This window comes from Helianthus annuus, chromosome 7, assembly GCF_002127325.2.
Source record: "Helianthus annuus cultivar XRQ/B chromosome 7, HanXRQr2.0-SUNRISE, whole genome shotgun sequence".
NCBI classification, from domain to species: domain Eukaryota; kingdom Viridiplantae; phylum Streptophyta; class Magnoliopsida; order Asterales; family Asteraceae; genus Helianthus; species Helianthus annuus.
The window spans coordinates 125,166,903-125,238,991 of record NC_035439.2 but is presented as its reverse complement, the minus strand read 5'-3'; the positions used below and the strand labels follow the sequence as shown (position 1 = coordinate 125,238,991).

At 35.1% G+C, this 72,089-nt stretch overlaps 4 protein-coding genes and 1 non-coding gene across 5 annotated transcripts; 2 read left to right on the top strand and 3 right to left on the bottom strand.

Moving 5' to 3' along the window:
• Positions 1-7,889: 7,889 nt before the first annotated feature.
• Positions 7,890-8,516, bottom strand: LOC110866861. The gene has a single exon (XM_022116008.1). The coding sequence runs from the start codon at positions 8,514-8,516 to the stop codon at positions 7,890-7,892; it is 627 nt and encodes a 208-aa protein (XP_021971700.1).
• An 8,312-nt stretch (positions 8,517-16,828) lies between these two features.
• On the top strand, positions 16,829-20,018 carry LOC110868461 (calcium-dependent protein kinase 26). Its single transcript, XM_022117620.2, has 7 exons — positions 16,829-17,681; positions 17,764-17,907; positions 17,998-18,150; positions 18,744-18,859; positions 18,932-19,099; positions 19,600-19,824; positions 19,896-20,018. The coding sequence occupies exons 1-7, from the start codon at positions 16,829-16,831 to the stop codon at positions 20,016-20,018; spliced, it is 1,782 nt and encodes a 593-aa protein (XP_021973312.1).
• A 31,893-nt stretch (positions 20,019-51,911) lies between these two features.
• Positions 51,912-54,287, top strand: LOC110868459 (protein WVD2-like 4). The gene is made up of 7 exons (XM_022117619.2): positions 51,912-52,063; positions 52,486-52,949; positions 53,032-53,081; positions 53,182-53,266; positions 53,345-53,416; positions 53,518-53,625; positions 53,770-54,287. The coding sequence occupies exons 2-7, from the start codon at positions 52,488-52,490 to the stop codon at positions 54,082-54,084; spliced, it is 1,092 nt and encodes a 363-aa protein (XP_021973311.1). The 5' UTR covers positions 51,912-52,063; positions 52,486-52,487; the 3' UTR covers positions 54,085-54,287.
• Positions 54,288-54,363: 76 nt separating this feature from the next.
• LOC118480637 lies at positions 54,364-54,516 on the bottom strand. The gene has a single exon (XR_004863617.1). It is a non-coding gene; the product is annotated as a U4 spliceosomal RNA (small nuclear RNA).
• Positions 54,517-61,095: 6,579 nt separating this feature from the next.
• Positions 61,096-64,947, bottom strand: LOC110868458 (fasciclin-like arabinogalactan protein 15). The gene is made up of 3 exons (XM_022117618.2): positions 63,420-64,947; positions 61,530-61,625; positions 61,096-61,438 (listed from the first exon to the last, which is right to left on the bottom strand). Exons 1-2 carry the CDS (start codon positions 64,774-64,776, stop codon positions 61,561-61,563), a joined length of 1,422 nt encoding a protein of 473 aa, XP_021973310.1. The 5' UTR covers positions 64,777-64,947; the 3' UTR covers positions 61,096-61,438; positions 61,530-61,560.
• Between the last annotated feature and the right edge of the window lie 7,142 nt (positions 64,948-72,089).

Genomic DNA, 72,089 nt, shown 5'->3' with positions numbered 1-72,089 from the left:
TTGCAAGAAATTGCAAATCAATTGCCTGATGCTTTTACTGATATAAACAGAGTTACTAAATCTCCTATGCCAGCTGCTAATGCTTCAGCTCGAGTTGAGATCCCAAGTAAGGAAATAGATAATAAAATGACTCATGAATCTCAGAAACGTTTAAAACGTGGAAGGACAATCGGTTCGAAGGATAAAAATCCTCGAAAAATAAAAGCACTTGTAAAGGAATTTGACCATAAAGAGAATGATCCTGATAAAACAGTGAATACTGAAACCTCTCACGAGGAAGATGTTGATGATACTAACAAAGAGATATCAATCAACTATGGTCATACACATATCATATGGAACCGGTATGAAATGGAAAATATTGATGAGATATTTTCTTATTCTATAGCAGGTGACATCATGGGTGGAGATGATGATCCTGAACCAAAATCTGTCAATGACTGTCAAAATAGACATGACTGGGATAAATGGAAAGGCGCTATGTAAGCTTAATTAGATTCACTTAACAAAAGAAAGGTTTTTGGATCTAGTGTTATTACACCTAAGACTGTAAAGCCTGTAGGGTATAAATGGGTTTTTGTACGAAAACGAAATGAGAAAAATGAGGTTACAAGGTATAAAGCAAGACTTGTAGCTCAAGGTTTTCCACAAAGGCTAGAGATTGACTATGAAGAAACATACTCTCCCATTATAGATGCAATAAACTTTAGATACTTAATCAGCTTAGCAGTTTTTAAAAGGTTAAAAATGTGTCTTATAGATGTCGTTACAGCTTACTTGTATGGATTACCTGATAGTGACATCTATATGAAAATTCCTGAAGGATTTAAACTCCCTAAAGTGTCAAGTTCAAAACCAAAGAAATGAATTCAATCAAATTACAAAGATCTTTATATGGGTTGAAACAATCTGGAAGGATGTGGTACAATCGTTTGAATGAGTATTTGATAAGTAAAGGTTATACAAATAATCTTATCTATCCATGTGTCTTTATTAAGAAGACAGCGTCAGGATATATGATCATAGTTATATATGTTGATGATCTAAATATAATTGGGACGCAAAAAGAAATTCATGTGGCAATTATTTTTTTAAAGAAATAATTTGAAATGAAAGACCTCGGAAAAACCAAATATTGTCTTGGTTTACAGATTGAACATATGAGCAATGGAATACTTGTGCATCAAACAAGTTATGCTGAAAAGCTGTTGAAACGCTTCAATATGGACAAGGCAAATCCTTTGCGCACTCCAATGGTCATTAGATCACTTAATGTACAAAATGATCTATTTCGCCCTTGTGAGGACAACGAAGAAGTTCTTTGTCCAGAGGTACCATACCTCGGTGCAATTGGAGCACTTATGTATCTTACGAATTGTACGAGATCTGACATTTCTTTTGCAGTGAACTTGTTAGCAAGATTAGTTCAACTCCTACTAAAAGACACTGGAATGGGATTAAACATATTTTTCGATATCTTCGAGGTACTGTTGATTTAGGCTTGTTTTATCCTAACGATTCAAAAGAATGATTAGTTGGTTATGCAGATGCAAGTTATTTATTTGATTCTCATAAAGCAAAATCTCAAACTGGATATGTATCTATGAATGGAGGAACTGCGATTTCATGGCGTTCTCAGAAACAAACACTTGTCGCAACATCCTCAAATCATGCTTAAGTCACTGCACTACATGAAGCTTCAAGAGAATGTGTATGGCTAAGATCTATGTCACAACACATAGTGACTTCTTGTGGGCTAGAGAAAGATCGAAGTCCAACTCCTATCCACGAAGATAATGCCGCTTGTGTCTCTCAAATGAAAGAAGGGTATATCAAAAGTGACAGAACAAAACATATACCACCAATATTATTTACATATACTCGGGACCTTATTAAAGACAATGAGGTCGAGATGAGATATGTCCAATCCAACAACAATTCAGCCGATCTTTTCACAAAAGCATTACCTGCAGCAACTTTCAGGAAACACGTTCACGACATTGGCATGCGTCACGTATGGAGAATGTGATTCCTTACAAATTGCAACTTGAGGGGGAGCTATAGACTACACTCTTTTTCCCTTAGCTAAGGTTTTTTCCAACTAGGTTTTCTTTAGCAAGATTTTTAATGAGGCAATACTTGAAGACCCCGAAGTTTGCAAAGTGTCATCCAAGGGGGAGTGTTATGGATATTATATGTGATATATATTAGATCACATTTACCATGAAGATCAAGATTTACCTCTTGATCTACCAAGCAAGTGGATGAACCCTTTGTCAAACTTATAGACCATACTACTTGTCCATCAAATAGTTAAACTTGTCTACCAAATAGTTAATCCTTTTGTAGTATAAATACTAGCTCAAGGTAGAAAAGAAAATGCACCTCATGTATACACTTTCATAAGTTATACATTTCTCTACTTCTTACTCTTATAACATTTCTAAAGTTCTTAAAGTTTTAGCACTAATTTTGTATTAATTCTTTGTTATATTATAACAACTAGATCATTTTTACATGGATTTCCCCCAACTTGAGAATTCTATCAAGAATGAAATCAAGACATACCTTATGTTGTAGTGATCTTGTATGCTCTAGACCTTCAAACATGCAAACAAATCACCTTCTAATTCCCTCAATTTCTTAGATTTTTCAAGTTTTAGGGTTTGGAGGAGTTCCTCCTCTTTCTCTCTCAAAGTCACAAACACACACACACACATGTGTGTTTGTGTGTTTTATTTTATGGCCTATTTATATATTTAACTTTTGTTAGTAACCCATTTCAGTCCTTATACTTTGGTTTCTTATTTAAAAGACTCCATCTAACCCATTTTTTCTAATAAAACCATGGTTGTAAAACAAGGTTTCCAAGGCCGAGTACTCCCCGAGTAGTCGCTATAAGGTAGGCTGCCGAGGCGACTTTCTTCAACTCCGCCTAATTACTCGGAATCGATCGAATGCGGTCAACCTTGGCCAGAATCGGATCTAGTAGGTCAACTCGGACCGAGTTTGAAATAAAAAATAAAGCATATTATCTATGTGTATCATATTAAAGAATGAATATTATTTTCACGTATTTTGTTATGAATGTTAGTAAATTTATGTTATTTGACATATATTTAATTTTCGAAAACTAATTTCTTTATAATTTAACATGTCCGAGCACTCTCCGCCTAGTCCGAGTACTCTCAACTCCCCAATCGACCGACTAAGGAGCGCCTAACGACTTTTCCAACCATAAACACATCAATTTAACTAGGTTGGATTATCCTAGTTATCATGCTCATGATAATTTCCAAAATAGTAAATATTAACTATTTTTGTGTGTTACAACTCAATCTTAAAAAGGGAGAAACACATTTGCAACACACCTTAATATCGTTAGGTAACAAGCCCTTTAGTGGTCAACATCTATCTAAAATAGCAATATTAGCTTTTCAATTTGTATGTTTTAACACTCGGCTGGTAAATAATGAGTTTATCTTGTTGTTGTTGACGTCGTTATCTAAAATATGACTTCACTTTTATTAAACATGGAGTTGTGAGAACGACTTCAATAATGACAATTCTCAAACAATGGTATGTTGTACTGTCGACTCTTAAATTCATTAGTTGCTATCTTAGATAACATACAACTTATTTTCAAGCCCTACCAAAAACACAATAGTTTTAATAACCCAATTTAAAAGCAACATGCTTTTAAGTAATTGTCATAGAATGTAAAATTACGAACAATATATATATATATATATATATATATATATATATATATATATATAGGGGAAGGTTCAAATGAAAACCACTAGTTATTGTGAAAACTCGAAAACTAATTAAAAAAAGCCAAAAAAACATACAAAAATTTTTTTTTTTAATTTTTTTTTTTGCAATCAAAATTTTGCAGGTTTTTTAATATAAAAAAAAATTTTCAAAAAAAAAAAAAATTTTTTTTTGTGTAGTGCACATGTGTAATACTGCACATATGTATGTGTACTACACATGTGTATTATTACACATGTGCACTACACAAATTTTTTTTTTTTTTTTGAAAAAAAGTTTTTTTTATATATAAAAACTAGCGATTTTTATAAAAAAAATTGAAAAAAAAAAATTTTGTGTGTGTTTTTAGGCTTTTTTTAGTTAGTTTTCGAGTTTTCACAATAAAAGTGGTTTTCATTTGAACCATCCCCTATATATATATATATATATACACACACACACACACACACACAGGGGAGAGTTCATTGGGGAACACTAAAAAAATGGGAAACCGGGGAAAACTTTTAAAAATTCAACCTAACATGTTAAAAATCAATTTTTTTTTTTCAAAAAAAATTCGGCGTTTTTCCTTATAAATACATTAGAAACATCTTTGATAAAAAAATAAAAAACTAAAAAATATTAAAAATGTTTAAAAAGCAGTTTGGAAAAATATATCTTATAAAATTAACTTAACATGTTAAAAATCAATTTTTTAAATTTTTTTCAGCGCTTTTCCTTATAAAAATGGGTAGAAACTATTCCAATAAAAAATTATTTTTGCAAAAAAAAATTAAGCCTTTTTTAACTGTTTTTTTTTATATTTTTAGTTTTTGATTTTTTTATTAAAAATGCTTCTAAAAGTATATATCAAGAAAAGTGTCGAAAAAAATTTTAAAAAATTAATTTTTAACATGTTAAGTTAAATTGTTAAGAGTGTTCACGGTTCCCCACTTTTTTAATGTTTCTCAATAAACCTCACACTATATATATATTTCGTGTCGTAGAATCAATCTATTTCTCCCCTTAATATAAAGATATAAATATAATATGAATAATGTGACACCTTAGTTAACTTATTAGTGACGGATTCGGAAACACTTTATAGGGAGTTTATTTTGGTAGATTTTCAATAATTCTCACTAGTTTTTTATAAATCATACAAGGGTTTGACTACTTTTTTTTTTCCAAATCAAGAGGGTTCTTGGAAAACCTTCTAGATCCGCTCTTGACTTCCATAAAAAGAAAATAGGGTTTTTAATTTTAATTTTTTAAACCTTAAATTTTAACTGTTTTGAATCAAAACGATATAGTTTTGATGCGAAACCTCTTTATATGCACGAAATTGTTGATATCAGTCACTTTCCCAAATCTATATGATTTGACCATTCCATTATTTTGAATGATACTTAAATTTTAAATAATCGCTAAAATGAGAAAATTTGATTTCTTTAATTTCCTAAAAATGAATATCTGTTGATTTCAAGGGCAATATCTTGATATACGTAACGTCAGTATTTTTGTTTCTTTAATAATCGTCATTTTTAAGTATTATGCTTTTAGACCGAAGGGTATGGGCTCCATCCCTCCCGTTCCGGATCGTCCCACACTGCACCTCCCGCCCCGTCGTGTCGGTGGCGTCCTCTCCCAGACGCTGGGGACGAGCCAAAGTGGTGGGCCCCCTCTTCCTTGTTCTCTCTCTCTCCTTGCATGCTTTAATTTGATTGGCTACTTTAATTTTAGTGGGCCCCTCTTGGGTAGTCATGGCTTCCCCTCCACACCCTTGGGTAGTCCCCAATGCGATGGTCTTCCACCTTAGTTTAGTTGGCGCCTACGTGACGAATGATCCATTTGAGGGTTATCCTCACCATACCTCATAGTCTTAGATTCCTTTAATACACTTAATAAGCTTTTTAGCAGCTTACTCACTTTATATATTTAGCTTTATATATTCAGATCTACAGTGGTTTTACCGTTCAAAAAATACATTTAACAAGTTCTCCAATCTCAATTAGGGGCGTGAATTTCTGACACGACCTGAAAACCCGACACGAACCTAACACGAAATTCGCGGCTTTAGGTTTAGTCTAAACGGGTACGGGTCAGTTTCAGGTTGAACCCGCGAACCCGTTTAGGTTAACGGGTCGGGTTCGGGTCAACTTGGTCGGGTTGGCGGGTTGACCCGTTTAACACATTTATAATATATTATATTTTTTTACAATATATTTTATGTCATAAATTAAATGGGGTGTGTATTTTATGCAATGATTATAACTTAAAAAGAGAAATTAACATAGATTTTATAATTTAAATATGATATTATTATATACATTTGTGTTTTTTAAGTAAATTTTAATTTTAATATATTAATTTCAGAAAAAAAATAAAAAAAATTCGGGTTGAACGGGTCGTGTTCGGGTCAACCCACGAAACCTCGGGTCGTGTTCGGGTTCTTATGTATGATACGATTTTTGGGTTCGGGTCGGGTTCGGGTTTGTGTAAAATTTTCGGGTTCGGGTCGGGTTGAACCCGCCAACCCACGAACACGACCCGTTTAGCACCCCTATATGCTAAATATCCTAATACTAATTTAAAATGAAAAATCAAAACATTGATTCAAGTAATACTAATAAATATAAGATGGCCATTTTTTTTCCTAAAATGGTGTAGTTTGAAAAATTATTTACTTAAATGAGTATTTGAAAAATATTTACAAAATGAATTTTAACTTTTTTTCACTTCTAATCTTATGGGTAAAGTAATTTCTTTTCAAATACATGTTATTTAACATGAGTTAAATGAAAAAATTATAGTTCAATTAAAAAACAGGTTGTAAGTCTTTGAAAAAATTATTTAAATGTTATTTAAATTATTTATTAATATTAATATTTCCTTTAACTATAAATATAAGAACGTTGTCTCTATTCTTTCTCATATGTTTTTTAATCTTACATAACAATATTTTTCATAAATGTTCTCATTAGTCGTTTTAAAATGTCACACATATCATTCTATTTAGGGGTGTTAAACGGGTCAAGTTTTCAATGCGAAACAGACTCAACCAAATAAAATTTTGACATAAAACACATTTCAATAAGTCAAATAAAAAATGGTTTAAATGGGTCAATCTACAAACCAGCCGGGCTAACACGAAACTGAACAATTAGCTAAACAATTTTGTAAGTTCCCTGAAACTAACCTATTTATACTAAACCAAACTCGCAAATTTTGCGTTAGGTTTGTGTCTTTCAGTATATTCAAACCCTCATCTTTCATGTTTTAACTATTTCTTTATTTTTTAATACTTTACATAATAAAAAAATACATCTTAACTTAAAAAAATATAAATATGATATCGTTACTAAGAGAAGATGTTCTTAAGAATATTAAATAACCATTTGAAAATTATATTTTTTGATCATGCTATTTCATAAAATTGTCTACATATTCTAAATTGTTTAGAAACTTATTTTTTTAACTCTTCAGGAACATTGTTTTAAATATAAATTACTTTACTTAATAATATTAGGAGTAAGAAAAAGTAAATTTTTAAAAAGCAACCATTTTAATAAATACTTTTTAAAATACCCATTTAAGTAAATAATTTTTCTAACTACACTCTTTTGGGAAAAAAAAAACTCTATAAAATGTGTATATTTTTATGCCAAGCTTTGTTAAGATTGTATGTAAAGTAACAAACTCATACATATATACGAGAAATTGTACATATGTTTTGAAAGTAGTATCTTGTCAAATGGTTTGTGAAGTTCTCACATGAATGGTTTAATAATCGGTAAATATAATTGGTTAGGTTCCTTAGACTAGTGGGTATGAGGAGGCGGCCGCCACGTAGACGTCACATCACCATTCTATGGAGGATGTGCCTCCCCCATTTTTGAAGGGGGTGGAGGATGGGGCTATCCCACCTAGTTATTTTATAATTTTCTTATTTTTTTTAACTTATTAAAAACTTCATAAAAAAAAAAAAAAAATACAACATAAAACATCATAAATAAATTCATTTCATAACATAAAAAAATTACATTTTCTAAAAATAAAAATTACTAATCCTAAAAACGAAAAACATAAAAACGAAAAAAAAAAATTACGATACGATTAAAAAACTAAACAACCTACGACGTCAATTTTTTCTTCACCTCCTCTTTCATCCTCCGATAAACCTCGCGTTCATCCTCCGGAACCGAGTCGAGATCCAACCTTATAATCCTAAAATCCTCCGCACGAGCATAGTCGGCCGACACGGTTTTCTTGTGACTATATTTTTCGGCCGCGAAATCTTTGAACGAACGGAATTCATTGATCAACTCGTCCATTTTCGAAGACGCCTTCGAGCCGCCCCCTCCACTCGAGCCGACCCCTTTGCGCTTTCCGGCCGCCTCATTTTTTGCTTTGTCCCTTCCGGTGGGACGTTCGTTCTCGTGAACGGGCAACACATCCTCGTCATATATCGGGTCGTCGTTTATGTCGATTTGACAATGAGCGGTGGAGCCTCCCGCACTACAACTTCCGGACTCGGAAGTTTTAGTTCGTTTGGCGGTTGCGACCTCATTTGGGACCGACGCCCATTTTGGTTCTTTCTTTAAAATGTTCCATGCTCGGAGGTGCGGGAAAGGCGCCGGATTTTTTGAATCCCATTTAGCCATCGCAAGGTTAAGAATGTCTTCGTCGTTACTCCCACTAGGAGGATTGTTGTAAATTGCGTTATAATACCCGCAAAAATCATTCACGGTCTTGTTCATTTTCCGTCACTTGCCCGATACGGAATCGATATCACGTATCGGGCCTTGCCCCATAAGCTCGTTAAATCTATTCGTCGTCGCCTTCCAAAAACTAGAACCCGTTTGATTGTTCCCTAAAATTAAAAAAAAATGCAATAAGTAAAACTAAAAAATAAATCTTTTTAAATTTAAATTAAAAAAAGTTAAACTTTGGTTCATACCGACAATCGGGCAAGTTGAGGACTTAACATACGCAATTGCTAGCGCCTCCTCCTCTACTTTTGTCCACTATCTCGGCTTTGCTCTCGAACCGCTTTTTTTGCGGTGTCGGGTTCGGTTTCAACCGCCTTCCCCTTCCCCGTGTTTTTTTTGCGCTTGAGTTCTTTAGGTGGCGCTTCGGGGACGACTTCATCATCATCGTCAAGTTGAACCGGGGGTTGCGGTTGAGAAGTTGGCGGTTGCGATTGGAATTGATCAAGTTGAACCGAGTTGCGTTGCATGAATTGTTGGAGTGCTTTGTATTGTTGCATTTGTTGAACTTGGGACATTTGGGAGAAGGCGTTAGGTGATTGTTGGAAACCCGAAAACGTAAATTGTGGAGACACCCACGAAGGATTCATAGTCGGAGTGTAAGCGGGACTCGAAAAAAAGTTAGGTTGGTTTGGGTTGGGATTGTTCGGGTTGGGGTTGTTTGGGTTGAATGGATTCATGATTGTATAAAAAATGGGAGTGTTTTTTATAAAAATGGATGAGAATAGGAGAAGAATGGGAGAAATATTGAGGAAATGGTATAAAAAATGGATGAAAAGAGGGGTATATATTTAAAGTGAAAAAGTTTTTTTTTTATTTTTTTTATTAAATCTAGCCGTTGGTAACGGCTATTATTTTGAAAATGGGCCCGTCGAGACCGTCTGCTGGCAGCCGGAAAGGACGGGACGGAAACAGGGGGCGGTGTGGGGGACCGGCGCCGGGCCTCGCCGGGCCTAAGCCGGCCCCCATACCGCTTGGTCTTATTAGTTATTACTTATGTAACTCGATGATACCAATTAACAATGATCATCATAATCATCTAATTTTAGTCAAAGAAGAGGGTCGTACCAACACAAAAAAATGTTACGTATTTGAAGATTGTGTAATCTGATAATCGATTAGGCAGTTACAATTACGTAGTCCATCACTCAATTGTTATTATTGATAAATTCTTTAAAAACCTTGGTTTTTTTTTAATGAAAAATTTCTTTTTTAATCTCTGTCGTCTGTAAGACTTGAACCCAAAACATCTCTCTCTGCAAGGTATTTAAAGACTATATATACTAATGGATCACCACCCCATTCATTCATAACACTCTCAAGCAATTACATGATAGGAGAACATTTTGGTTTCACTGAATTTTTGCCAAGACAGTTTATTAAACATGTAGAGCAATAAAATACAAAATTGATAATGATATAATTATAACCTACGCTCCTATAGTATATATAGTCGTCGTTAAAAAAAATTGCTAAATTACCATGTGAACGAAAATTGAATTTCTTTGGTGTGGAGACCTCGGATTCCTTTATATAAGACAAAGTCACCGTAATTTTCAAATGCAAAATAATAATTTATTATATTATATTTATATTTATAGATCTTTAATTTAGCAAAAATACTTTGCGAGAACATTTTACTATTCAATTTATTTACTTATTATGATCCCTCAAGTTTACATTTTTATACAAATTAACTTTTTTAGTTTTCATTTATCAACCTTTTTAATTTTCATTATTTAGTTTTCAACCCCTTTAGTTTCACTTTTTATTTTTAATCCCAACACTTTTCCACTTTTGACTTTGGTCCCCTATAGTTTTCATCTTCTACAAAATTGCTATTTTACGTTTCGGTCTAAACTTTACGAGTAAAAACGCTGCAACGTGCGTGTGTGGTTCAAATTTTTATGTCTATTTTTTGGTGGTTGAACGGTCCTGTCACAACTTGAGGGTCATAAGCCGACTTAGTTATTATTTTCTGTGTTTTAGGTTTTCGTCTAATTTTTGTGAGTTAACACGCCGCAACGCGCGTATGTGGTTCAACGTTTTTACGTTACTTTTTATTCGATTTAACAGTATGGTCGTAAAACACGGGTCCTAAATACTAGTTGCTAGTTAAATAGATGATAAAAATATATAGAGAGAGGGGGAAAACATTAGCTTCAAATCGATGGGCTGGATTAATGGGCCGATTAAATAGACAAGGGTATTAGATTATGGGCTTAATCATTATAAATTTTATGAATGTCCAATTTTTCTTTTTTAATTATTTATACCTCTTTCAATAAAACTGTTATTTTAAATAATGTCCACTTTTTCTTTCTTTTTTAATTATTTACTCCTCTTTCAATAAAAATATTAGTTTAAATAATATTTTTCTTATTTATTTATAAAGGGAAAAGATCAAATAGGAAGTTAATTTTCGCTAGGAAGGATAGGAAGCCATAAGATTATGACATGTGGCAAATTTTAAAATAAAGAGAAAGGGTATTTTAGTCAATCCAACTCCTTCTTCTTCCTTTATTCAAAACCCAGTAAATTCAAAAACCCACCATTTTCAAAACCCACCATCTTCAACTATTTCTTCACTTTCTATCTCAATAATCACTACATTATAGTGCGATTTTCATCACCAATCAATGATTCAGAACCCGATCAACGTGTTCTTCAGCTTTTTTTTTGAAGAAAACCCAGTTTAATTTCATAAAAAAAATCTCTGTTTTCCGGTGATTTTGGAGATAATCACTCGATTCGTTCAATTCGAGTGTTGATAAGTGTTTCTATCATTCAAATTTCGTCAATTGATGAAGAAATCGGCTTCAATCCATGTAAGAAATTCTTTAATTTCATTTTCATGATCTGAGTTTTTGATTTAGTCATTGCGTTTTACGATCTTTGCGGGGGTCCGGGGGCGGCAGCCCCCGGTAGCGGGGTCCCAGGGGCGGCAGCCCCTGGCGGGGTCCAAGGGGCAGAGCCCCTGGCTGGGGTTTTTCGATTAAACTGCTGTACTAAAAACGCATTAGAAAAATTAATTTTCCATAAATTTGCTCATTTCGAAGACAGTAATTCATAGACAATTCAGACAGTTCACAGTGACAGACAGTTTTATGTGTCCATTGCGTTTTAGAAATAAGAGAGTTTTATGTGGTTTCTGGCTATTGCGTTTTAGAAAAAAACACATCTTTAAGTGTTTTTAGTCATTGCGTTTTAGGTAAAACACATTTTTTAGGTGTTTTCAGTCCATTGCGTTTTAGAATGAGTCATTTTTAAGTGTTTTCTGGCCATTGCGTTTTACATATAAGACATTTCTTTGTGTTTTTGGTGCATTGCGTTTTAGGTAAAACACTTTTTTATGTGTTTTCAGTCCACTGCGTTTTAGAAAACAGACATTTTAAGTGTATTCTGGCCATTGCGTTTTACAAATAAGTCATTTCTTTGTGTTTTTGGTGCATTGCGTTTTAGGTAAAACACTTTTTTATGTGTTTTCTGGCTATTGCGTTTTACAAATAAGACATTTCTATGTGTTTTCTGGCCATTGCGTTTTACAAATAAGTCATTTCTTTGTGTTTTTGGTGCATTGCGTTTTAGAAAAATGTCATTTTTTAGGTTTTTTTTTCATTGCGTTTTACGTGGTTTTTCTGTTGCGTTTTACGCAACTGGGTTAATTTTTTTTTTTAAATATAGCAATAGTATACTCGTTTTAAAGATAAAAAAACGCTCGTTTTTTTGGTGCAATTTTTATAAAAAAATAATGTCGTATGAAAGAGTTATTAACGTTTAAAAAATGGGGGGGAATTGGAGGAGAGAGAAACTATTGGCTTGGATTGACTAGAATGCCCTTGAACAAACTCACGCGCCTATTTTCTTCCTTTCAATTTCCCTGATTTAATCTTAGCCCTTGATTAACTTAATGGATGGTCAAGATCACTTCCTATCCTTCCTAGCCAAATAAACTTACTATTGTATCTTCACCCTATTTATAAAAGCTTTTATTTAAAATTTCTTATTTACCGTATAAACTCAAACTAGTGGTTATTCCGTCACATATTATTTCACTAGGTTATGGTCCCGTGTGTTACACGGGTTGATTAATGAAAACGATATAATTTATTACTTGTAAATACTTATTATTTTTAATCTAATCTTGATAGTTTTGATTGAACATACATGATAACTTCATAAGTTGTCATTAATAACATTAAATTTCATGGGACAAACCTCTAATAACATTGAATTTCATGGGATAAACCTCCTAAAATTATAAAATAAAAAAACAAAATCATCAAAATTCACACCAACAAAACTTGGGAAAAGTTGAATTAAGAAAAGGAATATTGGATTTTAATAATCCAACTATTCACCGTTAGCCGCTGACAGTTTCAATTTAAAAAATAACCACTAGTTGTCCCAACTATTAACATACTGGCTTCCAATGGACCCTGACTAATAGAGCCCTAATGATGTTAGTCTCTGACCGTCGGAAAAACGTTTTTAGCCGTAAAAAGGTTCCTAAAGGTCCGATCTAAGGTTACAAAAAGGTTTGGGGCGATAATGTTGAGTTTTTAAGCCAAAAGCTTGAGTTTTCCGGACAAAAAAAAGTTTTCCGGCTATGAAAGAATTTACGGCGACCTCAATATTTTGGGCTTTTAGCAGAAAAAGTTTCCTAAAATAAGTAATAAGGTTGCAAAGAGGTTTGGGACAAAAAAATGAGTTTTCCGGCCTAAAATGAGTTTTTCGGCCAAAAACGTTTTTCCTGCGGTCGGAGACTAACGGCGTTACGGTTCTGTTATGCAGGGTCCATTGGAGGCCAATATGTTAATAGTTGGGATTGCCAGTGGTTATTTTTTAAGTTAGGACTGTTGGCGGCCACCGACAAATAGTTGTTATTATTGAAATCCAATATTCATCAAAGAAACATGCAACTATTTTGATTCTTTTTTACTCACTTTTACTATTTTGTGTACGTTACTTATTTAAAAGAAAAGTATTGGTATCAATGCATGCATCTCAACCCAATGGAAAATGTCACCATTTTATTTCTTTTATTATATAATCTCGTGTATTGTACGGGTTGAATAAATGTAATATTATGTATACTAAATAATAAAAAAAGTTATATCTTTAGAAACCATATATATATTACCAAATAATAAAAAAGTTATATCTTAAAAAACCCTATGTATTATACAGGTTGAATAAATGTAATTTTATATATTAAATAATAAAAAAGTTATATTTTTAAAAATCACGTGTATTGTACGGGTTGAATAAATGAAATTTTATATATCAAAAAATAAAAAAGTTACATCTTTAAAAACCCCGTGTCTTACACGGTTTGAATAAATGTAATTTCATAAACTAAATAAAAAATATATATTTAAAAAAAACCCATGTATTGCACGTGTTGAATAAATTTAATTTTATATACCAAATAATAAAAGGGATAAATATAAAGGGAAAAAACAGTAAAAGATAAAAAGATAAAATTATTACTTGTATTTTCATTTATATTTTTACATTAAAAATCTAAAACATTAGTAGAAGTCATGAGTTACATTTGCTTATTTTATTATTATTCAATTTTATTAATCCCTATTATAAGTAAAAACAGGATAAATATAAATGAATAAATTAGTAAAAATAAAATTTATAGATTAAAATAATATATTCTTTATTTGAGAACAAATATTATCTATATCTATTTGGTTAGGATATATTCTTTATTTGAATTTTATTAACAAATATTATCTATATCTATTTGTTTAGGGTAAAAGATAAAATATATGGATTAAAATAATATATTTTTTATTTAAATCTTATTAATAAATATTATCTATATTTATTTATTTAGACGGGAAAAAATTGTTGAGATCACCTTATAGAGCGCCATGTGTCTCACATCTGATTTACTTTATTATATGTATAGATTATTCTCATAAAATTTTCAAATTCCAAAGTTTTCATTTAGTTACTTTTTACAATGTTTTCCGAGGCTTAAATCCTTGACCTTCGAGGGAGCTACACTTTATTATTATTACTAGGTTTGAACCCCGTGTATTACACGGGTTGAATAAATATAATTATATGTATTAAATAATTAAAAACACCGTATATTTCACAAGTTGAATAACACTAATTTTATGCACCAAATAATAATTATAAAAAGTTTTATTTTTAAACCCCCATGTATTACACGGGTTGAATATATGTAATTTTGTATAGTAAATAATAAAAGAAGTTATATCTTTAAAAAAACCTTGTGCATTACACGTGTTGAATAAATCTAATTTTATATACCGGATAAGATAATAAAAAAAGTTATATCTTAAAAAAAATTAACGGATATACTTGATACACGATAGATAGAGTGATTGCAAGGATAGTTCTTGAATTTTTTTTTTATATTTATATGTCATTGCACTTTCTCAAAACTAAATTAATAATAATGAGGATACACAATATTTATATTAACATGGAACTATGGCATTAATTTTTTTTATAGTTTATGGTTAATATTCACGTGTATGATACCGATACAGAATCGGTAATGATACCGAAAATACCGGTTACGGTACCGGTATATGAAGGTATAAAACGGTAGTGAACCAGTACCAGGAACGCCAAAAGTCGGTACCGAACTGGTACTTAAGATCTTTCGGTTCGGCAAATTTGGTACCGGTACCCAGAACCATTGGCTCATCTCTGACCATAGGTTTCATACGAACAACATCGTTACCATACAACTTTTTTTTGTTTATTTTCTTTCGGTTATCTTTTAGTTTTTTTTTCTACATTTTCTTTTTATTCTTGTCAGCAATGTTGTTCACAACGTGCTTGTAGTGATTTCAAAACACATACAAACACAAACTAAATAACAAAAGAAATTCGCCACAACACGTCGAACTTCTTTAAACCTAGTGATATAAATATACATGTAATGACGTTGAGAATCATGAAGACTTGCACAAGCTAAGAATCAATATACAAGTTAAATATAAAATTATTTTTAAATGAAGACTTGGTGAGGGTTAGTTCTTCAAAATGAAAAGAAAAATAACGCAAACAAACCACTACAAGAAAGCTAGAGCTTCATCGAGGATATATTTACCGAAGATTGGTGACGGATAATTACTTTAGTTAAATTTATATTAAATATTCAACTGTATAGTTATCTTTTAATTAAATTAGTTATTGATAATTAGGTAAATGCCTTCAATGAGTGACATGTGTCCCATAAATGGTTTCTTTTATTATATAGTATAGATTATTATTATTATTATTATTATTATTATTATTATTATTATTATTATTATTATTATTATTATTATTATTATTATTATTTTAAATGACAACACACACCTTCTAATTCATAATGATATTTGAACCCTTTATAATGATATTTGAGCCCTCACTACTTAATTTGTGTGTGTGCGCAGTGGTGGAGGCAGAAATTTTTTCTTATGGTGTCTTTTTATGGATACCCCGGTTTATAGTAATCCGGAGTCATTTGTAATATAACCTTGTTTATTATGTAATTCTTTTAGAAGAAAACAAAACAATGGTGTCATTTGTAAAAATGCAATGGTGTCGCTCGTAAAAAAACAATGGTGTCGCTCGAATTTTTATTATTATAAGTTCTGTTTGCTACACAAAATTTAATGGTGTTGGACGACACAGTTGTTCAAAGTGTGACTCCGCCATTGTGTGTGTAGTGGGTGGTTGGGGGGAGGGGGGTGGTTCACCAATATCATTGCCCAAATAACTCTCTAATTTTAAACCCTCACTACTTAATTGGTGTGTGTGTGGGGTGGGTGTGTGGGGGGGGGGGGGGGCACCAATATCATTGTATCCATAAGATTTGGGGAAGGATTTCTTGTATTCATTGCATCTAAATAATATTTATAGTTACTCAATATACAATTATACTAATGAGGTGTTTTTGTTATTTCAAGAAATCTATTAATAACATTTTTCTTGTTTGCTTTTTTTAATCTCCAAGATTGAAAGCCATTGATTGGAGGATTCATGTCAAATTCATACCCGAAACAAACCCATCAAACAATCAGAAAATCCCTACAAGAAACCATCATTTTTGTTAAGATTTTACATGGAAACCTATCAAATCCATATAAAGGTGTCATCTTTAATCCTTATCGATTATATCTAACGAATTAATGTTTATCTTTATTCCTTATCCGACATTACTAGGATCCTATTAAATTCTCTCTTTGTTCTTGTTTACGTTTGTAAAAAAAGAAATGTTTAATGTATATAGCCAACATTTGTTTAAAAAGTTGGTTTAGATGGGAAATTGTGGATCATCAAGATGCATAAAGCATGGATTCTTTAGATCAATATGGCATTCATTATGCTGGTCTAGATCACCCGATAAGATACGAAAAGCACGAAACCACCAACGTCACGGCAAAAATCACAAGGTTACTAAACCGGTCCAAAACACTCCTCCAAAAGCCGTATCTATCGTGCAAGAAGAGCATAAACCGGCCCAACCCAATCAACCCGTGGTTAAAGAACATGGTAAACAATCAGGAAAAGTTGTAATAGTGAAACAACAAAGCAAACCAACACCAAAAAGTGTGAAATATTCACAACATAAGAGGCGAAAGTCGAGTGCAGGACTTCTAGTTGATAAAGTCTTGAAAACAAGATCCGGGTGTTTGAAAGATCATTATACCATGGGTCTTAAACTTGGACAAGGACAATTTGGTACAACTTCAACTTGTATAAGTAAGAAAACTGGAAAACAATACGCGTGCAAATCTATTTCGAAGAGGAAACTAGTAACCGATGATGATGTAGAAGATGTTAGAAGGGAAGTTGAGATCATGCATCATTTATCTGGACATCCTAATGTGGTTTCCATTGAAGGGGCTTATGAAGATGCATATGATGTTCATTTGGTTATGGAGCTTTGTAGTGGAGGTGAACTCTTTGAAAGAATTGCTCAAAAGGGACATTTTTCGGAGCGAAAAGCAGCTGCTCTTCTTAGAACTATTGCTAGTGTTATCGAAGCGTGTCATTCTTTAGGAGTTATGCATCGTGATCTTAAGCCCGAAAACTTTTTGTTTGTTGATAAAGATGAAGATTCGCCTCTTAAAGCCATAGATTTTGGATTATCAACTTTCTTTAAACCAGGTAGATTTATGGTTTTTAACATTTTATTAATTTCTAGTTTTTTATGTATGTTTTAGTTGATATATTAGGGTAAAACATGCAGGAGAAATATTTACAGATATAGTTGGAAGTCCTTATTATGTTGCACCTGAGGTGTTGATGAAACATTATGGTTCTGAAATAGATATATGGAGTGCTGGTGTGATTCTTTACATTCTTCTTTCTGGGGTGCCACCATTTTATGGAGGTGACATGAATTAAAATTATGTAACTTTTGTAGATATTTTTCTTCTAATCGATTTTGGACCGTCGCGCTTATTCTTTCTTTCGGTTACAGAAACGGAGAATGAGGTATTTAGGGGAATATTGGAGGGCGAACTCGACTTCTCGTTTAATCCATGGCCTGTTATCTCTACAAGTGCTAAAGATCTGATCACGAAAATGCTTGATAGAGATCGAAGTTGGCGGATAACTGCTCATGAAATTCTTCGTACGTCAGTACTCGGGATATACCCCCCATTTAGAGGTGTACAAAACCCGGTTTGGGTGCAAACGAGTTCGGTTTATAAACTGGCCCGCTTTTTTTAGTTTGGACGTCTCAACCCGGTTTGGCCTAAAAGCGGTTTAGGTTAAGAACTGGTTTTCAGGTTGAAAACCCCAACCCACCCAAACAGATATGGATCGGGTTCAAAACCAGTTTTAGTTTTTAAACCGGTTTTTTATTCATTTTTTTAGGTGGGCTTAAACTGGATCGGGTTGGAACCTATTCTTAACACAAAAATCCAAAACCTGTACCAACCCGCCAGGTCGGGTTGGACCCAAACCGGTTTCAGAGAACACAAAAATGGGTTAGAGTTTCTCCCAGGATTTACCCCAATAACCAAAATAACATCTAAGTTGGGCTTTACAATTTGGGCAATGATGCCCCAGCCCAAGCCTTCCTATAGCCCAATAAGACCACAAACGGCCCAAACACATACCAATTAATACTACTCAAATTGGGCCTATACTTGGCCCAAATGATTATTTCTTTCTTGAGATTCTTTTTCCTGATTTTTATTTGCATATATTCAATTGATGTAGGACACCCATGGATCAGTGTAGATGGCGTTGCACCGGACAAGCCTCTAGATCCTGCGGTCTTGACCCGGTTAACGCAATTTTCTGCCATGAATAAGCTCAAGAAAATGGCTCTAAAGGTATGAACTTTAAGCTGATTCTTGAATCTTGATCATTGAAATATTTTGTGTTTTTAACTTTGCTGGCTGCAGGTGATTGCATCAAAACTATCCGAAGAAGAAATTGCCGGATTGAAGCAAATGTTTAAGATGATGGATACAGACAACAGTGGTTATATTACTTTTGAAGAATTAAAAGATGGAATGAAGAGATTTGATGTTGATCTTAAAGAATCTGAAATATATAATTTAATGCAGTCTGTGAGTATATATATGTATATATGTTATAAGGGGCCAAGATCATTTCAGAACCATAAATATTTACAGAACTTGCAGAACTCCTAATAAACAATCTTTTTATTTATATATTTTTATGTTTAGGATAATTTTATCATTTATTATGTCTATTTTTACGATTACATACATGTTAAGAGTAGTTTTATCATTTTTTATATGTAATTTTATAATTACACATATGTAAACTAGTTTTTTTACATATATGTAATTAGTTATGACACATATATATAATTTTGGCAATTAAACATATGTAAACTACTTTTAACATGTATGTAATCAAAGAAATACATATAATAGATGATAAAAAGATCCTAAATACAAAAAAACTTATATATAAAATGATTGTTTATTAGGAGTTCTGAAAGTTCTGTAGTTATTTAGAGTTCTGAAATGAACTCAACCCATGTTATAAGTTACATTATTATCAAATTATCAAATATTTAAATATATTGTTTTTGTCACAGGCAGATATTGATAATAGCGGTACTATTGATTATGAAGAATTTGTGGCTGCAACATTGCATTTTAACAAAGTTGATCGAGAGGATCGTTTGTTTGCTGCGTTTTCATATTTTGACAAAGATGGAAGCGGTTATATTACGCGTAATGAACTTCAACAAGCCTGCAAGGAGTTTGGAGTTGATAGTGTTCATTTGGAAGATATTATTAAAGAAGTTGATCAGAATAATGTGAGTCTTTAGGTTTTATACATACACCATGAATGTATATTTGACTTGAATTTGTGATCTTTAACTTGCAGGATGGTAGAATAGATTACAATGAGTTTGTTGCAATGATGCACAAGGGAACCGCGCCTTTGGCAAGGAACCGAACCAAGAACAATTTCATCATTGGATTCAAGGAGCCGTTGCCGGCTTTATGATTTCTAGTATACATTTTTGATACATCCAATATGAAGATTCAGATCTGAGTTATCTTAACACTGATTGAATTCTCAATAGGTGATGAAAGATTGAACTACAGAATGTAAAATCTTTTTACATATATAAGATTATAAACAGATAATTAATGACTTGAATATCAATGTAGTTTAGACTCATTTTGTACCTTTAATTGTGGTTTCATCTAGCTATGTCTTTTGTAGTTTTGTGGGTACAACCAACTACATCTGCACATGTTTTTGTAATATAACGGGTCACTAGTGCATATATTGATTGGCAACGTGTGTGTTGTTTCTCTCTCTCTCTCTCTCTCTCTCTCTCTTTTTTTTTTTTTTAATAAACTTGGAGCCTTACTAGTGAGGGTAGGGTGTGCCAAAACTGAACCATTGACTGAAACCAAACTGAAAACCGATGAAATCGAACCATTAACCGAAAGGCGGTTATCGATTATTTTTTTATCATCGGTTAACCGAAACTAACCGAACCACACCATTTATATTTTTATATATTTCTAGCTTTTAACATATTTATTCTTCAGTTTGAAAAAATACATAGATATGTTTTCTGCAGCGACATCTCTGAGAACTTATGTACCTTGTTCGAGCTTGAAAATGTGCCCTTATGCCTTAACGATAAACAATGCAATCACGAAAATGATAAAATCGTAGTATTCGATAAACAATGCAATTACGAAAATGAGAAAATCATAGTATCCGAATGAGTTACATACTGTAAGGGGGGTAGGGGTGCTCCACTTTCCATCACTCACCACACCCAATCATTGTCCGCCACGTCATTGAGCTTGATTCCATCACTAGTGATGATTTTACTATGGGGGCCCATCACTAGTGATGGTTTTTTTTTTTAAATTATAAATTAACAATCATAATTTCATTTAAATAAAAATTACATTAAATAAATCCTAAATTACAAAGTAAAAATAAAACTAAACATTGCAAATTAAAAAAAAAACCTAAAAAATCTACGGCATCGCCCAACCCTATTTTTCACATATTTCGCGTTTGCGTTGAAGTAGGATCGTGGTGGTATAAATTTATTGAAAATAAAGTTGTATTCAAAATAAAGTATTTTTTTGGTACCATAAGCAATAGCGAGCGCTAGTACGGTAATGGTACCATGACGAACTGAACCGATACCAATTGAGCAACATCGGTATGGTGCCGGTATTCTTTTCTATGGTTTTCGATCAAATATAAAACACAAGTTCATATCTTGTTAAACATATATTTTTTGGTTGCTATATCAAGTATTGGCATTGTATTGAAGTAAACCAACACCGATCAAATTATTTCTACGAAGCACTAGTTATGGAATAAATATCTTTCGTAATTATTTAGTTTTTAACAAACAAAAAAGCTTTTTTTTTTTGTGATTAAATAGTTTTTAATAAACAAAAAGCTTTTTTTTCTCTCTCTTAGTTTTCCTCTAACGCCCATGTAGGAAGTGGTTATACACTTTGAATAAGTAAATTCTCAAATCACCCAATCACATAGCGCCATGTCAATTGTTTACCTAATGCTCAAAAATGTTGACGGTGGTTTACCTAATGGGATTTAGATAAACTATTTAAAAAAAAGGAAAATGTGTGACTGGTTGAGAAGAATTAGACCCCACCACACACCCTCTCTCCCCCTTTCCTTCACCTTCACCGATTCGGTGAAGGTTCACCGAAATTGCAACCAACAATCAGTTAAATGAAATCGGCAAATAGTTGGCGGTGGTTACCGAATGGCAAAAGGTGTGTTTGCCGCTCCCACACCGTATGCCCTTAGGGTATACTTTAACAGTTCTCAACTCCACCTGGGTGCCACATCATCTGTTTTTTCTCATTTCACTTCACTTAAACCTCAAGGAAATGGTCTACTCCCATTAACCCCACCTAACTTGATTTTTTAGTGGTTTTTTGTTTAAAAGGGGAAAGAAAATTAATTCAATCTTTTAATATTCGCTTAACATGTTAATAAATAATCCCTTTAACATCCATTAACACAAGAAGGGAATGGTATGCAAAGCTAGTTAACATGACATGTCACCTTTAACACTCCATATATTAAGATACACTCCAAGGCCTAACAAAGTTCGGTCTATAGTTTAAGCCTATGTATTATTATACTTAATAAATTGGTCGATGTTTTTCATTGGACGTTGTTTTCCCAAATAGATCATGTTTTGATTGGTCTATGTTTTTAGTGGACATTGTTATCCCAAATACATCACGTTCAAAACTTTTAAGAAACATAGTATCTAATGATATGTGTAGTTAAAATATCTCATCTTGTCTCTTAACACTTTTAGGCCAACAAATGACAATCACAAATTGGTGGTGTCATGTATATGTGCATTGAAGTTGAAACATCTACAAAACCTTATATCCACAGTAACTAATAATATTGGTGCTGTCACGTATATGTGCAATTGAAGTTGAAACATCTACAAAACCCTACATCCACAATAATTAATAATTACATATATATTATATAGAGTAAATTACTGTTTTGGCCCTTGTGCTTTAGCCAGTTTAGCCATTTCAGTCCGAAAAAAATCTTTTAACATATTAGACCCCGATATTGCATTTTATAACGGTTTCGATCTATGACACTAACTTTATTATTTTTTTGCAGTTGACTGTAAGGGTAATTAGGTTATTTTATACCTTAGGAGTTGTTTTTTATAATTAAAAAAATCTTTTAATATTTAAAAGATTATTAATGCAATTACTCAAGTTTTTTTATTATTTCGTTATTTTCATGATTATCATTTAATAAAATACGTTTTAAATATACAAATAAATATGTATTTTCATTAACTGTTTGTTTTTATAAAAGTTGTTTTAAAAATAATTTTTTTTACATTTTGTTTAAATCATCTATTGTTTTTAAAATTGTTCCCTTTTAAACCATTTGTTTTTTAAATATCGTTCTTTTTAAAGTTGTTTGTCTTTTAAAGTTTTTTAAAACACTTCATTTTATACAATTCTTTTTAAAATCATTTATTTTTTGAACATTTTTAAACAACTCACTTTTTAGGTCGTTCATTTTTTAAATTTTACAAAAGGACGTGTATAAAAAACAAAAGAATTGTAATATTTGAAAAAAAACATTCTAATAAAAAGTTTACAAAAGTTCGTTCATTCTTCAAACTTTTTTTAGAATGGTTTATTTCTTTTTCAAATCTTTCATTTCTTTGGACTTTATGTTTATTCAAAATTCGTTATTTTTTTAACCTTTCGTTTATTAAGGTTCGTGCGTTTTTTAGTACCTTACACTTGTTAACTTATTTTTTAAGGTTTTGTTTTTTTTTATAAACGTCCTTTTTTAATCTTCGTTTTTAAACCACTCGCTTGTTTAAAATTGATAGTTTTTAAATTCCATCGATTTTTGAAATTGTTCATTTTCTGAAGTTCTTTTTCCCCAATGGCATAAGTAAACTGAATAAAAAGTTTCAAAAATGAACAATTTCAAAAATGGTTCTAAAAGGAATGGTTTAAAAAGAAATGCTTTTACAAATTAACGACTTAAAAAAACGAATTAGTTTTTAAAAAAAAGTGATTTTAAAAACAACGGTATAAAATGAATCGTTTCAAAAAACTTTAAAAGACAAACAACTTTAAAAAGGACGATTTTAATAAAGAAGCGATTTATAAATGGATAATTTTAAATACGATAGACGGTTTAAAAAAGGTTAAAAACAAATGATTTTAAAAACGATGTTTATAAAAAACAAACGCTTAATGAAAATACATATTTATTTGTATATATAAAACATATTTTGTTAAATAATAATCGTGAAAATAAAAAGAAATAATAAAAAAACTTGAGTAATTGCATTAATAATCTCTTAAATATTAAAAGAATCTTTTACTTATAAAAAACAACCCCTAAGGTATATAATGACCTATTACCCTTACACTTAACTACAAAAAAGTTTTAAAAGTTAGTGTCGAAGGTCAAAACCGTTATAAAATGCAACATCGGAGTCTGATATATTAAAAGATTCCTTTTTGACTGAAATAGTTAAACTAGCTAAACCACAGAGGTCAAAACAGTAATTTACTCTATTATATATATATAAACAATATTTTGAAACGTGCCATAAAAAATAGAAAATAAAGGAAAAAAAACATGATGTATAGCAAATGGAACTAATATAGATGATATTATTAGAACTAAACTACCCACATAAATAGTTGTGTGTTTACGTACATAACTAGATCTCATTTAATTATTCTGTAACATTGATTTATATAGGGATTTACAGAAAACGGTGGAAAGTGTGAAAAAGGTGAGAACGCTTATGGATCGTCAGATCAAAACAATTCATGGACTAGATTGCGCGGTGGCGTTTTCGTAAATAACATCAATTTTATTATGTGGGACACGCTTCATTAAGGAAAAAAGTGTCTTTTACCGCTCAAATTCAAAACGCCATCAAATGATAACACGGCATTCAAAAAAAAATAAAACGCCATTAAAAATAAAACGCCAAAAATTAGTGATAAAACGCATTGGATATTACAGGAAGAGGAAACAACACAGTAACTGAATTTCAGTTATTAACATTTATTAGAATAAATTCCCTCCTAAATTATGCGCCAAAAACATCATTATATAAACGACGAAGAAACATCGCCTCCATAATCACTTCAATCTATCCATTTCTGCAAAAAAACATCTTTAACCAAAAACGTCAATTTAACCAAAACGCCAAAAATGCCAACAATCGTTTCGTGGAGATACACTCTGGCAATCAGGCGATTCGTCCTACGTTTTGACAGCAGAAGGAGGGTGTATGTTAGGACAACCAAGGCAATTTTGAAGATGGAAGAAGAGGTACAGAGGGGTATCCTATCCCTTGGCATCGCTCTGGACAACGAATGCCATGAAACACATATGCTTATGAAAGCATTAACAAGGAAATTTGGACCAATCAAAGAAGATGTAAAGCCGGACCTTGTCATGACCTCATGGCGTTTTGATGATGAAACAGAGATGGTGACAGTTATATACGACAGCGGAGAGCAGGAAGTCTACTGGCTTGAAAACATCATGACAAAGCAGGGGCTTGGTTTCATGGAAGAATTGCATAACGTCACTTGTGTGAACACATAAATGGACTCAAAATTGGAGTTAATGCAAAACATGTTCAAGTGGAGGCTTCAGAATCTTCAGTAGTAACAGGAAGCCGATGAAGGTGAAGGTGATGACATGATTGAAGATCCAGATGAAGACTCCGAGGAAGAAGATGACGCAGTGATGGATACTTTTCGGATAAAGTACCTTCTGACGAAGGGTTTTAATTTTTTTTTCTTCTGTGTAATCTTCTTTTTTTAAGTTTATTAAATGATATATTTCTCTATTTATTTGCAAAACGCCAAAAAATACTAAAAAAAGTTATTGCTTACAAAACGCCAGAAATAACAAAAAATATTTTTCCTGCTTAATATTTTATTTTCTCCGTTATTGTATTTTGTCATCTTGGTCTGCATAACGCCATTTAAAAAAACGCCAAACTTAGAAGATGGGACGTCTATCACCTATAAAACTGATAAAGTTGATCAAAACAGTAAATACAAAAACAGTAACTGAAAAGACGATTACTTTATTACAATCTTTTATTACAATAAAAAAAGTCCCGCCTAAACTACGCGCCAAAAAACTCCTATAAGAGAGGGGTCTATACACAATGAATTGATCACACCCAGAAAAACAAACGCAATATCCTCTAGAAACCACTCACTTTAAAAACGCCAAAAAATGTTAGTTAAAATAACCACAGATGGCAAAGCTTTCACTGAATGGATTCTTCTTCTTCTGAGGAGATTATCTCAATAATATTTTGCTGAATGAGATAGACAAATATTCAAGAAAAAGAGACTGATGACAGTGATACGTCATCATGTGAGCTTTGTTCTTGATGACTATATGCATGGAAGAAAGGGATCAACACAAGAGTAAAATGCTATTTTGGACTTCATTATTACAAATAGCATCAAGCAAGAGTTGATCTTTAATGACATACCACCAAACAAGAATATCACACCAAAACACAGGATGCCACTAAGCAGCTTCGTCTGAAAAAGTTTTAAAACGCCAAAAGAAATTGAAGAAGAAAAAGAGGCTGATGACAGTGAAGATTTGGAAGAGAAACTAGATTACCATTTTTTTTATTTTCATTTTATATTGTTTTGTTATCAAGTTATATGTTGTTTTGTTATCTAATTCTCTACAAATAAAATACATTATTATATAAAACGCCAAAAACTAAAACACCAAAACGCTAGTAGTATGAAAACTGTGAGAACGGGTGTTGGCAAAGCACCTTGTCAAATGTATTAAACGCCAAAAAATTCACTAAACGCAAAAAAAAAAGCATTTAGTCTTATTGTAATCTTTTGAAAATATTAATGACTCGTAGTGAATTATTATACAAAACGTCAAAAAATTGACCAGAAAACGCTATAACGCCAAAAAATTATCTATGTGACACAAAAACAATTAATTCAACGCCAAAAAGTTTAATAAATACAATTAACGCAAAAAAATCTTAGACGCCAGAAAATGTTATAACGCGTTCGGAAAATAAAAGAAGATTGAAAAGACAAAAAAACCCCTCGGACCCTGATCATGTCCCGAGACACGTGTTTGGCCAGAATGCGTTCTCACCGTTCTCACACTTTTGAGCATTTTCTCCTGATCCCGTTTCGATTTATATAAATACATTTATCTACCATAATTTTTTTTAACGATCAACAAAATCAATCCCGAGCACTCTCGTGGCACCCACTGGACCAAACGGAGTACTCCGAGAGTAACTCGAGTCCACCACCAACTCCGGGGAAAACCCGGTAACCCACCCGCCCTTAGGCACGACGGTGAAATTACCGGTAAAACCCGTTTTGGCTCAAGGATCGAACCCAGGTTTCCCTAGGTCTCCTATCATTGCCCACCAATGCCTCATTCTGCACCAAGTGGGAGTTGAACTTACATCTCTCAAGAGAAATACAAGTCTTCTACCACTTGATCTAGAGATCATTGGCATTTATCTACCACAATTAATGGTAAGTTTTCCTAAGCATGAATGTATTTACACAGATTTAAACAAAATTAAACATAGCAACGCTAGGATTCAAAATGACATTAATGGATGGGGCTTCAAACAAATTGAATACTTACTACATCATTTGACATTAAATTTGTTTATGATTGTTTGTTTATTCAATGAACATGAACAAGCGTCTCACTCGTTTATTTATGTTCATGAACGTTCCGTAAATTGTTAATTCTTATATGGTTGTGAATGAACATGAACAATATTTTATATTCATTTTGTTAATGCAAAACCACTTAAGTTGAGAAAACACGAATAATTTATTTATTTAATATATGGTATTATAGGTACTACTAAAAAAATTAAAAAAATGTATGCACTTATTACACAAGGGTTAAAACTGTTGTTGTTTTGTGTCACAGATGTGACGATAACATAGTGTTACAAATGTGTAACAAGTGCCTACAAATTTTCTTTTAACCATAACAATATATATTATATTAGACATGGTAAAAAATTAAACAAATTTTGATTGTTACACTAGGTTTTTAGAGGCTTTCAACTCAAGTGAGTTTTCAACGGATCCATCCCCTCTCTCTATATACATACATACATACATACATACATACATACATACATACATACATACATACATACATACATACATACATACATACATACATACATACATACATACATACATACATACATACATACATACATACATACATACATACATACATACATACATACATACATACATACATACATACATACATACATACATACATACATACATACATACATACATACATACATACATACATACATACATACATACATACATACATACATACATACATACATACATACATACATACATACATACATACATACATACATACATACATACATACATACATACATACATACATACATACATACATACATACATACATACATACATACATACATACATACATACATACATACATACATACATACATACATACATACATACATACATACATACATACATACATACATACTAGAAGGGTGTTCGCGCGATGTGGCGAAGAACACAACACTTAAATGCTATGCTAAACGAAGGATAGACTCAAACTTTATACTGAGCTGGCTCAGGTTGACTCAAATTTAAAATCAAACTGAATATTTGAACTCAAGTTTGACTTGATTAAAATCAAGTTGACTTGCTCGACTTAATTTGGCTCAATTTCATAACTTATTCTATCACTTCTATCATAAGGGAACGTATAACTTATTCTCTCCATAGGGGAAAAAAGTTAACTTACTTAGCAAAAGGATTAGGTATGTAAGTTATACAATCTATTAACTCTTGCAAAAACCTACTTTGCTTTTTATAGAGTAGGTGATCATTCATTTTTTTTTCTTCACCACTATGGGACAAAGAAGGAACAAAATGAATTCTTTGGGAAAACAAGGGGCTCTTTTATACTCATTTCTTTCATCCAAAGTTTCTTTTTCGTCCGATATTGGTTGGGAAAATACAAAATTTTCAAAAGAGGGTTAATTACGTCCTCAGTCCCTGTGGTTTGTGCATAGTAACAACTTAAGGTACTAATAGTTTAAATTAATATTCTTAGGTATTAATGTTTAATTTTGTAACAAGCTGGGGTATTAACACTAAACCCCGTTTAATTTTAACTGAGTTTGAGGGAAATTCCGTCTTTTTGCCTTCTCTTCATTCATAAAAAAAACTAATCAAACCAAATCCCCTCATCGTACGCATTAAACCAAGTCAGATGTTTCATTAAACCATTCGTATTCCATAGGCAGGCGATTGTGAAGACATGCGAGACAACCATAATAAACAAAGACGGGTTACAGTAACATAAAAAAGGAAACCTAAAAGACAATTAGAAGAGAGGTAAACGATTACAAATTGCCAGGAGAGGACAAGGACCATTCAATCTGCTTAGATGACATAATTGTGTTAGATTTCAAGGCACCTTAAGTATTTACAAGATTATTGAGTTGTGACTGTTTAAATTAAAAGATTGTTAAAAATAAAAAATAAATACCATCCATTGAACTTGTTATCCCGAAAGAAACTTAAAACTTGTTTCTAGAACTTGTGGTCTAAATTAAAGCTATTCTCCCCTGAAATATACGAATCAAAGGAATTAACAGCAATTATCTCAAATTGAAACCAAAACCGCATCTATAACATCATGAGGCAGTTGCATTTGGCTCTGTCATTAGAATATATAATTACGTTTTGATAAATAGAGAGAATGCAAAAGGACATAATTACCCTCAAACTCAGTTAAAACTAAACAGGTTTTTAGTGTCAATACACCAGCTTGTTATAAAATGAAACATTAATACCTTAGAATGTTACTTTAAACTATTAGTGCCTTAGGTTGTTACTATCTACAAACCACAAGGACTAATGACATAATCAAGTCTTTCAAAAGATTTGAGAATTTAAATGTTTTAATGGATTATACATTATGTTTTAATACATGTAATTGATTAAATTCTTTTTTTTTTTTTTGTTAAAATTACTCTGTTGTCCTCTTATATGCATTATAATATAGTATAGATATATACTATTTAATAAAATAGATCTTTATGTCAGGTGTCCCCCTATTTGTTTAAGAATTTAGAGAGAAAACTTTTCAGAATATTTACATATTATAAAAAAATTAAGCCTACATATTTGCATATTTTCTCTTATCCCAACAAAACTACTTTTGCAAACATCTTTTTTTTTAAAACCTATTGAAACTCCATAGATAATCATGGTTATCTTCGATTCAAAAGTATTTGTAATAAATAATTGAGATGAGTAAATTACACTTTTTGTCCTTTATGTATTTCAGAAAGTATGAAACGTGCCCTTTAAAAAATTCAATTACAGTTTGTCCAAAAAATGCATGTTATATAACACTAAGTATCCTTTTCACCTAACTAAGTTAAATTCCTCAGTTAGGTTAATTTATGGCAGGGGCATTATTGGTAATACAGATCTAAATACATTAGTCGTCCCTTTATAAGCATTGCATCGTCATCCCTAAGTGTAAAAAATTAGGGTTTTCAGGTTGAAAAAAACCATAATGCTTTGTGGGTGTGGGTGTGGAAAGGAAGCTGCGATTCAAACATCAGACACATCTAAAAAATCCAGGTCGAAATTTCTATAGATGCCACGACAAGGTAAGTGTTTAATATTTTCTTAAAATCACCCTTATCTAAAATCAAAGTTTTTTTTTTGGTGTTTCAGAACAAAACATTTGGGTTTTTATTATGGATCGAACCACCAAAAATGTGTCAAACTTGTGTGTACATCTTACACGATTTGTTGAAGGGCAAGAACGAGTATGAAGATAAGTTAAAAATGAGTGAAGAACAAAGAAGAATTTTTGAAGACAAAGCAAGAACTTAGAAGAATTACATGATATTCAGTTTGATCTTGTTTGTCTTCTATGTATTTGTATCCAATGCATAACTTATCGTAGTAGACTATGTATGGTTAAACAGAAAATGTATGGACCTTGGCTTGTAATGAATTGAAACGTTTGAATTTTGTTTAGTCAGTGGTGTTAAGTGCAACATGTAAATGTCCAATAATATTCAGCAACTAATTAACCAAAATGCAAGCTAATATGTTGCCATAATGCAACAATTGACCAACATCAAAACATGTAGCAACTTATTGACCAATATGCAACTAATATGAAACAATTCACCAATATGAAAACATGCAGCAACTTATTGACCAATATGCAACAATTGACCAATATCAAAACATGGAGCAACTTATTAACCATTATGCAACTAATATGCAGCCATAACTCAAGCAAAATGCAGCCATAATGCAACCAATATGCACAAAACGCACAACCAATATACACAAAATGTAGCAACCAATATGCACAAAATGCAGCAATAATTGACCAGTATACCAAAAATACCAAAACACATAACATATCCATACCAAAATGGCCATCTAAGGTTCATAATACATAACTGTCAATTACATACCAAATTCATAAACATAGATATGTTCCATGGACATAAACAACCCAAAAAACTGACTGCAAGTTCTACTTAAAGATAAAACCATGAACATAGATATAATACCATAAACAACCCAGTCTCCTACACCTTCTTCTTGCCTTGACTTGTTCTGATGTTGTGACACGTTCCCTTACACTTGCCACATACTTTTACTTTCTGCTTCTAACTTGTCCCCACAGTTCCTTTCTGCCCTTTGCTAGTTCCAGTACCACCTTTTTTCCCTTTTTACCCTTTGGTTGTTCCAGCACCACCTTTACTTGACCTAGCACCACTTTGTTGATTTTGGACAACCTCTGACCTACAATTACAAGACCTGTTGTTGTGCCCTGTATTACCACACTTGCCACAAGTACCTGATGTACCAACCTTTCTCAGTCTCCTAACTTATGTGATATCTTCCAACTCTGTAGCTGCCTTCATCCTTGCTGTCTTTAGCCTCCCCATAGATTTATGGGAATAAGGTGGTGTGACTGTTGTTGGAAGTTGAGACCTTGGCCACATTAACTTACCATTAATGGGATAAACCTTGAATGAGTAAACTTGTTTCCACGTATCCATCCTATAAAGATAATGGACAAAGCTTTCTAATAAGCCCACCTGTCCATGTGAAGCTCTGTTCCAGATGGCTGCCACAACATGTCTACAGGGTATGCCAGTGAGTTCCCATCTCCTACAACTACATGTTCTCTGTTCCATGTTCACAACATACTGATGAACCCCATCAGTTACTTGATAGTGTCATTCACCATTCCACATTATAGAGTACCTGTCCAGACATTGTTTAGTACATATCACAATTCAAAAATATGTTTTATGTCACCATGAAAGCATTACAAACCTGGTAGGATCCTTCTTGATTTCCTCAAATAACTCAGTAGTATATGGTGTAAGCAAACCATCACTTATATCAATCAACTTAAGAACATTAACAATTCTTCTCATGCAGTATTCCCTAATGAATTCTAACATCACAATAATGAGCTTGTCTCTTCCATCAAGTATCCTTGAATTGAACACCTCACACATGTTGTTGAGCAATATATCAGATATTAGCCTTCCTATAATTCACATGGTTAAACTGAATGTTAATAAATCAAATAACAAACAAGGGGCAACAATTTTATACTTGTAAAGACGGCTACAATTACAAGAAAAATTTGACCTTGACCAATGGTTTGGATGTATGTTAGACAACCACACGTGACACTCACTGTTGAAACTTTTCAATGCATCCATCTCCTTTACAAATTCAACAACTGTTGTTGCTGTTGCACATTTCCACAACAGGTCTTCAAAAGCTTTTCCTTTGAATTGATGTCTCATATTCTCACAGATGTGTTTGAGGTCGTATCTATGCTCAACAAATGGGAATACCTTTAATATATTGTTAGAATAATGCCCTATTTTGTAAGGTCCACTCATACATGAGTCTAAAAATGCATATTATAAACATTGGGATATTTAACAAAAGTTTTTGTTCCATTCATTAACATATAAGAACCCAACATTTACAATCCCAAACACGATTACTTAAAAGTTTACTAATAGACAACATACTAACATGACAGTTTTAAACACCATTTACAAGCGTACGATTAAACTGAAACATAACTACAAAATGACCCGTTTGAACATGAAAAATGAGGAAACATGATATGCTAGTCGTGTGTTCGTTCCAAGCTTGGCGCCACCTAACACGATAATCTACCTACAACCATACCACACAAATTAGTTATTTCATAAGTAACTAATATAGAATTCAAACCTTCCATCGGACGTAATGATAATCCTTTTGTTAGCATTCATTCAATCATACTTTCTAACGGGTCTTGATGTCGAATTCCTTCTATGCACTATATCCGGTTCGACGCCAATTTCTGTTTTCATACGTATGTCAAACTGCATATTCGACCCATATACACGAATCGAACTTCAATATATATCTTCGTTTAACAAAATATAAATATATATGCCTTGCATAAAAATGTAACATAAACACAATACATTACTAAAATTCGTAAGCAAAAGAACTTACCTTTGCCGTGTTTCGCTTGCGATCCAGAATGGCTTGTGTCTTCCTCCTTTACTAATACAATTCACAATTGACATAGTTTAATCTCATGTCTTCATTTCCATTCTTTTCTTAACGTAATTGAGTTAACAACTATCATTTCCCAATTCTAACCATTTAGCATTATACTCACACGTGATCATCTTTGTCACATAGAATTCTTCATTCAAGCATTTTAACAAACACTTGGTATGCGTACCATTAGCAAAGCATAATGTACAAGTATTCTATGCATATTATTCCTATTTCATAACATGAACCATCATAATCAATCAAATTCACACAATCATCATCTTGCAATCAAATTATCTAACTAATGCTCTACTACATACAAATTTTCACATCAACATTACATGAATTTGCACCTACATGACTATCATACTTCACCATACTACTATTATAAGTGAGTTTCACTTCGAATCATCAAGATAATCAAAATTCAAGCGTAATTCATCTTCTTAATAATGATTCTATCAAATGTTTATACTCAGTTTCATTCAATTTCACTGTTTGATTATAACCCACTTAAAAGATCATCAAATCGTAAAAATCGACATACCTCTTGTTAGACTAACTTAGATGAACGATTTTTAGCATTCATGTAGTGAATTTGGTCATGATTTCCCTTTCAAATTTCTTGATTTTGTGAAGGAAGGGTTTTCCTTCCTCTTTCTCTTGCTCCAAGCGATACACTCACACACACACTGATGTGTGTGTGGTGTGTTTTTATTTGTTTTTATAAAATTATCTTTCGTTTCTTCCATATTTAGCCCCTCAAGTATGAACACTTATTTTAGATCGCTAAAACCCATTCTTAAGTTAAGTTTTAGTTTACGTTCTAACTAGGTTCATCCTCCTAGTTATTACTTGTAGTATTCTTAATTATTAATATTCATATATATATATGTATATATATACCTATTTAAACATAAACATGTTTAAGACAAAATGCACCTAATTAAATTTTGGGGTGTTACAAGTCTACCCCCCTTAAGGAAGGTTCCGTCCCGAAACCTAGATTCGTACCAAACAAAGTCGGGTACTTTCGCTTTTCATCCTCCGGTTCCCAAGTGAGATCTGACCCTTTCTTGTGTTGCCATTGAACTAACACTTGGTTAATTTCCTTGTTGTGAAGGGTCCTTACTTTGGAATCTTTTATAGCTACCGATCTTTTGATATAATTCATTCTCTCGTCCACAACAATGTCTTCAAATGGTATGTGAGTTGTTTCATTCGCAAGGCACTTCTGTAGTTGTGACACATGAAAGGTGTTGTGGATGCCATCTAATGCTGGGGCAATTCCAACCGATACGTTACTTTTCCAATATGAGCTAATTTTTTAAACGATCCAATATACCAAGGGCCTGACTTTCCTCGTTTACGAAATGGAATCACACCTTTCCATGGGGAGACCTTCAATAATACCCGGTCCCCCATTTGGAATTCGATAGGATGCCTTCTTTTGTCCGCATAGGATTTTGTCGATCCTGCACTGCTTTTAACCGAGCTCGTACAAGATCAATCTTTTCATTAGTTCTTGCTACTACATCCTTGGGAGCGAGTTCCCTTTGTCCCACTTCTCCCCAACAAACAGGAGTTCTACATTTTCTTCCATATAACATTTCATATGGCGCCATTTGGATGCTACTTTGATAGCTATTGTTGTACGAGAACTCCACTAGTGGTAAGTGGTCGTCCTAGTTTCCCCCAAATCTAAGACACATGCTCTTAACATATCGACCAACGTTTGTATGGTTCTTTCTGATTGACAATCCGTTTGAGGATGGTATGCGGTACTTAAGTGCAGCGTGGTGCCCATATCTTCGTGGAACCTTTTCCAATAACGAGAAGTAAATCTAGTGTCACGATCCGAGATAATGGACATAGGTACTCCGTGGCGAGAGACTATTTTGTTCACATATATTCCCGCCATCTTTTCCGAAGAGTAAGTTTCCCGTATTGGTAGGAAATGAGCACTCTTTGTAAGACGATCAATAATGACCTAAATAACATCATGACCCTTCTTCGTTTTGGGAAGTGTGGTTACCAAATCCATGGTCACGTTCTCCCACTTCCATACCGGAATCTCCAACGGTTGCAGGTTCCCATACGGTTTTTGATGTTCCACATTCACTTGTGAGCATGTTAAGCATTTGGATTCATACTTGACAATGTCGCGTTTCATTCCTGGCCACCAATAATTTCCTTTCAAATCCCGGTACATTTTTGTAGCTCCCGGATGAACCGAGTAGCGGGACTTATGTGCTTCTTCCAGTAATAGAGTCTTTGTATCACAAAAAAATTCTTCCATACCTTGTCTTAACCCCACTTGGGTTTACTTCCAGCTTCTCAACAAACCCTTTCGTTCTTTCACCTTTTGGATCACTTGTAGTCAATGACTTAGTTTGGGCTTCCCGTATCGTCTCAATAAGTTTAGGCGTGACCAACATCTTCATGGGCTTCACTCAAATAGGCGGTGGATATTCTTTTTCGCTTAACGCGTCCGCTACAACATTGGCTTTACCTGGATGGTAACGAATGTCGCAATCGTAATCTTTGATTAATTCTAACCATCTTTGTTGTCTCATATTAAGGTCCTTTTGCTCGAAGAAATAGACTTTTGTGATCTGAGTAAATTGTGCAGTTCGTTCCGTACAAATAGTGTGTCCAAATTTTCAAGGCAAAAACTAGCGCCGCCAACTCTAAATCATGAGTCGGGTAATTACCTTCGTGTTGTTTGAGTTGTCTTGAGGCATAGGCAATGACCTTACCTCGTTGCATCAAGAAACACCCTAACCCTTGGTGTGATGCATCCTTGAATACCACTAGATCTTCCGTTCCTTCCGGTAAGGTCAACACCAGAGAACTTGACAGTTTTTCTTTTAGCATTTGAAATGCTTTCTCTTGTTCAACACCCCATGAAAATTTCTCTTCCTTTTTTGTCAATCTGGTTATAGGCAGGGCTATTTTAGAGAAATCTTGAATAAATCTCCTAAAATAGCCGTCTAAGCCAAGGAAACTTCTCACTTCGTTGACGTTCTTTGGGGGTAACCATTTATCCACAACCTCTACTTTGGATGGATCTACTAAGATTCCCTTTGCATTAATTACATGGCCCAAAAATTGCACTTCTTTGAGCCAAAACGCACATTTGGAAAACTTTGCGTATAGTCTTTCCTTACGGAGTGTCTCGAGCACCATACGTATATGACAAGCATGTTTGGGTTCACTACGAGTGTATACCAAAATATCATCTATAAATACTATGACAAAAATTGTCTAGCATGTTTCGGCATACCCTATTCATTGAATCCATAAATGCGGCCGGAGCGTTAGTTAACCAGAAAGATATTACTAAAAACTCATAATGTCCATAACGAGTTCTAAACGTAGTCTTAGCCACATCTTCATCTCGTACTCGCAGCTGATGATAGCCAGATCGTAAGTGGATTTTTGAAAACTAACTTGCCACTTGCAATTGATCGAAGAGATCATCTATTCTTGGTAAGGGATATCAATTTTCACCGTGAGTTTATTGAGTACACGATATTCGATTAACATTCGCATCGAGCCATCCTTCTTCTTCACTAACAGGACAAGTGCTCACCAAGGGGATACACTAGGACGTACAAAGCCCTTGTCAAGGAGTTCTTGCAATTGGACCATTAACTCCCGTGTTTCAGTGGGTGCCAACCGGTAAGGAGCTTTGGCTACCGGCTTGGCATTTGGTTTTAATTCGATCCGAAATTCTACTTCCGTTCAGGTGGAAGTCCAGGTAATTCATCCGGATACACATCCGAATATTCATTCACAATTCTTGTATCTTCTATTCTTAAAGTATCTTGTTTAGTATCGACCACATAGGCTAATAATGCCTTACTTCTGTTTCTTACATGCTTAACTGCTTCGACAATAGTACATAGTTTAGTCTATACCCCTTCTCTACACGTATATGCTTACCCGTTTCCCTTTAGGAGATATAACACGAATAACCTTGCTTTCGCATTGAATTCCCGCATGGTATCAGGATAACCAATCCATGCCCACCACTACTTTGAATTCTCCCAAGATCATGGGAATACGATCAATATCAAATTCTTCATCTTCAATAGTGATCTTACGATTCCTACATATCTCACGTAACAAACAACTTTTATAATCGGCTACTTCTACTTCTAAAGGTACATGCATTCTTTCTATTTCAAATGAGGGGGAATGTATAAATTCGCTTGAAACAAATGACCTACTAGCTCCAGTATCAAACAATACATACGTAGGTATAGAGTTTAGCATAAATATACCTGATACAACATTCGGGTGAGCCTTTGCTTCTTCCGACGAAATGTGGAACATTCTTCCTTTAGCCTTAGGTGTTTCTTCCTTTTTCCTTCCCTCTTTGTTCCTTGCTTGAGTTTCGGGCATTCCGCCTTCACATGGCCTGATTCGTTACAATTGTAACACACTCTTTTGGGGTTGGGAAAATTGTAATATGGATGCCCCTCTTGTCCACAGTTGTAACATCCCCTTCTTCCCATTAAGCATTTGCCTGAGTGGAGTTTTCCACATGTCTTGCATCGTGGAAATCCTCCCTTTGTACTTTCGTTCTTGCTATGGTTGTGCGTCTTGGGCTTCTTAGGGTGACCTTGAGTTGTTCCCTTTTCAACTTGCCTTTTCTCTCCCCGTTCCTCTTGCCTCTTCAACTCAATTTCTCTATCTCTTGTCCAATTTATGAGCTCATTCAAGGTTTCGCACTTAGAAGGGGTGATGAATTCTCGGAACTCGGCCTTTAGCATATCTTGATAACGGTTAATTTTCATCCTCTCCGTTCTTGTGAATTCCTTGCAAAACTTCATCTTATCGAGAAAGGTGTTAGTGATTTCATCAACTGTTTCGTTCTTTTGTTGAAGATGGAGGAAGTCTTCTTGAACGCGGTCTACGGCCGATTGTGGGCAATGATATTTCATGAAGGGCTCTTTGAACTCTTGTCATGTGAGGGTTTGTAGTTTATCTTCACCAATTTCTTTACTATATGCATCCCACTAATCCTTGGTTTGTCATTGAAGTTATCCCATAGTGAACATGACTTGATCTTCTTTCTCACAATGACTCCTGAAGGGGTATGGTCCCAAAAACCCTACGCAAGCGCAGAGGACCATACCATAATTACACTCCAAATTCATCTCGAACAGACCTTGTGCGGCCGCGCAACGTGTCTTAGTAAAGATTTGGGAAAGATCAGTCTTCAATAACCATGCGCCGGAGAAAGGAAAGACAAATGTTCAATTAACACCCTCGCGCGGGCCCGCGCAAGGGTACAGTTAAGCTTGAAGATTTAACGAGAGACAAGTCTTGAACATATCCGAGCATAGGAAATAAGGACTTGAACAAAAGGAATCTTTTCTGTTATAACAGAATGGACACGTGGCAAAAGTAAAAGGAATCTTCTAGAAGGCCTTAAGTGATCATCGCGCATAGCTTCATTCGGTTATAACCGAATGTGATGTGGCAGCATCTTAAACGCTCATCTAAATCACGATGATGGCAATGACTTAGAGGCAGATCTATAACGAACCACTTTCCACATGGCATCTCCCCAGCCATTTGATCAAACTCACGATTCGTATGCATGGATGGGGAGATAACTAATAAACGGAAAAGAGAATTCCGTTATTATCTCCGTTACATTTTTGGCGCCAAACTTCGGTTATAAATCTGAGAATTCAGGTACGATCTAATCATGGACTTTCACTTACTTTCACTATCACTACTTCATCTTCATTGAGATCACTGTACTTATTCTCACGCCGGAGGGTGGTCACGGAGAGAACCCCCGTTCTCCCCGTGGCGAGCTAACACCGTTTTTGTTTTGCAGAGATTTCCGACGAAGTAGTTCCCATCAGCAATCGACGGGAGGATTAACCTTTTTATGCAGAAACCCTACCCCCAGATCTGAATGATCCCGGTCATTTGGATATGTTGTTTCTTCATTGGCGCCCACCGATTTCTACTTTTATTCTCATCTTCTCATTCGATTTCTTTCTCTCTATTTTCAATGGCAGAAGGTCCATCAAACCAACCACCAGGTCCTCGATCCGAGAACAGAGGCAATTTTGCTTATGCTTCTCGGGTCGGCGGAATTGTGGAAGAAGCGTCCGATGATAACGATGTTCAACATGATGCGAATCATGTGAACGATCTTATTACTCCATGAGTTCAACCTGAAATTCCGATCAGTTCAATCCTACCTCCTGGTGAAACTCCGATATCTTGGTTTGTTAAATCTCAGGGGGCCTTGAATGCAGTTTATGCACAACTTTGTGCACAAACCGCTCAGACAGAATCACAGGCACGTAGACCTGCAGCTCAGGTGCGAACCCCAACCGCACCTCGAGTTTTACATTATGATTCACCATCGTACATGTCGGTCGAAGATACAGAAGTTAATTCCCAGTCTCGCACCAGATATGAGCCTACTCATTCTGGCGCTAGACGTCGGGATCATCGTGAAGAGCAACACTCCCAGAGATTACAATTTGTTCATTAAAGGTTGGGCCCGCGCTTATCGCAAAAGCGGGACGCCCAAACCGAGAAATATGATGAAACCTATGATGAAGGTGATAGCATGAGTGTTTTCAATCGGTTACAGAAGGATCATGCCAGTTATATGCCAAAAATTCATGCGGTGTACAACCCAGATGCAGAGCATGATTATAATTTGATCTATCGACCAGCCGAAGCAGCTGAAAATTCTAAGTTTGTCAGGGAAATTGCGTTTGCTCCGTTTGAGCACGCAAAGTTACCATCTAATGTTGGAAAGTTTAATGGGCTGACAGATCCTGATGATTATTTACGCTTGTTCAGTAGCGCAGGGCTAATCGGTGGATGGACATTACCTATGTGGTGTCACTTGTTCGTTCAAACCCTCACAGGTGCTGCACACCTTTGGTTTGACAACCTACCAACAGGTAAACTAACATCCTGGATTGATCTCAAGGATAAATTTTTGGTCCACTTTAGTCAGCAACGACGCTCTATCCGTGACTCCGCAGATGTCATGAACATCTGGTGGAGCGATGAACAAAGAGGTGTTGGAAATTGGTGATGTGCATGAACACCTAATTCACGCACAGTTCAAATATGTGGTGCGATGTGATGACATGATCAAGGTGTTATCAGGAACTGAGGGGTTGCCAAAGAGTTGGGAGAAATTGATGGCAGCGGCCAAAGTTTACGCTCAAACTGAGCGCAACTTAAGCTCCAATCGACCGTCGTTGCCTCAGAATCGTCCTCAAGACATGAGCGGAAACAGTGGTCCAAAGTTCAAGAAAAATTAGAAAGATTCAACTTCAAGCGCATACTCTTTAGAAGATGCTCGCGCAACAATCAACAAAATCGCGGCACAAAAAGAAGTTAAGCAAGAAAACCATGAAAGACAATGGACACCTCTAACCAAAACTCATGCGGAGGTTCTCAGCACTGAAAATTACCAGTTTAAACCGCCACAGCAGATGAAAAACAAGAGGGGACAAGATCCGAATCTTTATTGCGAGTATCACAAGGATGCAGGTCACACCACTGACAACTGTATCAGCCTGCGCACCGAAATAGAAAAGGCACTCAAAAGCGGGGAACTTACTCATTTGGTGCAGAATGTGTGAAAAGAGATTCGCCAGATCACCCGCGGAGACGAAGGACCAAGCAACAAGAAAGCAAAACAAACTTGCATGATCCAAGGTGATGCACCACGCATGTAATCTTAGCTTCCTTTATATTTGACAGGTTTCTTACAACTTGTCAAAATATAACACAAGGATAGCTACTTACATGCGCATCAAACTTAAATTATCTTAATTATCCTAAATGTAATCTTAGCAGCTTTGTACCTATCGTCCTTTGCGCCTTATCATCTATTAATGCAAAGTCTGTTACTTACATTACGCCATTTTATGTGTTGTTACAAATGCATGCAATTTCTTTTGGTGTACACAAAAACATTATGGTAATCTTAAAACAAGTCTCATGAACAACCGCAGTCACATGACACTGCGGAAAGGTCCAGTCCTATGTTCACACATGAGCTTTATACCATCTTTATTTGTGTCACCTAAACAAAGTAATTGTACTCGTGCAAATATTGTAACCAAACACACACTATATATATCAAAAGTTATATGTGCGCAAGACACATTCATAAAACATCACAAAAAGGGATCCAACATCCCAAACATGTTCAAGCAACAAAAACAACTACAAGTTACGACCTAATCTAGGTCTTCTTCATCTGAAGCATCCGCTTCATCAGGAAATATTTCTTTCAGTTGATCCACAAAGTTCTCAGACTGAAGCGTAGTAGTCACCAAATCCATCACCGGGAGGCGCAGATTATTGTATTCTTCTTTGGCAGTTGCATGAGCAGCACCAGTGTCAACCCCGCGGGTGGCAGACCTACTGGTATCCCAGTTAACTCTTAAAGCATTGGTGACTTGCTGAGTGCATTCTGCATATCCTTGCGCATAGCCGTCGTGGCGCGCAGTTACCATCAGGTTAGCAACAGTCTGGTCCAAATCAATTGAGTTCAGGATTGAATTTGCAACCTGCGCAGACAAAGTCACAATAAGTTTATACACAAACTTATCCAACATAATACAAAGGGGTCGAGATCCTTACATTTATGATCCCGTGATGTTTCATCCACAACATGTTATTCTTCAAAGGTTCAACTAAGCTTTCCGCCATCACCCTAGCAGTTTCGGAGCTTTCAAGTTTTTCTTCGGTATCGGTGAGTCGGTGCATAGCCTCAGCTGTTTCAACCTTTGCAAGTTGCAAATCTTTTTTCGCAGATTCAAGTTCTGCTTGGATTTGTTCCTGTTCAATTAATAAAGAGGTAAGTTCCTCAATCTCCTTATTTCTAAGGGTAAGAGTTGCGCAAGTTTGTACCTCTCTCTGCTCATTTCTTTCCCTGCGAGAACGAGCTTCCTCGCGGGCAGCTTCTACGTCAGCCTTCTCTTTCTTCAACTTCTCAATCTCCACCTTGAGATTGACAATGTCATTTCGAAGAACCCTCTTTTCATTATTATCTTTTTCACATACCTCTTTCCACCGCTTGCGAGCTTCCACAAGCTGAGCAGCTTCTGCTTCAGCCTTCTTTTTCCAGCTCATAGCTAACCACTCTTCTGTCTTCTGCTCACCCTCAAATTTGGCTTGATCAGCTTCAAGCTTAGCTCTCAAAACAGCAACCTTTTCTTTTTCTTCAGCAACCTCTTTTTTGGAAGCTTCAACAGCATCCCACTCTTTGTGCATACTATGCCACTCGCGCACTATCCAATGAGTTGTCAAAGTTGAGCTGGCAGTCTATTGAAGGTATGAGTGGTAGGTACAATCATGGGATTGTTCTTCTTGGAACTTGATTTCAGCAGGCGAAAAAGCACCCTGCAGCCAATCACGGCACACTTGCCAATCAGAGAATGTATCGCCTTGTTTCAATTTCCATACATGCGCATGGATGTCAGAAGCTCTTTTCTCCGAATAAGTCCTATAGTAATAATCCCCCGGAGTCTCATCTGGGCGGAAGGGAGAGTCTTCCTCTTCATCATGAACAATAAAGGCTTGATACTCAATATTTTCTGGATTTTCTTCAACATTATCTTTGGGAGGCTTGGAAGTGGGTGCAGAGGTAGAGGGAATGGTTACCACAGGTACTTCTTCCTCAATGATGGATTTTTTCTTTTCAGGGCCCTGCGCGGGCGCCACAACTTCAGGAGACACTGGCTTGGTAACTCCAGCATCAGCCTTCTCCACCTCCACCTCCGCCTCTACAGTCTTCTCTACCTCCGCTTCAACAGTTTTCTTCATCTCCGCTTCCACAGACTTTATACCCTCTTGTAAATTCTCATTAACAGATTCAGGGGGGGTGACGGCAGACGGTCATCATTGAAAACAAATAACGATTCTTCTTGAATGGATAAAACAGGTTTTTCTACAAAGAAAAATGTACAAGGTCATCTTATTATATGATAAAAACGGAAACCTGAGCAAGACACTCACCTGGGTTAAACTTCGCAGCAAAGGCGTCCAGATTGCCTTTCTTGCCAATTTTTTCCTTGTTATCTTTTTTGCGGGCTGCGCCTCAGCTTCACCTTCAGGCTTCTTTCTTTTAACCGCCTTAGTTCTCACCAATGGCTCGGGACTAGACTCCACATCAATGGGTTCATCCGGGTTTGATACTGGGATGTTCGCGGTGTCTCGAGGCTCCGCCTTAGGTTGTTTCACAGCTATAGGTGCAAGACCCTCCAATGAGTCAGACACCACTACGTAATCACACCAAGAATCAGACACAAGGCGCGTACCTTTCTTCTTCTCTTCCTTGGGAACGTCCGCCTTCTTCTTTTTTGATTCAGGGCCTACGCCTAAATTGATCAACTCACCTATCCAAAGGAAGTCATATTGCAATATTACCCAAAGCGCGATATCAGCAAAGAGTAATATTGCAATATTAGATGAAAAATGCAAAACAGGAACTTACCAACATCAACAGAGGGTTGCGCCTCCAAGTCAGCATCCTTGGGGTGCGCAAAATTCTTTGTCATCTGATGGTACCATGGCTCCTAATCAGCACCTAACTGGACTGTTGTCATTTTCCCATTTTCTCTCTTATACGCCACCACGTATAAGGCAACATCTGCAGAAGGAAAACCGATAACAAACAGTTTCACATAATGCAAGAAAAGGTTTTCATGACTTACTAGTTTTGTCTTCCACATATACCGGTTTGTCACGGCGATCTGCTCTCCAAAAAAAGACTCATTTTGGCAGCAACCAAAGCCCTTTCAGGTAATTGAATGGAAGGAATCTCTTTAATATCTTGATACCAGATTTCAGTGGCCGGAGCGTCTAAGTTTTCTGGCTGAATTTCATCTGCACATCGAAAATGCATTTTCACTTGGATCACCCCTGATTTAATGAAAAAGAATTTTGATTTCCACTCATGGAATGATTTCGGAGGGGTAAGAAGGATCTTTTTCACCGAAGAACGTTGCATAAACGAGTAAAACCCCTGAGAACAGTGCAACTGGTAGAAAACTCAAAATCGCTCAACCAATGGTACAATATCTATGGATTGACAAAGGGATTCAGAGTGTCGTATTCGAACCATCCCCATAGGATGTAGCTGAGATAAGTGGAACTTGTAATAACCCAGAATTTCAAGAACAAATTTTGTTGTCGGCAGCCGGAAGTTTCCGTCCGCGAAGTACTCCCAAAATAAGGTAATGTAACCAGCCGGAGCCTGTGCAGCCGTCTGCCCTTCTTTGGGATAAATGGCACCACAACTCTCCGGGAACTTGAAACTTTTTTCAAGATCATTGAAGGTCTTTTCAGACCACTTCAATGGAGGCAAGGATGAAGACATATCTTTTGCAATATTCTGTGGGGCCAAAATAAATTCAAGAAGAAGAGGCTGATGACAGTGAAGATTTGGATGAGAATTTTTTTTTTGAACGACATTTGGATGAGAATTTAGATTACCATTTTTAATTTTTTTTTCTTTTTCATTTTCTATTGTTTTGTTATATAATTATCTATTGTTTGTTATCTAATTCTCTACTAATAAAACACATTATTATATAAAACGCCAAAAACAGAAACACCAAAACGCTAATAGTATGAAACTGTGAGAACGGGTGCTAGCAAAGCACCTTGTCAATGTATTAAACGCCAAAAAAATTGACTAAACGCCATAAAAAACATTTGGTCTTGTTGTAATCTTATGAAAATATTAATGACTCGTAGTGAATTATTATACAACGCCACAAAACGCCAAAAAAATTGACCAGGGAAACGTTATAACGCCAAAAAAATTATCTGTGTGACACAAAACAGTTAATTCAACGTGACAGATCTAAGAAAAAATAAAACACCAATTCGTTAATGAATATAATTAACGCCAAAATAACCTTAGACGCCAAAAATGAAACAGCATGTTACGCAAAATTGGGAAATAAAAGAAGATTGAAAAGACAGAAAAACCCATCACGCCCTGATCATATCCCGCGCCACGTGTTGGGCCAGGATGTGTTCTCACCGTTCTCACACTTTAGGGCGTTTTCTCCTGATCCCGTACCTATATATATATATATATATATATATATATATATATATATATATATATATGTATATGTATATGTATATGTATATGTATATGTATATCGGTACGCTCAAATCACATTAAAAATACTGGCCCCGCAACGCGGGGAATCAATTCTAGTTATTATCTATAACAAAAGTATTATTATTTTTTATTATTATTAATATCTCCAATTTAATTGTTTATGGATTATTATAATTACTTTAATCGGGAATAGAAATCTCATTAAGATTAACTACATATATTTCTAAAATCAAATGATTTAAACTCTTAATTATTGATAAAGATGGTAAGGTTACAAATAAAACATCAAATCTAATTTAACTTTTAATATAAGAATCTAATTATTGTCATGTGTCACTCTTCCCTTCAACCTTACAATTTAGACTTACATTTTATTTTAAAATATTTTTTATTCCTTATCCTTACTTATATAATAAATTTAATTTAAATATGTTAATAACCATATTAGGATGCACTATTTAATTAATATTATTAGATAAATATAATGTATTTTATTAAATATTATCGTAAAATAAATAATATACAATAATTAGATCTTTTTTACTAAACCATCCTTATATTAATACTAATAGAAAAATGCAATAATTAGATTATACTATTAGGGTGAGAGTTAGCTACAAAGTTCATTTTTCCTACAAAGTGTAAAAAGTCATAAAACACTATAATGTCAATCATAAAACACACTCAAAACTCACAAATAACAAAGTGAAGATTACTAAAACGCCATGTTTGTGGGTTTTGTGTTGTGTTTTGGATTATAAGGCTTTGATTATCAAATGACTAACATTAGTGCGTTTTATGTTGATTATCATGTTGTGTTTTATATTCATAATTCTACGATGGTGTATTTGAAGTTTTTATGGACTGTTAGGGTTTGGATATTGTGTTTTAGTGATCTCCACTCTATTATTTATGGGTTTTAAGTGTGTTTATAGTTGAAATTGTAGTGTTTTATGACTTTGTACACTTCGTAGGAAAAATAGACTTTGTAGCCAAACGTCACCCTATACTACTATTATATTTTTTTAACTATGTGATCATTATTATATAGAAGTATGATTTACATTTTTTTATATTTTACATGTGTAATACACGGGTTTGTAACACTTATAAATTAACATATTATTCAATTTAAGTTTTTTTATATTTATAATAAACGGGTTTATAAGATAGTGCTTTAATAAATTAGTTGTATTTGTTCGTTAAAAATGATAAAAGCCGATATGGGCAAATATGATGATACTTTGATTTGCTTTTTAATTAATAAATAAATTCTTCAGATCTTATCTCATAAATAATTTCCACAACTTGCATTTATTTTGTTCTAGACTTTGCATTTATTTTGTTCTAGATTTCTAATTATTGCAACGTGTATCAAAACACAAATTAATATAAGCAAAAACAATATGGGCAATTTGAAATATGAGAATCTATCTTATCTATGTCTCGCAAGACGGGTCGGGTTAGTTGTTGGGTCAGAGTGCATTCATGTAAGAACTAGTTTGAGTGAAAACGAGTTTGGACTAGAACAGTCGACTCAATGAAATATCACTTTTGGTTTGGGTAAAATTGATTGGAATAAATTAACTTGGATTAAAACGTTTAATTTAAGAAATAAAAGTATTAAAATAGGTTCATCTACTAAAAATATTTTTTATAACGTCTAGTGGATAAGGGTATTAGTCGCCGTAACGAGACCCAAGTAGAGGAGATAGCAATGATAAGTGTACGTGGAGGCGACGGTTATGGTGGTGGTGACCAAATATGTAGCGTCCAAGAAGGCAGTACGGAGACATTGGTGATTGCGGCGACAACAGAAAAGGTCAGGTTGCCGACAACGTTAATTTTAGTTGTAATTGGGGTGGTAGTGGTGGAATTGGTGGAGAGAATGACCGATAGGTTGTGACAACAAACAATGGTCGTGGATGGTGCTTGGCCATTTTAATCCATTATAAGTTATCAAATGTTTTATAAGTGACTAATTCCAACTCATTGTTTAGTATGAGTCGACTCATCCTAACACGTTTAATTTGAGTCAACCCATATCAACCCGAATGTACTTTCTTATACTCAAATCAACACATGTATTAGGGTGGAAGGGGACAATCTTGGAATCCGTTTATAACCCATGGATCCAACCAACAGAATGATGTCACCTCATTTGAACCCACTCCAACTCATTTTAACCCTAAAGGGATGGGGGCACACATCTTGAAACTCATTTAAACCTATGACCATTTTTAATTAAATTCAATGAAAACCACTGTCAAACACCTCCATCTAGCACAACTTCACGAACCTGGAACGAACCCATGATCCCATCTTGAAGACGACCCAGTCGTCCTTCATTAGCATGTCATGTTTGTAAGACTTTGTCTTATCTAATGAGTTGTTTATGCATCAAGTTAAAAAAAAGTAGCGTATTAGATATAAGTTGCGTCACGTGTCACAATTTTGAAAGAATATTTCTTAATTTAAAGAGTAAACTTCAATTTACGTCCATGTGGTTTAGTAGCAGGATCACTGTTTGTACCTCCTTTTTAATTCTCGCATCTAAGTTCATGTGTTTTACCTAGTTTAGGTATGTGTGTCTTTCCCATTATCTCTCTATTAAATGAACATTAAAAAACAAGGAAATTACATCTTTACAACAGGGTCGCAAATTGCAATTTTCACCAAAATGCAATTTATATATCTCCTAAAGCTTGTAAAAGAGAAATCGTAAGAACAATGAACAATTTCTGATAATAAATTCACAAAATATGCAAATCCTAAATCTCGCATACATTTAATTTAATTGATTTTTCTAACACATCATTTAGATGATTTTTCATTTTAATATCCCCAAAACCTGCACTTTACTTTCCTTTATCAAATCTACGCAGCTAACCCCTTTCTGCACATATATGTAATCCCAAATTCAAGAAGCAGTTTCAAGATTCAAGTGGGTATCAGAAATTCAACATGGACAGAAACCAGATCTTGAATTGAAGAGGGTCATAAGGGCCTACCTTGAAACTAATTGGATCTTGCAATCTTGCTTTGATTAGCAAATTGAAATAGGGGGTTTTGATGATATAATAGCTTATGACACCCAAATCATGGCATGGTGGGTTTCAGTGGTGGTGGTGGTGTAGCGAGGTTGATTGTGGTTAGATGGAGGTACGATGGTGCAGCCATGGTTTTAGAGGTTGAAGGTTGCAGGTTGGATGAATGGTATATGAGTGGTGGTTATGTAGATGGAGTTGAGTGTTGGTTATGGTCTGGTGGTTGACAAGAATGATGGTGCAGATGGTTGTGATGGTGTTGGGTGGGTTGCAAACAATGGTGTTTGCAGGTGGCAGTTGAGAGCGGTGGGTTTTGGTTTTTTGGTATTCAAGGACGAGAGAGAGAAAGGAGATGGTGTACATGATGATGATGATGATGATGATGATGATGATGATGATGGTTGGGTTTGCAAATGAGTCCCTCTGGTGAGATTACAAAAATGTAACTGGGAGATGATAGTAGGGATGCAAAGAAAAAAAGTAAGTAAAACAAAGAATAAGGAGGGACAAACATTGATCCAGCCCCTAAATCATAGGGCGCAAATTGCATTTTACTCTAATTTTAAAAAGTTAATTAAATAAACAATAATGATCCATAGCCCAGCGGTGTTGGTGAGTTAGATAGAGCTCAAGGTAGTAAAAGGTCAGGGGTTTAATCCTCATGATGTATAAATTTAGCCGCTAAACAAAAACATTAGTGATAAATTATCATTACTAAATATTTAGTATTTTATTTAGAGTGAATTGCAAGTTTTGTCCTTTATCTTTATGCCTCTTTACAGGCGGTGTCCTTTATGTTTAAAATTGACGAGTTTTGTCCTTTATGTTTAAAAATCAAGCACGTTTTACCCTTTGGCCCTAACCCAGTTTGTTTTCCAAGTTAAATGGGAGCTACTGGTGGAAGGGTTGGGGCTTTGGAGAGTTAGGTGCATCCTGTGTACACAATGTAAAGGTGGAAGTTGGTTTACTCACACAAGATTAACCCAATCAATGGAAAAACTATATGGGCTAAAGTTCAGTGTCCCATAACCATCACACCACCCAAGCATCACACCCAAGTTGGCAGACCCAAGAAGGCAATGAAGAGGTCAGCCGTTGAAATGGGGGACTTGGCACTTACTGGAAGGCTCACAAAGAAAAACACAAAAGGAAAATGTACCAAGTGTGGGGCCAAGGGGCATAATATCAGGACATGCAAGGGTGAGAATAGTGGAAGGGGTGCACAAGCTTAGTAGGATGATTGTTAGGTTTAAGGTTTATGTATGTAAGCTACTTCAAAAACTGTCTTGTCTTTTGCTACTTAGGTTATGGTATTTTGTAATTTGCACTTTGTATCAGCAGCCTATGTACTGTTTTTTGGCCAAATGTTGGCAATGAGAAGTTTAGTTTATGTCTAAATGGCTCAGCTGTATGTATATGTCTAAATGGGTCAGTTTTGTGCTTTTGTAATGGGTCAAATGGTCATAGTTTCTGATCAGGTTTTAAGCAGGTTTCATGGTCAGTTTTTTGCTTATTGAAATGGGTCAAATAGTCAGGTTTTGTTCAGGACTTAATGTGGTCAAATGGCCAACCTTTGTACAGGTTTTAATGTGGTCAAATGGCCAGGTTTTTACACATCTAAATGGCCACTTTTATGGTCAGTCACTTTGTATTGAAATGGGTCAAATAGCAAGGTTTTTGCACATCTAAATGGCTAGGTTTAATTCAATCTAAATGCCACTTTAATGGTCATTTCTTTCATGTCCACAATATTCATAAACACATTCAACATTCATTAACACATATATTGATTAACACTAGTTTAAAGATACAATCAATGTTTTAAAAACCGGTTTTTAGATCAAACCGGATTAGGCTAAAAAATGGTTCAACCGGTTGAACCAGGTTGTACCGAGCGGTTCAACCGGGTTGACTAGGTAACTCTATAATTTCATAAATTACAACATTAACTCAAAAGTTAATCAAAAAATGAATGATTACGTATTTAAAGAGAATCCAAAAGTAAATCCATAATAAAAAAATAATCCAAAAGATAATTGAAAATAGTTGAATACATCAACTATTTTCGTTTCATACAATATTAAATAAGAACTTTTGGTTACGAATAATCATAAATTCATAATATATAAAAATCACATAAGATAAGTAACATATATATTGAAAATAAGTATCAACTCAAACTAAAATAACCCTGTGTCGGTACCGGTATTACGTTTCAAACCGGTATACCGGATTTTACCGCCGGTACAAACCTTGTGTCGTTTCACTTATTTACCGGGGTGTTTCGTACCGGATTTACATCTGAAAACGGTAATACCGGTATAACCGGCCGGTATTTACCGGTTTTTAAAACATTGGATACAATACTTGGCCAAACTTACATTTTACAAAAACTGTGCATATTTGCACTACAAGAACTGTGTATACAAGAACTCTGTTAGCAGCTTCAAGGTTTTTCCTTGCCCTAAGCAAACCTGGGATAATGTCCATGCATTGTTGACACCTTGTGAGATCATACCAGCCTAAGAATCCACATGTTGAACCTTGATCTGGACAACCATAGAATCTGCGACCAGGGTTATTGTCAGTCCAAGAAGTCAAGATTATTGCTTCTTTACCACATCGGCACATCACCATCTTCAATTTGGGGAAAGATCGATGTTCATGTGAGTTCCTGATGATGAACGATTTGGGGGAAATGGGAAGAATGGGGGTTTGGGGTTATTTAAATTGGGGGGAAATGCTCGGGGTAAACATTAAATGACACAACTATCCTCACGTGACCTGCACGTGATCAAATTTAACTGGGGAAATAAACTGTGTTAGGGCCAAAGGGTAAAACGTGCTTGATTTTTAAACATAAAGGACAAAACTCGTCAATTTTAAATATAAAAGACACCGCCTGGAAAGAGGCAAAGAAATAAAGGACAATTCTTGCAATTCACTCTTTTATTTATTAAACTCATATAATACACGTGTTTATAACCTAGTAAATTAATATTAAACTCCGATGATGACATGTATCATAATTTGAATTTCTGAAACCAAATCTTGGTCAACATAGGAAAGTGTCTACCCGAAATCTGAATATTACTATAAAAATATGTTGCATTATTTCAAAAACATACAACATATATATTTTAAACATAAAAGACAAAATCAATTTCATCATATTTGCTGCCCAATTTACCCTCCATATGAGCTGGCAGCACATGGGTATACACCATACACATACACACCAGCTAATAATTTGATTAATTATGGACAAAACAAACCAAACTTCCACAAGGTTATTCTAGTAACTTCACAAAAACTAGTGCATATTCCATGCATAATCAACCTTCAAAACCACTTGTACTCTATGCATTTAAAACTGTCCCAACGGCTAAAACACATTTACCAAAACAGTTACCACAGGGGCAAATTGGTCATTACACAATGCAGTTAACCCCATCCCACCATTTTCTTACATGATCCCCCACACCCTACTGAACTCTTTCTTTCTCACACACATATCAATCAAGAAACCATTTTTATTGCAGCATTTGAATTTAAAGACTTAAAGGAAGAATCTTTGTCTTGTTCTTCACAAGTACAAATCAAACCCATTAGGTATGCATGTGTTTTGTTCTAAATCTATAATCTTTTTTTGTGAAATTACTTTGATTTATTCAATCTTTAATCTTTTTCAAGTTTCAACACGTGGGTTTGTTATATTTTGTTCAATTTTTGATTCTTGATCTTGTGGGTATTAATATTTTCAGCATTATTTATTGTAAATTTGATATGAAAGTGATTGTTTATGCTTGATGTTGGTCTGTCTAGAGTGAAAATGACTGCTATAGTATTAAATTTGATCAAATCTGTGGGTTTTATTGTTTAAAACCCTAAATTTACCATAAAGATTGGATCTTTGTGATGTTTTCTTGTTAAATTTTTGTGGGTTTTATCGAAATCGAACAATTTTTATGATTTGTTAGTTTGTATGGAAAAAAGATTTTGAATTTGTGTTTCTTGTGATGGGTATTGATCAGAAATGATATCTGGTAATGGGGTTCATGTGGAAGATGAAAATGGTGTGGAAAATAATGTGGTGGGTCAACAAAAGTCAAATGAAGTTGAGTCAACAACATTGGAAGTGAGTGAATCTTGTGAGGATGTTAACGAGTCGAAAATCTCAAATTCGGTTGAGGTTAGTACTAATGAGGAAGTTAGTACTAATGAGGGTACTTCAAAGAACAATGAAGTGGCGAAAAACGCGCCGAAAGGCGGTCCATCGGGTAGTAAGACGAAGACGAAGCCGAATTCGCGTTTAACGCAAAGTTTAACTTCCCCTGCGAAACCCCGAAACAATGAGTCCATGAGAAGTAGCATGGATGGGCACCCCGTGAAGGCTCGGACCACATTATCTAATGCGAATGCGTCGAATCCTGCTAATAGAAGAGCTTCCACCGGTATGAAGACAAAGGAATCGGGTCCAAATGCGCTCGTATCAAGGGTAATTCCGTAAATTTCTTTTCTTGGTAGCTTTTAGTTTGTCATGTTGTTCAGATATGTTGTTGTTATCTTGTTTGGTTTAGCCTAAAAAGCCGAATGGAAGTGAAGATGGTCCTCCTTCTGCAGACCCCTCGTATGTATATTTCAAGAATTTGGCCTTTATTTCATATATGTATTTTCGTTTAATCAAATTTAAAGAATTGATTTTTTTATGGATTTATCTTGATGATCAGAAGCGTTACCCCCGGTGGACAGCATAAGAACACTGTGGTGGGCTTTTCTTCTAGGTTGGAAGAGCGCGCAGAAAAGCGAAAAGAGGTAATTATTTCGAATTTCAACATCTATACGTTTGGTTCTTTCGTTACTTTGTTGACGGTTTGATTGTTTGTGAACTAGTTTTTCTCAAAGATAGAGGAGAAGATTCATGCAAAAGAAGCGGAAAAAACCAATTTGCAAGAGAAGTCAAAGGTTTTCGCCTTTGAATATTTCATTAACAAACGAACGTGTATAATTGAACGCGTTGATCGCGTGACAAAGACTACCGTTAACATGTTATGTTGATTATGCAGGAAAACCAAGAAGCGGAGATAAAACAATTGAGAAAGACTTTGATGTTTAAAGCTGCACCGATGCCAAAATTTTACAAAGAACCCCCTCCGAAAGTCGACTTGAAGAAGGTACTTGTATCATCCCGATTTTCGTTTTCATCATAATCAAATTTTCTTTTTCAAAGTATTAATCTTTGTTGCCACATCTGTTTATTTGTTGATCGTATCTAAATATATTTTGGGTTCTTGTTTATGTATACGTTTTGTCTACAGATACCAACGACACGCCCAAAATCTCCGAAACTTGGCAGGAACAAGAGCAATGTGGGTGCAGCCACCAATGGGGTGTCGGTTAGCCCACGTGTCACTAGAAACAAGACTGCATCACCTGATGCCAACGCAACAAACGGTGGCAAAGACATTTCTGGCGCTAAAAAGACGATTAGAAAGTCTCAACCCAAAGCTCCGCCCTCTAAAAGTGAAGTCAAATCTGAAAACTCGAGTGAGAAGCCTGTTGAAGAAGAGAAAGAATGTAATGAACAATCCCATGAAAGTGTGTCGCCAAATCCTGTTGAAGTTGAAGGTTGAATCACGCGGTGATTTGTTTAATATCTGTATATGTAATAGAGTTCGTTTTCTGTTTTTCAAGTTAATAAGTTTTTCTGTGTTGTGAATAGCGACTGTAAGTTTTCGTCACATGTTCAATGCTCTACTGGTTTATATGATGTATGATTTGCTTTTCGTCCTCGTTGCAGATGTGTTATGTATCATAATTAAAACAATATACGTAACACGTGACTTTCACAAAGTTTCCTAAAATAAGTTGATATGAAGTTTTTCTGTTTTTTTTATAACTAGAAATTGTAGGACTTTACCCTGAAAAGGGAGTCCTTCCAGAAATTCTCGACGGCAAAGGGAGACCCAAAGCCGAGGAGGGGGTTTGGAAATAGTTTTCAACCAGCAATTGACGCGCCTCGGTTATTACCTCATTAGCTGCGTCATTGCCCCAAGCACAAAGATGCCTTAACTGTACCCCTAGCCCATCACTTTATACACCCCCAAACCAGCTTTCATTCATACCCTCCCCCGATGTGGGATCACTCACAAATCCATTTTCTAACCCCAAAACCTGCTTTTCATTTAGCTCTTAATGGTTCAGACATCTTACTAGTTCAGCACTTAATAGTTCGGAATGGTTCAGACATTTGTCTCTCTGAATGGTTAGTATTATACAGAGTCTGAATGGTTAAGACCTCCACTCTGACTTGGTCAGACATTTGCATCTGAACTATTAAGCATTATATTGGCTCTTAATGGTTCAGACCTCTTACCGGTTCAGCACTTAATAATTCAGAACTCTTACTGGTTCAACACTTAACCATTCAGCTACTCTCAATCTTTACTTCTGCTATTACAGACAAGATTATATTGAGTGTTACTAATAAATCACATAGTGTGATTAAGTTACGAAGATTGATGATCATAATGAAACAAATTAAACAGGAATGACAGAACAAATCAAATAGGTCGAGGGTCTCCCAAAATGTGTTTTTAAATTCATAAAACTTAAGAAATCTTTTATTCACAAACTGAACTAATACATTTTTTTCAATCATATTCAACACACTAATTATATAGAAAATTTGGTCAAATGGTTCCGGGTCGACACAACCAACATGTTTTGACCCGTACCGCATCTTTGGTATGTTACCAAACTCGCTCGTTATTACTTAAGTAACAAATGATGATATCGTTGTGCAATAAAAGGGCGTAAACCAGTCAAGGCGAGCCAGTCTAAGCTTGAGTTCGGCTCGTTTAACTTATCAGAGTTTGTGCTCGGATTGTTTCGAGCTTTACTTTTAAGTCTCGAGATTGGATCGTGAATAATTTTTTTCAAGCTTGAGCTTTGCTCGTTTATTATTCATTAAATATTTAGTTATTTGTATTATAATTTTATACATAACTAGGATTACGACCCGCCGCAATGCGGCGGGGATGCTTTATTTATAATTAAGTCGATCTACGACCCACACGTTGTGTTAAACCTGTCAAACGGGGTAAAAATAGACGATGTAAAAACGTTCACCCACACACGCACGTTGCGTCGTGTTAACTCGCAAAATTTAGAACAAAACGTAAAAACGTTAAGCCAAAGACGCACGCTGTGATGTGTTAAGTCACAAAATTTAGTACCTAGCATAGAGCGCAAAATTTGCGGAAAATGAAAACTATAAGGGACTAAAGTTGAAAGTAAAAAAAGTTATGAGGATAGATTGTAAAAGATAAAAAGTTTTGGGTTAAAAGTAAAAAACAAATAGTTTTAGGTTAAAAGTAATTTATCAAATACTTTTGGGTGAAAAGTAAAAAAAATCAATTTTTTTTTTGGAAAACCCCCAAAGCCAACGTTACGACAACCATATGCATAACAATTTTTTCTTTGAAAAATCCCCAAAGCACACCCCGCGTTGCGGCGGGGCGTAAAACGGTGTCAAATAGTACTAATGTCACACAACCGTCATTGACAACCAACACTGACTCGACCTATAATATGCGTATTGTGACGAACCTGTCAAACATGGAAAAATAGAAGTAAAAACGTTGAACCACACATGTACGTTGCGTCGTATTAACTCGAAAATTTTAGAACTATACGTAAAACGAAAATTTGCGAAAGATGAAAAGTATAAGTAATAAAAGTTGTGAAGTTAAATTGCAAATAATGAAAAGTTTTGGGTTAAAGTTAAAAAAACAAATTATATAGGGTTAAAATTGGAAAATGTACAAACCTTTGGGTTAAAACAAAAAAATCAAGTTTTTTTTTTTGAAAAACACTCAAAGCACAACTTACAAGTCATAATGCACAAAAAGTTTGCTAATTTATATAGGTTTTAATAGTTGTTATTGTTATTATTATTATATTAAATACATCCAATGACATTTGTATAAATAATAGGCATGTTCGATGAGTGAAGCTCAAACTCAGTCTCGTTGTTAAACAAGTTTATTTTTTAGCCGGAACTTCTAAGTCCGGCTCGATATGAGTTTTTAACAAAATAATCTCGAGTAGCCAACTAGCGACTTGACTCGTTTACATAGTTATACACTTATACATGTATCTTGACTCAGTACTTTAGATATTATACCACATTGAGTTTTTTTTTCTCAAATAAAAACCACATTAGAGTTGGGTTTTTTTTTTAAATCGCATCACTTGTTCAATCTTTTTTACTTCTTTATTATTATTTTTCTTTTAATAGCAATGATTTACTAAATCAATTAAGAATTAATAGATTGATAATTAAATGAAAAGCAGGAAGCTGGATGAGACTTACAACTGAACCGATTGACTAACTACCATATTAGATTGCATAGTGCCATCACTTATTAATAAATGATGATATTGTTGTACATAAATAATCTAATCTTGACTTATATCCACACACATCAACAGTTAATGCATCGATATTGCTCTTTCAACTTAATGAACAAAACATTAAATTGAATTATTATAACAAACAGTAATGCAATACGTATTAACCGAATGTGTTTGTAGTTGCACATTCGAGTAGTTGAACCTTCCACCTCTTCGATAGATGAGATGCATCTTACCACCACAATGTCCCTTCAGGGATTGACTTACTATTTAATCCGTCTGAATATAAACGACATAACATGATAACGTCGCATCTATGTTTTATAATAAAAATAAAGAAAACTACTGAGTCTAGGGACCGTACATTAAGAATTCAAGATAAACACTGGCATCTAGATCAAAAACAACAAACAAGGACCAAACGAAATAAAAACCTAACATCTACTTAACTCATAACTAAACGTAACTAAACTCTAAATCAAAATTGTAGCGCAAATCGATTTGCGAATCCGAAGCTTCCTTTTTGTTCAAACTTGGAACCCTAAATCAAACAAAATCGTGATTCAAAAGGTCGAAGATTAGGTTAAGGTTTGTAATTATCAAGATTGGAAAATCGTGATTCAAAAGGTCGGGGATTAGGTTAAGGTTTGTAATTATCAAGATTGGAGAAGAGACTAAAACGAAAACTCACATAAGTACCAATTTCTATGAATGTTTGATCTCCCAATTCCTTATTTTGTTTAGGAAAGAATTAAGATGAATAAAACTTGTTGCTATCAATATATCATTAGGACGAGATTTGCTCTTTGAATAGGTAATAATGTTGGTCGTTGGGTCCTCCTTGACTCGTGTTCTTATTAGAAATATTGTCTTTAGCCCAATTCCTAAGGCCATGTGTTATATATGGTCTCACGCCCCGAGTGAGGTGGCAGCCCTAGGGCGTGAGCCGGGTGTGATACACCGTGCTAAGAGGACGTGAAAGGGCTCACCTTGAGAGGAGTTACTGCGTGAGTAGTGTTTGTGGACCCCATGCTAAAGCCAATTAGAAAAATCCATGTGGAAGATGGCGTGAAAAGAGAGCAAACCATAACACAGAGGTGTTAGACACGTGGATTATGTTTGTGGCAGGAGATGTGGTTGGCGTTCCAGGATTCCAACCTCACATGAAAGGTCGTACACATAGGTTTGTGTTTCACCTAAACAAAATATTTACAAAATGTTGTGTCATAATTCATAAGTGTGACGATGTGTTTTTTTACATAATCAAATCAATAAAAAAAAAACCAATAGGTTATATGTTAGTAATTGCTACATAAAAGGATAGTTTAGACAAAGGTTAATATACTTTAAAGTAATTTACCCTAAAACTTTAAAGTAATTTACCCTAAAACAAATCTTAAAAAGTAATCATTTTTGAAAGAAAGATAAAAGAGTAAATTTCAAAGTTCGTCCTTTATGTATGTCTAATATATCAAAGTATGTCCTTTGTCTTTAATATCTTCAAGAAACATACTTAATGTTTGAAAAACCATTCAGGTTATGTCCTTTACCCAAAACCTGGTTTGTTTTCCCAGTTAAGTCAGGTCATGTGAGAAGCACATGAGGGCATTAATGTCATTTACTCTAAATACTCCTTTTATGTTGTAAACCCTACAATACCCCCTGCTCTCCTTCTTCTTCGATTTCAAACACAGAACCAGACACCCTCCTTCATCTCTTTCTCTCTAAACACAATATCTCTCCATCTATCCATTCAACATTTGAGAACCCTAATCAAAGACATAAGCAGTCGACACCCTCAAGCACACCACATCACCACCGATCAGCCACCACCACCACCGATCTGTCTCCTCTCTCTTCTCTCTTCACGCACACTTTCTCCCTCTAGAACCACCACCACCCACCCTACTACCATCCACCTCTTATTTAACTAACACCATCGCGGTTGTGGTTCTGAACCACCTGCAATCGAGCCTCAACCACCATCGCAACCACCCACCCCACCAAAATCGAGCCCCAACCAAGAGACGAACAGATCTAGGAATCTGAGATCTGAAAGTGAAGGTGGATAGGGTTGTAGATGACGAATGAATGGGGGTTCTGTTGCGACGGTGGTGTTCGGAGGTTGGGGTTCTGTTGCGACGGAGATGCAGAGAGATAGGGTTCAGATTTGATGGTGAGGTGTATGATTCTTGTCGACTGTTTGGAGTTGTTCGGAGTGTGAATCTCCGATGAAGATGGGTTGTTGCTGATGTCTGATGTAGCTGACCTGGGGTTTGGATGTGTAGCATCGGAAGAAACGGAATCCGGTGGTGAATGACATCGGAGAAGTGGTGGAGGGTAGAAGCAGATTGGACTGAATGTTAAATTTGAATTTGGGGTTTTTGAGTTTGTTCATCGCAGAAAAATGAAGAGAGACAGATGTTTTAACGGCTGCACAAGTATGTTGTTGTAAGGTATTAAGACTGAAATTGAAAGAAAGGATTTGTTCTTCAAAATATGGATTTGTCTTTTGAAGTTTCGAATTGTTTATTTTTTCATTGTGTTTTGAAGATTTGGGTTATTGATGATAATCTGGGTTTTGAAGTCTTGAAGATGTGGGTTATTGATGATAAATTTTTATTTTTTCTTTGTGTTTTGATGTTTTGAAGATCTGGGTTTTGAAGATATGGGTTATTGATGATAATGTGTTTTGAAGTTTTGAAGATCTGGGTTATTAATGAAAATGTGCAGATTATGAAGATTAGAGTCAAAGAGAGAAGATCTGAATTTTTTATAATTTTTTTAGTGTTTAGGGTAAAATGACTAATATACCCTCATGTGCTTCTCACATGACCTGACTTAACTGGGAAAACAAACCAGGTTTTGGGTAAAGGACATAACCTGAATGGTTTTTCAAACATTAAGTATGTTTCTTGAAGATATTAAAGACAAAGAACATACTTTGATATATTAGACATACATAAAGGACGAACTTTGAAATTTACTCAAGATAAAAAGAAGATCCAGCTAAGTCCCGGTTGGTGATGTTCATCAATCATTCACCTAACAATATACATTCAACTAAATGTATCATTGCATAACATCTCATCAAATACTAATTATTTTTTTAGACCAATCATCTCCGAATTTTCACAAGCCCTTGACAAACTTTTTAGTCATATTCATTTTTTTATAAATAGGTATTAATTATTAAAAATATATACTAACAAATGAAAGATAAAATTTCTTGTCTTTCTAAAATATATAACAAAATTACTTATTTAATTAACTGATTTTACAGGATAATATCGGTCTTTTTTTTCTTTTGATGCATATATACATCTGATAATTTATTAGTTTCTTTAATATAAAAGATAATAACTCGTAAACACACCATACAAATAGGGGCGGACTCAAGTGCCAGGTACAAATAACTTCCAAAATTTTACTTTTTTAGTATTGTCTGGTATCTTTTTTTAAACGTAATTTTAGATTAGTGACAGACTACTGAAGTATTATCGTGTCACTAGCGGTACCATCCGATTATATCTATCTCTACTAGGCTATAATGTCTATATACCAATTCAGAAGGAACCCCAACTTATTTCAATCTGAAAATGTCACTAGGCTATAATGTCATAGACAATATTGTCTACTATCTAATACTTGTTTTTTTAATGTAAATATGCAAAAGTGTTCCTGATTCACCATCATATTTGAGTAATGACTCGTAAAAAATTCGAACTCCCCCCTTCATACAATTAATTCTTATGAATCTAATTATATTATATAAAATACTATTACAATTTATACCTGTTATATTGTTTTTTTTCTTTCTGTCTGTATTAAAAAAGACAAGGCAATCATCAACCACCATGCTTTTCAAGTGGTTACATTCATCAAAAAAAAAAGGGAAAAGGCCAAACCTTCACACCACCGACACCTATTTTGTTTACAGGTCCCAAAATTTAATAATAAAGTTTAATTATTTTATTTTAATAATAATAATAATAGAACAAAAGGTACCAATATTAATAATTTAATATTCTTAGTAATTGGCACTAAATAAAACAGAAACAACTTTATTTATTTGTCTTTACATGTTTAATATGGTTTTGTACTTTTGTAGAACTAAAAGGAAAAAAAATCAATTACGTGGTATTAATTATTTTAAAAAATAAAGAGGTTAATAATTATTCAAAAATACCTAACATTTATACAAATAATACTAAAAAAAGTAATAATTCCGGAATCCTCAAAAATCGATCTTCATATCAATATTCTTCCTTAAGGAAGAAAATTGTGCAACAAGATTTGCAGTTTTGTGCAAATACAATTTCCTCAAAAATCAAACATAAATACATAAAAAATCACTTTTTTACTAATTTACAGTATTTATATAACACCATAAAGAAAGAAAATTTTGAAAATTATTTTTTCTTAAAGGAAAAAAAAATAAAAATAAAGTTTGTTCTCATGTGAAGGGGGTCTGAATCTGATTCTCTGGGGAAACTTCCTTCAATGCCAAACTGCATCATTTGCTTCCCTTTATGTCCTATTTTGCACACACTTTTCCTAAAAATTAAACTGCAATTCCAAAAATATATTTATTTAATTAATCAAATTATTCCATTTTTAATCAAACAAACCACTTATATTATTTAATAAATATACCTACCTTTTATGCATAAAATATATGTATGTATACATCAATAACAACTTGTAAAATGCCCAAATGATCCAGCAATTGAACATGCTACTTCCAATAATTTCCCTGCATTGACCAAAAAATTGGATTTATTTAGAAATATTAAACATAAATAAATCTTGATTAAAAATCATTACAAATAGGATCAAAAAGATGTGTACTTGATCATTACACAGATAATATCTGGTTTTCTTGGAGATTAAGATATGCTTAATGATCAAGACTTTTTGAAAGGATGAGTTAACTACAATCAAAAGTGGTATAAAGTCTCTAATAATATAAATATTGTGCCTTGTGTCTTAAAGTGGTACCTTTTAAGGCACCCACAAAATAATATTTGAAAAAGTGACCAAATTGGCTACTTATGCAAGCAAAGTCATCACAAAATTAGCATAATATGGTTTTGAACTTATGAAAAAGTATGTACAAGTGATTACAGCACAAAAGGTGCACACTATACTATAGCACAATATTTTTTAATTAAATTTATGATAGTTAAGTGTAATTAAGGCGGATTACTTACTTTTATAACAACTTGTTCCATTCATAATACCTAGATAACAAACAAACGTGCCCAGTAAAATCCGACACATAGCCAAGCTATTGACAGGGTCAGAGGAGGGTGGGATCAGGGCAAACCTTTCCTCTACGCCAAAAACATGAGGTTGCTTTCGCTGAGACCCTCGGCTCCAAAAACCTTTTCTATACTATCATGATTTTCTAGATAACCCAAACCTACCAACACTAAGCCGAACCGAGTTCACCCTATTATTCGGACCAAAAAAGGGTCATCACTCATCACTACCTTGGCCCGGAGAAAATATGTTCAGTGTTGTAAAAATCGGTTCCAGGTGGCGATTAATCACCAATTTACCGTCCAACAATGCTTGGAACCCAAAAGACATTGCCACGCATCATATATAATTTGAGACATTCATACGTTGCAACAAGGGACAGCGGTCTAAACTAAACCTGTACTTGGCACAATATTTCCCTTAATAACAAAGTGTGCTAAACGTACACTAATCCTATGGTTTTTATTGAATGTACCACCCCCCTACTAAATCAGTCACATCACCTCTCTACTTTATCACATAGAGGGATACCTTAAGCATATACGAGAGGTACATTTAGCCTCAACGTTTGATAAACCACCTCACATATCCAGTTAGATTATAATGGCGCGTGTTATTGCATCTACTTACCACAAAACCTGTCACTAACAATCAAGACATTCAACCTCCCTACTCCCAAAGTGGTTACTACACCAAATGCTTACATTCATCCTACAGTCTGCTCACGGAACAATCATATGTGATAACCGTTGTTTGTGATGCAAGATTTACCCATAGTTGTCAATAGCGATCGTAGCAATCGCTATAGCGCGCTACGTAGCGTATAGGTCTAGTGTTGCTATGAGGGTTGTAGCAATTAAATAGGGCTATAAAAATAGCTGGATTTCTAGTCTATCGCTATTTATAAAATAACTGCCCGCTATATATCGTTATTCGCTATGTAGCATACAGGTACCTTATTGCTATTTGTCGCTATTCGCCAGTAACAACTATGGATTTACCTAAACGCCTCGGATACCCGCTACTCCCATACAACGCGTTGTACATGACTACATGTTGCAACAACATACAAATCACAATCTTAACATATCTATGTAAGTTATACCTTATGTCTATTCCATTAGTACAAATTCTAAATTAGTGCAATAGGAATCATTCCATGTGACCCACCCCCACAACTCACATCAACACCACAAAATTCATAAACTAATCAATTAACACCATTAACAACATAACTAAAATCAATTAAATAAATAAAACTTAAAAATAATAACATAAAACATACCTCTTCTTTGCGTAGCAACCACCTTACCCACCGTCGCCGGCGCAACCTTACCCACCGGTTTCTCCTTCACCTCTTCCACCGGAAACAGCACCCCATCAATCCCCTGCACCGATATCCGCCCATCCGTATAAATATCCGGGTCGAACAAATACGCAGACCCCTCGCCTGACCCGAACTTAACCGACCCATCCGCCTCCTCCGCCACCACCTTATGCGGCAACCTTAACGTATCATACTCAACCTTTCCAAACCGCCTAACCGAATTATACATACTCTCTTCGGTTTGATACTCCGGTACCAAATGATAATACATTATCTGCTCCGGTGCACCCGGATCACTCAACTGATCAGTAGTCAATTTCGCCATCGCTTCATCGTTCGGGGCTAACACCGTTAACACATAACCCTCAGACACTAATTTCCCCATCTCCGTCGCTAACGACGTTAGATTAACCAAAATGTCAGCCAGTTCATTGTATCCGCCGTAATGTAGTAACGTTTGGATGAAGTCTTTGACCTGACTTTCGCCGTCGAAGTGTCGGTGGCCGGCTCCAGGTCCTGGAGCCGGTGCCGGAGCTAGGGACGGACCTGGAGCCATCGCGTCGTACACCGGGAGAACCGGTGGAGCACCTGCCGGAACCGGAGCTGCCGGTTTTTTCAACCGGTGAGTTCTCGGATCCACCACCGGAGCACCTTCCGGTAGCACGGCGGAAATGGAAGCCAAACTTCTTCTCCGGTTGAAGTCTTCTTGTACGGATCGGGGCACTAACAACCGCTCGATTCCGTGGATAACACCGTCGGGTCGGATAACGTCGTCGGGTCGGGTAACTTTTGCCACACCGTTTACGATTCTCTCGCCGGTGTTTCCTCGGGTCAACGGTAAGTGATTATCCGGTTCATCCACACAAAGAGTTTGATGATGAGAAACGGATCCGGTTCCGGTACCGTGACCCGGCCATTGTTCTGAACCGACCCGACCCGGGATGATGTGAAAAAGTAGGAGCTTTTGTAGGGATTTGAGATTTCGGGGCTCCAGTAAGAACCGTTTGAATTCGGGATCCATTTGGCGTTCAAGAGCTTCATTGTTCGGGGCGAATATGGTGATGTTTTGACCCGAAACTGTTTGTTCTAGTGTCTGTAAAAGAAGGGCTTTTTCAACGAGTTCGGATAACTCGGTGTAGTGTGAGTCGAGGAGGGCGACTAGTACTGAGTTGGAGTTGATCTGAGTTGAGTGAGTCGAGTTGGAACTCGGGTTTTGAATCGGTAATGCGGTGGTGGTGGTGGTGGTAACAATGAGGACTGTAATGGAGAAGATTATGAGGCTGAAAAATGCATCATAGTTCTTGAGAGAACTCATGATGCAAATCTGGAGATGAGATCAGAAGAAGAAGAAGATGAAGATGAACAGGATAATGTGGGTTTCTCTCTCTAGAAATGGTGGGTGTTGTTGTTTCTCTCTCTAGGTTTTGAGAAGTGGGTTTTTGGTTGAGAGGATTAAAAGGGGGGAGACAGGACAGGTGGTGAAACGGCAATAGTAATGTCGTTTTATGAGTTAGGATGAAGGTGTACAGGCTGGGTGTAGGGGCCACACGGGTGGGAGAAAGTTAAAAGCTCAAAGCATCGGCTCTTACACGGCTTGGCTTGGCTCCAAAACTGTATCAGCTACAATATATGTAACATCTTTTGGCAAATGTATATTTATATTTACCACTGGGTTGTTCGCGCTATGGAGCGAGAATTTAGTCGATTTCGTTTTTGATCGTTGTGTCTTGTCGGTTTTATTTTGGCGCATTGCGGTACATACACGTTATATCAACCAAAAGAGGCAACATAAAAAAATATATGTTACATTTGAGGCAGTTCAGTAACACACTACACTTCGGAAATTTGATTGGTTTTTTGGGCTTGTTGTGGTAACGGTACTCATTATAGAAGCCGAAGGAGAAAACCTTTAGAAAATATATTATATTTAACCTGATTTGATTTTAAAAAATATTTATATCAAAGTGTAGGTAAATATATACATATCATAACGGTATATTCAAAGTTTGGTAAAATATAATATTTTTTTAGGTATAAAGAAAAATAAAATATCTTTAAACTAATTAAATAAATTAATTAAGAAAACCTATGTGTAAAGCACCCATTGAGTGGCGCATCATTCCTTCATTTGTGAACTGTTGCAAAATGTACTTTAAAACTTTTGTGGATAAAGTGAAGAATTCAAAAAAATGTTGTGTTTGCAACTTACAGATGGTATTATATATGTTGTTATCAATTTATACAAAAAAGAAAAGTTAGTCGTAAATTATTTAATTGTTACAACAAATGATTTCATTGTTTATTTAAGCATGCGATGTAGCTTTGATATGAAATATAATCCGGGATTGTCTTAATAATGCATGATGATGAGTTCTTTATAAACTATGAATTCAAGTTGTTTATTGAGCATGGTAAAACAGAATGAAAGGGTCGGGTTGGATAATCGTTCAAAACTTGTTTCGGCCAAAACGGATTTGGAATCAAACGTGTACATTAAAGGGTCGGGTTGGATAATCGTTCAAAACTTGTTTCGGCCAAAACGGATTTGGAATCAAACGTGTACATTTGCACGTTGTATTTGTATTATGTCTCCTAGTGGTGATAGCAAATAGACAAAAGTGTATTATGTCAACTAGTGGTGATAGTAAATAGACAAGAGTGACGACAACGATGGTAATAGTGGTGATGGTCATATCGGCGTCAACTAGTAGAAAGCGGCACCGAAAAATAGTCATGGGGAGTGGTTTTGAGCTAAACATGTATTAAGTTAAACAAGCCTAGTGACTAACTTTTCATTCAGATGGCTCGATGGCCATGCTTACGGTTGATTTTTCCAACGCTTTTCATTCAGATGGCTCGCTGGCCATGCGAGGTCCATCGACATTGCCCCTCCATATTCCTATTGGTTCAATTTCTGTATGCTCAGCCTGCTAGGCTATACGTGGGGAATGACCGCATCGGGGCATTCACAGGGGTGCAGCAAGGGGATCCCTTGGGACCTTTGCTTTTTGCCGTAGCCTTACACCCCTTAGTGCTTCAGGTGCAGGAAAACTGTAAACTCCTCTTGCATGCTTGGTACTTGGATGACGGGACAATTATCGGGGACGCTGTTCAGGTTACTAAAGCTCTCGACATCATCGGTTCGGAGGGTCTAGCATTAGGGCTACGACTTAATATTAGAAAACCTGAAGTATTTTGGCCGACATACAACGGGGTGAAGGTCCGGCCAGGGCTCTTCCCCAGTGAGATTGGGAGGCCGGAGAAAGGTGTCAAACTGTTAGGAGGGGCAGTAAGCCGTGATGCCAGTTTTATTAGTGGTCTAGCGGCTAAGAGGGCAACGCGTGCTGTTGACATTATGGGACACCTTCCCTTGTTGCGGGATCCTCAAAGCGAACTGTCACACCCCTAATTTCCACGTGTCACCGGTGGGCCCGGTGGGGGAGTATCGTGACGTAGTCGATATCATCATAGTCAAACAACACAAATTATAATGCACAGCGGAAGCAATAAAATAGATTTATTTCAACCATATAAAATGTAATATCCAGTATCACATAGTAGCTGAAATAGATCCACAGGCGGATCAACATAAAAAGGAAAATTGTTCAACAGATGAATGGCATCTCAAGCTTGCGAGACTCTAACGATGCTAAGGAGTAACCAACCTATTACGTGTAGAACATGCACTTAATCTTTTTGGGGAAAATACGTCAGTTTACACTGGTAAATACAATTTAACTGACTCATTTTGAAAATGTTGTAAAAATTGATTTAAATGCACATGGCACAAAACTTTTTATAACTTGGGATAATTAATTAAATCTAAACTTGTAAAAGAATTACATGTTTGTTATGTGTTCAGTCGCCCGGTTCGTGCCGGGTTTAAGGTTAATAGACACATCACATAGTATAAATCCGCGGCGGGAAACCAACGGTTATACCTGAATTATATGGACACATTGTCGGGTGTACGCCTACACCCGCGTGTCAAGGTCGTGGCCATTTCGTAAAATGATGCCAAGGATATCTGGGACATGGTCATTAAACTCCCAAAGGCGTAAAACAAACAAAACTAAATTTTAAACGTGTCACATTGATAATACCCAACTACTAATGAGTTAGGGTCAATTGCCCGACCAAGCGGTATTTTATATACCGTACCCCAAGCCCGTATAAGGGAAAATAAGTTAAAAGTATTTACCTGAGCAAGTATAAAACCACAATAAGCAAATGCAAGTGTCTTTTACTGGTCTCCTATTCTGGAACGAAGGTTTATAATAACCTATTAAAATCCTAACGGGTCTTTTAATATAGCCTAAGCTTAGACCGGTTAGTTTCAAGGAATAAATATGGTTTAATCGCATGGAAGGCGAAAACCGGGAAGGAATGTGATTTAGACCAAACAAGTTTGGAGACTTGTATATTATGGGTAAACTAAACACATTCTGGATTTTGAGACAAAGATGATATGGTTTGACCCGTTTCGGCTAATATGCGTAAATTAGTTACATAAGCCGATACGAACGCGAAAATGCGTAACGGGTAACCATATAAATCATATACAAGTTTCCTGAGATTATATGCACCAAATATGTTGTGATATCAGTAGGATATGTCCTATTATATCCCAAATGATTTTAAACTCAAATTACGCCTCATAAGAGCATTTTGGTCATTTAAAAGGGTATAAAAGAGTTAAACTAGCAATCTGAGTTATATATCTGAATAAATCAGTAAATATGCTTAGTTTACTATGTTATAACAGTAGGATATCATATGTATGTGAATTTTATTAATTATAACCATCCTATGCACCGAAAGGGCATTTTGGTAATTTCATATAAGCCTAAAAAGTCAAAACTGGAAATCTGAGTTTCAAACTTAAGTTTACTGTTATTACATAAAAATTTGCTGAATATATCAGTAGGTATTGACCCTTATCCATATAAACTAGTTTTGACATAGACTATGTCGTAAAAATGCCTAAAAAGGCGATTTGGAGCCATTTCCGGGTTTTAAAAGAAAAGCTGATATTTTTATAATTCCAGAAGGCTCAAAATAATATATTTAATATGACAAATCAATAGAAAAAGGTTTGAGGTCAAAAGGATTTATATAACTCATTTTATAGCCCAAAAGGGCAAAACCGGCATTAGCCGAATTAAGCTTAGAACACTAAGTTATGCTCCGCCTAAAAATAAATAAAAATCTTTAAAATTCCCAAAATATTATTATATATCAGTAGGTATAAATTTTTGATATAAAAATCGGGTTTTGATAGGCTACATGCTAATTATGCTAATTAATTACTAAGAAAGCTTCTAATACGCTAATGAGCATAACTCTTAATCTAGACCTCAAACTGATGTCAAATTTTGGTTACAAGTCTATAATTCAGTAACTAAGATGTCTATCCTATTACATTCTCAGAAATCATGTTTATGGACATTTGGGCATAATGGTCAACATATGGGCATTTAACGGAAATTTGCATAATAATTAGACAACTAGTGAACTAAGCCGTATAATCATAGAGGTTTATACTAACATGCTACTAGGTCCAAAAGAAGCTCTAAGGCAATCTTAAACTTGACTAGAACGGGTCAGAACTGAAAGTCAAAGCGAAAGTCAAACTATGCGACTTTCGGTTCCAAACCGTGTCTAAACAGAAAATTGTCAAGTTGAACATGTTGGGACATGTTCTTACATTAGTTACCAAGTTATATAAATGATCAAACAGGTTGCATGTATCCTACATTGCTAATTATGAGTTAATTTGGATTTAGGCATTCTGTTGACTTTTTAAAAATATACTTTGACTCGACAATTAACATGGTTAGAGTGGGAATCTGATAATACCCTTTTAAGGGTTTGTTACCCACATAATTACCTACTTATAGGTATTTTTAATTCGAGATTTGACTGAGTAATTATGGACTAATCTCGAAGTCAAACCTTAATTACGATGGTTTGACTTTTAGCTAATTAACTAAGCTAAAATGGATTAAAGAGGATTAAGGACACTTACAAGAGTCCTAAATAGGATTAGAGACTTAATGAGATTTGTTTGCTGTCCAGAAAAGCTCCAGAGATGTCTTGAACCAAAGTTCCAAGTGAGCAATGAAAATGGTCACAACTCAAGTCTTTATATAGTGAACTATATGAGCTCAAGATCAAAACATGCAAGTCTAGGAAGGTTACAAGATCACCCCGGGTGTCCCTAATAGGCTAAATACTGCCTAGCAAGTCCCTTGTTTCGAAAACCATCTCAATAAGGCGGTGCAACAGGCTGAACAGGCAGCTGTCCATTTTCTGTTGCCAGCGACAGGCTTACGGACCGTAAGTCTAAGCTCTTGCGGACCGTATGCTTGAATGTTTGCGGTCCGTAACCGCCCTTGCTGAAATCGCCCAGGTACGTATCTTACGGACCGTAAGCCATGACCCTTACGGTCCGTAACCGATGGTCAGAGGATAAAAATGTGCAACTTTCAAGCCTTGGCCATGCAATCATACAAGTCCGAATTTCTCCTGCTTTTACTGCAGTGTAGGGACCACTTTGCTCAGCTTTTGCATGTCTAGCATGCTCTTACAACTTTGGCATCTTGTAAAAGCTTAAATTGACGGAAATACCAAGAACTCATCTTGGATTCTCATAATGGTTGAACATATTAGTTAACTACTTTCAATTTCCTTTATACAAGGATTTAAATCAGGATTTTAGTAGTAACATTCCTAATGATCCAATTTACATGTAATAGATGAAACTTTATTTATTTAGAAACAACCGGATAGATGTTTATCATAATGATTTAAGGATCTTGGGATTTATGATTCGGGTCGCTCAGAGGTGTTTTAATAACATGTCGCTGTCACACCCCGATTTCCACGTGTATCACCGGTGGGCCCGGTGGGGGATTATCGTGACGTAGTTGGCAACAATATAGTCAAACCACACAATTATATGAATGCACAGCGGAAGCATAAAGATAAATATAATTCAACCTTTGATTGTAATATCGAACGTATCACAAATAGTCGAATGGTATCCACAGGGGGATCAAAATAATAAAAAGTGTTGTTCAACAGACAAGGCATCAAAGCTTGCGAGACTTCTTAAGATGCTAAGGAGCTATAGCCAGCCGATTACGTGTAGTACCTGCACTTAATCTTTTTGGAAAAATACGTCAGTTTACACTGGTAAATACATTCAACCGACACTTTTGTAAAATGTTTATTAAAAATTGATTTGAATGCACAAGGCACAAACTCTTTTATAACTTGGGAGAATTATTTAATATTATAATCTTGTGAACGAATTACATGTTCCTTTTGCGTTCAGTAGCCCGGATCTAGTCCGGGTTAAAGATCAATAGACACACCACATTGCGTAAAACCGAGGTGGGTAAACCAACGGTTACGTCTTTTATTAATATAGACATAATGCCGGGACATGGCCATTTCGTAAAATGATGCCTAGGATATCCGGGACATGGTCATTAACCCCCCAAAGGCTTTTAAGTAACAAGACTGTTTAAACGAGCCGATCAAATTATTCAATTAACCACCAAACGATGGAAGATTTGATGCTCGATCAAGCGGTATTTTATATATACCGTAACCCAAGCCCGTAATACGGAAAATAAGTTAAAAGTATTTACCTTTGCAAGTATTGTCCTTAATTGATTAAATCACGGATATCTTTTACTGGGGCTCCTATTCTGGAACGAAGGTTTTAAAATAACCTATTAGCATCCTAACGGGTCTTTATATTAGCCGTAGCCTAGACCGGTCAGTTTCAAGGGATAGATACGGTTTAATCGCGTGAAAGGCGAAAACCGAGAATGGAATGTGATTCTGACCCAACAAGTTCGAAGACTTGTTTTATATGGGTTTAATATTCACACTCTGGATTTTGGGGTCAAAATAATATGGTTTGACTCGTATCGGCTAATTTATGTAAACTAGTTACATAAGCCGAACCGTGCGCGCAATAGGCGCAACGGGTAACCGTAAGAGTCCTACACTTGTTTCCCAAGTCAATATGCCTTAAAGAGGTTGTGGTATCAGTAGGATACCTTCCGTGATGCCCGTAACGAGTTTAAGTTTATTATACGCCCTGTAGGGGTTTTTCGGTCATTTTAAAGACTTTTAAAAGAGGTTTTAGAGTTCTACAGGAAATCTGAGTTTCCCGAACAGTCTATAAAGTCTAAAATACTTTATTTATTATTTAAAATCAGTAGCAACTGGAATCGGGTCAAAAGACTTTATAGAACTCAAGTTTTGGCCGAAAAGGGCATATTCGGTATTTACCGAACCGTAGCCATAACCGCAGGTTATGAGCAGGTTAAAATTAATTAAAAATCTTTAAAAATCCCAAAATATTATTTTACAACAGTGAGTAAAAGGTTAGGTGTCGAAATCTTGGTTTAGGTGGGCGTTATGCTAATCGCGCCGTTTATTACAAAAGTTTCTTTTAAGTGCGCTATTTAGCATAACTCCTATTCTAGACCTCGGATTGGCGTGAAACTTTAGGGACATGCTTAGAATTTAGTAAGCAAGGTTATGGTCCCTTCACGTGTCCGAAATACTCGTTTTATTTTGAAAAGGGCGTTACGGTCAACTTTTAAG

Bases quoted from the DNA above. Each gene is read 5' to 3' on its own strand.
- LOC110866861 (XM_022116008.1), bottom strand. From the start codon at position 8,516: ATGAACAAGACCGTGAATGATTTTTGCGGGTATTATAACGCAATTTAC.
- LOC110868461 (XM_022117620.2), top strand. From the start codon at position 16,829: ATGGGAAATTGTGGATCATCAAGATGCATAAAGCATGGATTCTTTAGA. The intron at 17,682-17,763 runs GTAGATTTATGG...TAAAACATGCAG, and splicing joins ATCAACTTTCTTTAAACCAG to GAGAAATATTTACAGATATA. The intron at 18,860-18,931 runs GTATGAACTTTA...TGCTGGCTGCAG, and splicing joins TCAAGAAAATGGCTCTAAAG to GTGATTGCATCAAAACTATC.
- LOC110868459 (XM_022117619.2), top strand. From the start codon at position 52,488: ATGATATCTGGTAATGGGGTTCATGTGGAAGATGAAAATGGTGTGGAA. The intron at 53,267-53,344 runs GTAATTATTTCG...TTTGTGAACTAG, and splicing joins GCGCAGAAAAGCGAAAAGAG to TTTTTCTCAAAGATAGAGGA. The intron at 53,626-53,769 runs GTACTTGTATCA...TTTTGTCTACAG, and splicing joins CGAAAGTCGACTTGAAGAAG to ATACCAACGACACGCCCAAA.
- LOC110868458 (XM_022117618.2), bottom strand. From the start codon at position 64,776: ATGAGTTCTCTCAAGAACTATGATGCATTTTTCAGCCTCATAATCTTC. The intron at 61,626-63,419 runs GTATGTTTTATG...TGGTCAATGCAG, and splicing joins GGTTGCTACGCAAAGAAGAG to GGAAATTATTGGAAGTAGCA.